At 30.4% G+C, this 64,062-nt stretch overlaps 7 protein-coding genes across 9 annotated transcripts; 3 read left to right on the top strand and 4 right to left on the bottom strand.

Moving 5' to 3' along the window:
• Nucleotides 1-26,304: 26,304 nt before the first annotated feature.
• On the bottom strand, nt 26,305-35,509 carry LOC119613684. 2 transcript variants are annotated; one of them, XM_037969709.1, is made up of 3 exons: nt 35,384-35,509; nt 27,181-28,008; nt 26,305-27,107 (listed from the first exon to the last, which is right to left on the bottom strand). In XM_037969709.1, the coding sequence occupies exons 2-3, from the start codon at nt 27,960-27,962 to the stop codon at nt 26,522-26,524; spliced, it is 1,368 nt and encodes a 455-aa protein (XP_037825637.1). In that variant the 5' UTR covers nt 27,963-28,008; nt 35,384-35,509; the 3' UTR covers nt 26,305-26,521. The 2 variants fall into 2 exon arrangements, with proteins under 2 accessions (XP_037825637.1, XP_037825636.1); XM_037969708.1 differs by lacking the exon at nt 35,384-35,509 and adding an exon at nt 30,667-30,823.
• On the bottom strand, nt 35,231-37,536 carry LOC119613681 (endoplasmic reticulum membrane-associated RNA degradation protein-like). Its single transcript, XM_037969705.1, has 4 exons — nt 37,293-37,536; nt 36,884-37,227; nt 35,653-36,815; nt 35,231-35,551 (listed from the first exon to the last, which is right to left on the bottom strand). The coding sequence occupies exons 1-4, from the start codon at nt 37,468-37,470 to the stop codon at nt 35,413-35,415; spliced, it is 1,824 nt and encodes a 607-aa protein (XP_037825633.1). The 5' UTR covers nt 37,471-37,536; the 3' UTR covers nt 35,231-35,412.
• Nucleotides 35,964-44,521, top strand: LOC119613683 (myrosinase 1-like). Of its 2 annotated transcripts, none has more exons than XM_037969707.1 (7): nt 35,964-35,989; nt 42,556-42,862; nt 42,922-43,449; nt 43,507-43,841; nt 43,891-43,993; nt 44,063-44,166; nt 44,296-44,521. In XM_037969707.1, the coding sequence occupies exons 2-7, from the start codon at nt 42,776-42,778 to the stop codon at nt 44,423-44,425; spliced, it is 1,287 nt and encodes a 428-aa protein (XP_037825635.1). In that variant the 5' UTR covers nt 35,964-35,989; nt 42,556-42,775; the 3' UTR covers nt 44,426-44,521. The 2 variants fall into 2 exon arrangements, with proteins under 2 accessions (XP_037825635.1, XP_037825634.1); XM_037969706.1 differs by lacking the exon at nt 35,964-35,989 and adding an exon at nt 42,335-42,492.
• Nucleotides 44,522-46,855: 2,334 nt separating this feature from the next.
• On the top strand, nt 46,856-54,125 carry LOC119613678. The gene is made up of 8 exons (XM_037969702.1): nt 46,856-46,920; nt 46,981-47,132; nt 47,194-47,282; nt 47,491-48,797; nt 49,312-49,538; nt 53,055-53,260; nt 53,328-53,499; nt 53,582-54,125. The coding sequence occupies exons 1-8, from the start codon at nt 46,856-46,858 to the stop codon at nt 53,929-53,931; spliced, it is 2,568 nt and encodes an 855-aa protein (XP_037825630.1). The 3' UTR covers nt 53,932-54,125.
• Nucleotides 54,126-56,654: 2,529 nt separating this feature from the next.
• On the top strand, nt 56,655-57,460 carry LOC119613680 (ferritin-2 heavy chain). Its single transcript, XM_037969704.1, has 3 exons — nt 56,655-56,828; nt 56,906-57,127; nt 57,191-57,460. Exons 1-3 carry the CDS (start codon nt 56,691-56,693, stop codon nt 57,398-57,400), a joined length of 570 nt encoding a protein of 189 aa, XP_037825632.1. The 5' UTR covers nt 56,655-56,690; the 3' UTR covers nt 57,401-57,460.
• Nucleotides 57,461-57,465: 5 nt separating this feature from the next.
• LOC119613679 (probable alpha-aspartyl dipeptidase) lies at nt 57,466-58,538 on the bottom strand. Its single transcript, XM_037969703.1, has 3 exons — nt 58,405-58,538; nt 57,787-58,347; nt 57,466-57,561 (listed from the first exon to the last, which is right to left on the bottom strand). Exons 1-3 carry the CDS (start codon nt 58,521-58,523, stop codon nt 57,498-57,500), a joined length of 744 nt encoding a protein of 247 aa, XP_037825631.1. The 5' UTR covers nt 58,524-58,538; the 3' UTR covers nt 57,466-57,497.
• A 4,307-nt stretch (nt 58,539-62,845) lies between these two features.
• LOC119613677 (probable alpha-aspartyl dipeptidase) lies at nt 62,846-64,021 on the bottom strand. The gene is made up of 2 exons (XM_037969701.1): nt 63,414-64,021; nt 62,846-63,102 (listed from the first exon to the last, which is right to left on the bottom strand). Exons 1-2 carry the CDS (start codon nt 64,019-64,021, stop codon nt 63,039-63,041), a joined length of 672 nt encoding a protein of 223 aa, XP_037825629.1. The 3' UTR covers nt 62,846-63,038.
• Nucleotides 64,022-64,062: the final 41 nt, after the last annotated feature.

The raw sequence follows: 64,062 nt of genomic DNA, 5'->3' as shown, positions 1-64,062 counted from the left end.
TCACAGATTTCGTTGTTTTTGCTGTATCTCTTATAGTTTTCGAGGAAAAACGGACTTTGTGTTTTTCTTTCAAAAATCGATTTTCAGTGGGAAATAAAAGTGATCACAGATTTCGTTTGTTTTTTGCTGTATCTCTTATAGTTTTCGAGGAAAAACGGACTTTATGTTGTGATATCACAGATTTCGTTTGTTTTTGCTGTTCTCTTATAGTTTTCGAGAAAAAACGGACTTTTTGTGTTTTCACTCAAAAAATCATTTTCAGTGGGATATAAAAGTGATACACAGATTCGTTTGTTTTTTGCTGTATCTCTTATAGTTTTCGAGAAAAACGGACTTTTATGTTTTCACTAAAAGTCCATTTTATTGGGAAATAAAAGTGATCACAGATTTCGTTTGTTTTTGCTGTATCTCTATAGTTTCGAGAAAAACGGACTTTTATGTTTTCACCTAAAAAGTCCATTTTATTGGGAAATAAAAGTGATCACAGATTTCGTTTGTTTTTGCTGTATCTCTTATAGTTTTCGAGAAAAACGGACTTTTGTGTTTTCACTCAAAAAGTCCATTTTTATTGGGAAATAAAAGTGATCACAGATTTCGTTTGTTTTTGCTGTATCTCTTATAGTTTTCGAGAAAAACGGACTTTTGTGTTTTCACCTAAAAAGTCCATTTTTATTGGGAAATAAAAGTGATCACAAATTTCGTTTGTTTTTGCTGTATCTCTTATAGTTTTCGAGAAAACGGACTTTTGTGTTTTCACTCAAAAAATCGATTTTCAGTGGGAAATAAAAGTGATCACAGATTTCGTTTGTTTTTGCTGTATCTCTTATAGTTTTCGAGAAAAACGGACTTTTGTGTTTTCACCTAAAAAGTACATTTTTATTGGGAAATAAAAGTGATCACAAGATTTCGTTTGTTTTTGCTGTATCTCTTATAGTTTTCGAGAAAAACGGACTTTTGTGTTTTCACTCAAAAATCGATTTTCAGTGGGAAATAAAAGTGATCACAGATTTCGTTTGTTTTTGCTGTATCTCTTATAGTTTTCGAGAAAAACGGACTTTTGTGTTTTCACCTAAAAAGTCCATTTTTATTGGGAAATAAAAGTGATCACAGATTTCGTTTGTTTTTGCTGTATCTCTTATAGTTTTCGAGAAAAACGGACTTTTGTGTTTTCAGTCAAAAAGTCCATTTTTATTGGGAAATAAAAGTGATCACAGATTTCGTTTGTTTTTGCTGTATCTCTTATAGTTTTCGAGAAAAACGGACTTTTGTGTTTTCACCTAAAAAGTACATTTTTATTGGGAAATAAAAGTGATCACAAATTTCGTTTGTTTTTGCTGTATCTCTTATAGTTTTCGAGAAAAACGGACTTTTGTGTTTTCACTCAAAAAATCGATTTTCAGTGGGAAATAAAAGTGATCACAGATTTCGTTTGTTTTTGCTGTATCTCTTATAGCTTTCGAGAAAAACGGACTTTTGTGTTTTCACTCAAAAAATCGATTTTTAGTGGGAAATAAAAATGATCACAGATTTCGTTTGTTTTTGCTGTATTTCTTATAGTTTTCGAGAAAAACGGACTTTTGAGTTTTCACCTAAAAAGTCCATTTTTATTGGGAAATAAAAGTGATCACAGATTTCGTTTGTTTTTGCTGTATCTCTTATAGTTTTCGAGAAAAACGGACTTTTATGTTTTCACTTAAAAAGTCCATTTTTGTTGGGAAATAAAAGTGATCACAGATTTCGTTTGTTTTTGCTGTATCTCTTATAGTTTTCGAGAAAAACGGACTTTTGTGTAAAAGTGATCACAGATTTCGTTTGTTTTTGCTGTATCTCTTATAGTTTTCGAGAAAAACGGACTTTTATGTTTTCACTCAAAAAGTTCATTTTTATTGGGAAATGAAAGTGATCACAGATTTCGTTTGTTTTTGCTGTATCTCTTATAGTTTTCAAGAAAAACGGACTTTTGTGTTTTCACTCAAAAATCGATTTTCAGTGGGAAATAAAAGTGATCACAGATTTCGTTTGTTTTTGCTGTATCTCTTATAGATTTCGAGAAAAACGGACTTTTATGTTTTCACTAAAAAGGTCATTTTTATTGGGAAATAAAAGTGATCACAGATTTCGTTTGTTTTTGCTGTATCTCTTATAGTTTTCGAGAAAAACGGACTTTTATGTTTTCACTTAAAAAGTCCATTTTTGTTGGGAAATAAAAGTGATCACAGATTTCGTTTGTTTTTGCTGTATCTCTTATAGTTTTCGAGAAAAACGGACTTTTGTGTAAAAGTGATCACAGATTTCGTTTGTTTTTGCTGTATCTCTTATAGTTTTCGAGAAAAACGGACTTTTATGTTTTCACTCAAAAAGTTCATTTTTATTGGGAAATGAAAGTGATCACAGATTTCGTTTGTTTTTGCTGTATCTCTTATAGTTTACGAGAAAATCGGACTTTTGTGTTTTCACTCAAAAAATCGATTTTCAGTGGTAAATAAAAGTGATCACAGATTTCGTTTGTTTTTGCTGTATCTCTTATAGTTTTCGAGAAAAACGGACTTTTGTGTTTTCACCTAAAAAGTTCATTTTTATTGGGAAATAAAAGTGATCACAGATTTCGTTTGTTTTTGCTGTATCTCTTATAGTTTTCGAGAAAAATGGACTTTTGTGTTTTCACTCAAAACATCGATTTTCAGTGGGAAATAAAAGTGATCACAGATTTCGTTTGTTTTTGCTGTATCTCTTATAGTTTTCGATAAAAACGGACTTTTGTGTTTTCACTCAAAACATCGATTTTCAGTGGGAAATAAAAGTGATCACAGATTTCGTTTGTTTTTGCTGTATCTCTTATAGTTTTCGAGAAAAACGGACTTTTGTGTTTTCACTCAAAAAGTTAGTTTTCATTGGGAAATAAAAGTAATCACAGATTTCGTTTGTTTTTGCTGTATCTCTTATAGTTTACGAAAAAAACGGACTTTTGTGTTTTCACCTAAAAAGTCCATTTTTATTGGGAAATAAAAGTGATCACATATTTCGTTTGTTTTTGCTGTATCTCTTATAGTTTTCGAGAAAAACGGACTTTTGTGTTTTCACTCAAAAATTCCATTTTCAGTGGGAAATAAGAGTGATCACAGATTACGTTTGTTTTTGCTGTATCTCTTATAGTTTTCGAGAAAAACGGACTTTTGTGTTTTCATCTAAAAAGTCCATTTTTATTGGGAAATAAAAGTGATCACATATTTCGTTTGTTTTTGCTGTATCTCTTATAGTTTTCGAGAAAAACGGACTTTTCTGTTTTCACTCAAAAAATCGATTTTCAGTGGGAAATAAAAGTGATCACAGATTTCGTTTGTTTTTGCTGTATCTCTTATAGTTTTCGAGAAAAACGGACTTTTGTGTTTTCACTCAAAAAATCGATTTTCAGTGGGAAATAAAAGTGATAACAGATTTCGTTTGTTTTTGCTGTATCTCTTATAGTTTTCGAGAAAAACGGACTTTTGTGTTTTCACCTAAAAAGTCCATTTTTATTGGGAACTAAAAGAGATCACAGATTTCGTTTGTTTTTGCTGTATCTCTTATAGTTTTCGAGAAAAACGGACTTTTGTGTTTCCACTAAAATAATAGATTTTCAGTGGGAAATAAAAGTGATCGCAGATTTCGTTTGTTTTTGCTGTATGTCTTATAGTTTTCGTGAAAAACGGACTTTTGTGTTTTCACCTAAAAAGTCCATTTTTATTGGGAAATAAAAGTGATCACAGATTTCGTTTGTTTTTGCTGTATCTCTTTTAGTTTTCGAGAAAAACGGACTTTTGTGTTTTCACTCAAAAAATCGATTTTCAGTGGGAAATAAAAGAGATCACAGATTTAGTTTGTTTTTGCTGTATCTCTTATAGTTTTCGAGAAAAACGGATTTTTATGTTTTCACTTAATAGTTTTCGAGAAAAACGGACTTTTGTGTTTTCACTCAAAAAATCGATTTTCAGTGGGAAATAAAAGTGATCACAGATTTCGTTTGTTTTTGCTGTATCTCTTATAGTTTTCGAGAAAAACGGACTTTTGTGTTTTCACCTAAAAAGTCCATTTTTATTGGGAAATAAAAGTGATCACATATTTCGTTTGTTTTTGCTGTATCTCTTATAGTTTTCGAGAAAAACGGACTTTTGTGTTTTCACTCAAAAAGTTAGTTTTCCTTGGGAAATAAAAGTTATCACAAATTTCGTTTGTTTTTGCTGTATCTCTTATAGTTTTCGAGAAAAAAGGACTTTTGTGTTTCGAGTACAGTTACATACCGGCAACTATTTTCCTATATTTCTATTCAAAACTTTTTATAAATTCTACCCTTATTGTCCTTGTCTTGCTGGATTTTAAAAACTCCTGGTTTCCTTTAAACCCGTATATCTGAGAAAAGGATAATTGTATAGTATGAATGTGTGTTAAATAGTTTGTTGTACATCTAACTATAAATAACCTCAAGCATATTATTGTTGTTAAAAACTAATGAGATTTCATACATATTTTATTCAGTATTTAATTTTTCCTGTTTACTTTTCTACATAAAGAGCTATTACGTAAATAAAAGTATGTATATTATTTACCTTTTTAAAGTTTATTAGAGAGATAGAGCGAAAAATTTTAAAGATGTAGTAATGACTAGAATAAATCCCGAAATTTAAATCAACAAGTAAGAATTTATAGTCGGTTATCACCGCCCATAGGATACCCTCTACCCGTTATGAGTATAAAATGTGATTTTTTTTTAAATAATAAAGTATTTATGTTGAACTTTACATTGATTCCTATATAGTTATAAGCAATTTATTGATGAAAAACTAATTTTCTGAAAGAGGCTTTATATGGGGGCTATCATCAAATAGGGACCGATCCTAATTGTGGATATTCAAGTAATTTTATAAGGGGGGCCTCTAATATTCAACAGGATTATCAAGGTTTATATAAAACTTAATTGTGCTGATTTTTGTCGAGATACTATTATATTTCACATAATTATGATCTCAAAAGCAATAGGTAATGAAGTCGAAGTGCTTTACGTGAGTAACTGGCGTGGAGCCCTATCTCACGGTGGTACTTTTTCGACCAACCACACTACAATGGCTCTGTTGATTCGGCAACAGCACCCTGGGGGACGTAATTGGTAGTCCGAAACACAGATCATATTAATTGACAAGACTTTATTTCAGTGGCCACTGTGATAAGTTAAGCATGCTCTCAACCATGTCGGAAAATCGATTATAAATTAATGAAAGGGCAGTGACGACCTTGCACCATATACTCCTCCCCACTTTTCTCTGCTAGACCGTAGTCTAACACATCGTTCATCGTTGCACCATCACACACATCTGTCAAATCCATCAATCACTCCATTCTCTCTATAGAATCAAAGTAGACATCAGAAACATCGTTCATTTTCGTTTACCCAATCTTTGCATTATCAACTCAATTCCAACATTTTATTAATCCACAGACATGCTCTGTAATTTGTACCGCTCCTTGCATCTAGGAACGATAACAGAAATGTATCTTGAAAATTTATATTTCACCTTGTATCAGTCTTTTAACCAAGCACCCCCTTCCTGCAATTTAGGTTTCAACCACAGCCACTACGTGGATACCGAAGGTAGCTAGGTAATATAATCTGAATTTAACCATTTTCAATAAACTTCGTTTTTGGGTGTATATGACAAATTTCATCAAATTATATTGAAATTCGCGACCGCTACCTGTCCCACAAGCCCCAGAGAACAAATTTGTATACTTTAAGGTTGATGGAAAATATATATAATATAGCATATACATATTTCCTTCCAAGGTTATACCCATTGATCCGCCAATTTCATGACTGAAACAGATGATTAACACAATTAAATTATTTCTCCCACAAAAGCAATATTAAATTCCCACAAATCAATATTAAATAGTTAAATTTCCATAAATTACAAAAACCCATCAACACCTTTAAGAGATATAGTATATAAGCAAGTACATGTAAGGAAAAAATCAATAATTTCACTGAATACCAACATAATAAAAGAACCTCAAATCATCTTTTTCCTTTAGGACACTGAATACAAAACTTTATAGGCAAAAAAAAAAAAAAAAAAAAAACGCCATTTTGTTTAAAGTCAATATACAAAGTACATGTACACATACATACATATGTATGTATTTAACAAAATGTATATAAAACCATTGCTATTTACTTAACATTACATAAAAACCCAAAATACTCGTAAAAGAAAAACCATAAAAACCTTAATAAAAAGGACACCTTAAAAAAAATATCACACAAACAAACAAATATCCTGTTTGTATATGTAATACACACATATAGGAGAAACAAAATTGCTCCCAAAAAAGTTGAATAAAAAAAAAAACAAATATTAGATTTCTTCAATTTTTATTGGCTAAAGCTTAAAAGTTGCACGACAATGACCCAACTTAGATGCTTGACTAAAAAAGGACACAATTGGTTTGTGTCACACACAGTCTCACGTACTCAGTACTCACAGTTCGAATGTATTGTGTCCCTAGTAAAAATATCCTCAAACAGAAGCAACAAAATAAAACTAAAAAAAAACAACAAAAAATAGAAAGTGTCCTTGTTTTCATACAGTTATTACTGCTGCGCACACGAAATGTAGGAGTGTCACCGAACCAGTTCCTTTTTTTCTTTATTTTCTTGTACACATTTTGAATTTTTTTATTTTCCTGCACTGCCTCCACCTCTAACACTCCATCCAGGAACCAACTGTAAGAGACACACTAGACTGTTTATTTTCGTAATACTAAAGTAGCATTAGGTATTTTGTTGTTGTTGTTGTTATTGCTTTTTGTCTAAGAGCACCCTCATATCCATGGGGACATTTGGGTTTTGTTTTGCAACAAACCCACCTACAGTTTTTCAATAGAGTTTCTTTTTTTATTTAGGATTTATAAAAATTCTTATACATTCTGCTTTATTCCCTTGGGATTATTTTTACCATATTACTCTCCTCTTACTTTAAAAGAGCTACATTTGTACTCTTAGTCCTGGTATTCAAGTTCTCTTATTTTATTGTATATTCTTTTATAATTTTTGGGGCATGTGCAGTTCTAGTATATAGTGTAGGAGGTAGGAGTTGAAGGTTTTATATGGTTATGGGTTTATGTACTTATTTTGGTAGACAAATTTAGAAATTAAATTCTTTAAGAATTTTATTTGTTTATTTAAATTTAGGGAATTGTAAGTTTGTTTAAGATTAAGTTTAGGTTTGAACTTTAAACTATAGATAAATGTTAAGAGTGTTAATTTATAGGCACTGATTTATTATTTTTAAAGAACTCTGAATAATTTCTAATGTGTTAGTAATGAGAAATTTGTTCGGCTTCTACAGTTTTAAATAATAGGCATTTTCATGTTAGTTATATTAGAGGAGCACTAGGGACAATTTTGTTCTTTACTACAGCTATTATACAGAAAATAATCGAAATTTCATGTACAAAATGTTTCGTATATATGACTGGCTGACTGTCCATGTAAACCTTATGTACAGGTCTCAATCTTCAAGATAATTGGATGAAATTTGGGACATACATATTTACCTAGCTCCCGTATATCAAAATCCCCAGAAAAGGACTTTTGAGCTCAAAGTTATGTTTAATATACTTGTATGTCTATAAAATGCGGCATAACTAATTTTTATAGTAGCCTTGGAGACTTTGCAACATTTCGTAAAGATCGGGCCACATTTTACCCTAGGTTCCATACTAAGGGGACCTTCTGAAAATGGCTTAATTGTCCAAAAGTCACTTATAAACACAAATATATGAATTCAGCACAAACATTTATTTTAAAAATATAAATCACCAAATACAAATTCACAAAATTTTATCGGGATCGGTCCATACATGCTCCTAGCCCCCAAGATAATATTCAACATAAATGCTTTATTATAAAAAACTAGCTATACCCTGTGTGCTTTGCTACCCAAAAATCAATATAAATTAAAAAGAGCCTACGATTTTTGAAGATTCTAGCTATAAAGGTTTCCCACATATACGAATTTTTGTGTGGGAGCCCCTTATTGAAAGTCCACCAATTTAATATTCAAATATTTACATAGGTGACAGAGTTCTTCGTGCAAAATTTGATTATTCTAGCTTTAACATTTTCCCAGATATACGAATTTTTGTACTTAATTCATATGTTTGGTGCCAATCCTCCCATTTCTCAAGTTCCAATAGTTTCCTAGAAAAACGAATATTTGTATTTAATTCATATGGGAGGTATCCGTCCCTAAAATCAAGTCCGCTAATTTATCACACAAATGTTGACATGGATGTCAAAGTTATTCGTGCAAAATTTTAGAATTTTGGCTCTAATAGTTTCTGATATAAACGAATTTTTGTATTTAATTCATATGGGAGGTGCCAAGCCCCCCTTGTAAAAGTCCGCCCATTTCACACCCAAATATTCACATGTATGTTAAAAGTCATCGTGCAAAATTTTAAGATTCTAACTCCAATAGTTTCCCAGATAAACTAATTTTCGTATGTAATTCCTATGGGAGGTGCCACGCCCCCTATTGCTAGTCCGCCAAATTTTTGTCCTAAATATTCATGTCGATACTGAAGTGGCTCCGAAAAAATTGAGTACTCCAGTTGTTATACTTTTTCAGATATACTGATTTAAAATTTGTTTAAATTTTAAATAGGTACGCCCACTGTACCTAGGCTGCCCATTTTGCAAACATACATACAAATCATACAAAATTTGGGGACTCTAGCTGTTGTAGTTCTGAGATATGCGACTTAATAGTTATTATGTCTGTGGGCGTGGCACCTTGCTTACATGAATTTCCAAAACAAAAGATAGCCTATAGTTCCATCCAGACATACCGGAAGACACTGTGAAAATTTCAAGAAAATCAGTTCAGCCGTTTAGCCGTCTATAAAATCCAAACAAACATACATACAAACACACATTCATTTTTATATATATACATAGATAAATCACATATTATATTATTAACTGGGGTAGGGTATCATATGGTCGGCAACGCCCGACTATACTTTCTTACTTGTTTCATTTATGCTCTAAAAATAATTCGTGAATTTAATTATACTTTTTCTCAAATTATGATGAGTTTTTTTCTTAATTTTATAAAATTTTTTTAGTTTTATTTAACTATAATGTATTTAATATTATTAAGTTTAATTTCGCTTGGATTTACAAAAAAATGTTAAAATTAGAAAAAGCTTTGATTAAATAATATTTCGTGTTATACACGAAATTTTCTTAAATATTACGAAAAAAGTAGTTACGAAATTTTTTTCGTAAAGTTAAGTCAACAGTAACCCATTTCTCAGCATACAAAAGTTATCGCCTTTATAAAGATATAAGAACTTCTGTATTGGTAAGTAAGATCTGATTTAACTCCCATTTGGAGCACAAATTCAGATTAAAACTAGGAATCATAATTTTCTTAGCTTATCAATAAAAAAATTGCCAAACACCTCTAAAATCTTAAGATACGGGTAAAACGGGTTTTTCGTACCTTTGAGCACTTACAAGTCAGTAATTTAGTTGAATCTCAACCGATTTTAAGTTTCTCAACGGATTTAGAAAGCAGTTGAGGCCTTTTTTATGACATATGTATATGATGTTTAGATAACCTGCAGAATGTGCATTTCATCGGCAAACATATTATTGATTTTAGTTTAGCATCGTTTTCAAAATTTGAAGATGTTTTTACAAAGTATTTTATATAGGAACCGTACTATTTATTAATTCATTAGAAAACTATGTCTGTTCAGACGTAAGTTTTCTTTTTAAAATCCATTAGCAATTAACGACGTTATTGATATTTTTCTTAATACATAATAATAGGCTTAAGTATGGGCCGATCCTCATAAAATTTGGTGAAACGATTAACGTTTATACTATGGGGGCTAGGGTCAGATAAGTCCGTATTATTTAAAGAATTAGCAGTATCACTAAGGATTATAGCAAATTCATTTATACCGATTTTTTTATTTATCGGACCTTATTTGACCCTACTCGGACAGGGCAAATAGTATGTGCCAAACTTCATCTAATTATTTTTAAAATTGCGATATACAGCTTACCTGGACTTACAGATGGACGGGCGAACATTGTTTAATCGACTCAGCAAGGATTCTGAGCTGCCAAGTTTCGCCCTTTTAAATTATATACATATAAACGAATTTATATGCATCACATTTATTACTTTATTAAAACATAAAAATTTATTTTTTTGTATTAACTTAAATATTTTAATGAACATTAAAAACACATACAATATTATTACTTTAAGCAATTTGTTTGTTGTCTCGTTCACTTCTTGTTTCCCCTATATACATATATTTATGTTAAAGACAATGTATAAAGATGGATGCATAAATTCCACCATAATGTGTCGGAAGTATCATGACAAAATATTTATTTTTTGCTTCCTTGTCGCTTTATAAATACACATGTAAAAAAAATTCAAAGTTTCGTATGTGTGTGTGTAGTTGTAAAGCATGTTTGCTTTTTTTTGACGTCTTTGATAATATAACATTTATCATAAGCCTTAATAATCCTTGGCAGACGTAACATTCATAAATTTCCTTTTGCTATTTTTGGTATCAGTATAAAGATGTCTGTGTATTTTCTTCTGCTCAATTTATAAATATCCTACGTTGTAGTCCTTTGGGGGTGGGGGTGTTTTCCGTTTCCGTTTAAGAATTATTAAGACACCAGTTTTGATGACAACATGAAAGATGTTGTTACCAACACATACTACATATATTGCTTCCTATAAGGACTAAAGAAGCTATATAAAATAATTTGTTTACACACAAACACGTTTTTTTTTTCAACTGACACAGTATGTGTCATAAAATATGTGTGCCTTAGTTTGAGGATTCCAAGTATGTGTCATGAGGAAATAAAAAGATGGAATAAATATTATTTTGTTTTTTTTCATGATACTACCAGCCAATATGGCATTTCACACATAATTTGTGGGTTAATAAATTTTTTAAACTGTGAAGATAGTCAGTCCTAAGCACAACGGGAGTTTATTACTTTTCCTTTGTTACTTTTGTATTGTGGGTTTTATTTGGTAACAAATAGGTCTTAATAGCTATTTTAAATTATGCTAAGTTACTGAAAAATTAAATTTATTTGCATATCTTATTATTGACATCTCATTTGCTCTCCTTATGTATATTACAAAATGATTTCGGACTAGTTTATTGATTAGTCTATATTAGTCAATAGATTAGTCTACACAGAGGGAAAAGCTAATATACACGCCTGGTACCAAATTGACACCAAAGAGTTTATAATTGTTCAATAACATCCGTTGTCAAAGTATATACATACGTACGACAACATTATGTAATGTTGACAACGAAACCTTGTCAACATTGCAACAATTCGTTATCGAAATCTAAATTTTATACACATCCGTTGTCTAAATGTTAACAAACGTGGTAAGCTCACTATTGCCCACGGATTGTTTGCCGATAGTGAGCTTACCACGTTTGTTAACATTTAGACAAAGGATGTGTATAAAATTTAGATTTTGACATCGAATTGTTGCAATGTTGTCAACATTACATTGTGTTGTCGTACACATGTACATATATACTTTGACAACGGGTGGTATTGAACAATTTTTAACACTTTGGTGTCAATTTGGTACCAGGCGTGTGTATTTATTTTTCCCTCTGTGCATGGACTATGAACTAATCTACTAACGAATTTATGGACTAATCTATTGAGTCTATTGATTAATGTATGGAACATTATGTGGACTAATCTATTGATTGTCTAAACAAGGTCTACGGACTGGTCTATCGACTAATCTATTGACTTGTCTATTAATTCTGCTAATTACTAGTCTGTTGACTATATAGTATATTAACTTTGCTAAATACTAGTCTATGTAATAGACTGCTAACTATTCCGTGGACTAATCTATTGAGTACTCCGTGCACTAGTCTATTGGCTAGTCTTTGGACTAGCCTGTTGTCTACTCTATGGACTAATCAGTTGTCTACTCTAGGGACTAGTCAATTGACTAATCTATGGACGAATTTATTATTGATTACACTGAAAATAATCCATGTTTAACTTTACGAAAGAAATTAGTTTCGTAACTACTTTGTTTCGTAATAATTACGACAATTTCGTACATAACACGAAATATTATTTAATAACAACCTTTTCTAATTGTATACATAGGTATGTATATGCAAACTTAATTATAACACTTTTATTAACAAACAATAGCATCCATTTTAATGCAAATACTTTATAACTTAATTAAGTCATTCAATACCCTATACCGTTTAAAATATACTACAATCGATAATTATTTTGCGACAATAATTTTGTTTGTAAATATCAGTCTTTAGCTTTACTCTAAGTATCAGTCTAAATTATTTTTACTATACAACACTATATAGTAAATATCGGTCATAAGACAAATTTTGCTTTAATAGACCAGGCGCCGAATTACCGCATATGTAATCGACTAAAATTTATCGTGATGTTCCTATTTTAAATGAAATCGATTACATTTTAGCTTAGTTCCGATATCGTAAATAAAGTAAATTTACTCATACAAATGAAAATAATTATTAAAGTTTTTAATATGCATATAGTAACTTATAAATATTAACATATTCATATGTTTAATCTTAAACAAACAACAGCAGCAGGTGGTTGGTTGAATGGTTAAAATTATGGCTGATTGAAAGTTGATTTTACAATCGAAATTTTACACTGAATACAATTCTCTTATTAAATATTTATAAGTTGTAGAAAAAAATTACCAACAGTAAATAATCAAGAACGTATCAAAGGTGAAAAAGAGATTTTCAAAAGGCCTTTGTCAGATCTTACAACGTTGGCAGAATGTTCAGAAAATGTCTAACAGTCGTGTGAAATAACAATTTTTGTTTTGCATAGTTTTCAGAAAAAGCATTTCTGACAATGTTGCAAGACAAAAATTATAACCTGACTTTTTTCTGCCAACAAGATCTAACAACCGCGTATATATAGCTTTATACAAATATTGGTACTTCTAAAGAATAATTGCAAGAATAACGGAAAATAGCCAATAACTGAAAAAAGTTTTAAACAACTTTTCATTAGTGCCAAATATATTTAGCTTAGATTTATTACTTATATAATTACGTCATTGAAACTATTACCACCGAGTGGACCGAAAGTAGGAAATGGTCATTCGGAAAAATTGTTTAGACTACACAGAGGGAAAAAGAATTATACACGCCTGGTACCAAATTGACACCAAACTGTTTATAATTTTTCAATACCATCCGTTGTCAAAGTATATACATACGTACGACAGCACTATGTAATGTTGACAACATTGCAAGAAATCGTTGTCGAAATCTAAATTTTATACACATCCGTTGACTAAATGCTAACAAACGCGGTAAGCTCACTATTGACAAACAATCCGTTGCCTATAGTGAGCTTATCACGTTTTTTAACATTTAGACAATGGATGTGTATAAAATTTAGATTTCGACAACAAATTATTGCAATGTTGACAACAACGTTGCGTTGTCAACATTACATAGTGTTGTCGTACGTATGTATATTCTTTGGCAACGAATGTTATTGAAAAATTATAAGCGTTTTGGTGTCAATTTGGTACCAGGAGTGTATATTTCTTTTTCCCTCTGTGTACTTATACCCTTTATCAGGTCTATGGGGACCATCAAATTAAAAGCCATCACTTGAATCTACTTGTATTATTTCAATATGTGCATTTGATTAAAAAACACATACATTCATACATACTCATACAATTATTTAAATAACAAAACAAATACTCTGGCACATTTATAAATATAAGTATGGCTTTTATCCGTTCTACCAAAATGAATGCATACTTCGCTTTATTAAGCCATCAATGACTTCTTTCCATGTTTTCTTATATTTGTGGTAGAACCACAACAAGTTTAAATATTTCTAATTAAACATAAATATTTATAAAAGATTTTTGAAAATATTTTGAAAAATTTTATCGGTACTTTATATAATTTTTATAAATTTGCAGCCACCCTAATATTAGTACTTCTATAATACTTATAGCTGTTGCATATGATATGCGACATTCATTCGTTTAATTTGCAATTGAATTTGAACGGAAATAAATGCGTTTTAAATGGCTTTATGTGGCATTTGTTTGTTGAACATTTTTCATGTAAACGGAAATTCATTTATATCATCTGCAATTCTGCTAGTGAGAATAATTAATAATTTAAACATTTTAGAGGTGTGTATGTGCGCTATGAGTGTGATAATTATATTAATAATTTAATTTTTCTGGGGCGATTTTGGGGGTTTTAGCAAAAGGAACAAAAAAGCTTAAATAAATATGTAGTGTATTTACTGATCTATTGATTAGTGTGAGAACTATTCTAGGGACTAGGCTACTGACTATTACATGGATTAGTCTATAGCGTAGTCCGTTAACAAAGTTATAGATTAGTCTATTGAGAAATACACGGATTAGTCTACTGACTAGTATATGAAGTAATCTTTGGATTGGTCTATATATTAGTCTAAAAACCTAGTCTATTGACTAATTTACTGATTAGTCTATGGAAAAGTCTATTGACTATTCTATGGATAAGTTTATTGGCTAGTCTATGGTCAAGTTTATGGACTAGTCTATGAAGTATTCTATAGACCAGTCTATCGAATAGTCTATGGTGTAATTTATAGATAGTTTATTGACTAATCCACTTATTAGTATACTGACTATGCCATGGATTAATCTATGGATAAGTATATTGACTAGTCTTTGGACTAGGCTATAGACTATGGACTGAACTAAAGACTACTCCACTGACTTGTCTAATCTATTGTCCATTCAATTGAAGTCTATGGAATGGTTTGTCTAATATATGTATGTTTTTTGATTATGGACTAGACTATGGATTAGTCTACTGACTTTTATATTGACTATTCTATGGACTTGTCTACGAATAGTATATGGGGTTTTTATAGATTTGTCTATTAACTAGTCTATGGACTAGTTTATTCGCTAGTTCATAGACTAGTCTATTGAGTAGTCTATGCCAAGTCTACAGACTAGTCTTTTGACAAGTGTATCGACTTGTTTATTGAATAGTGTATGATCTATTGACTAGTGTACGCACGAGTCCGTTTTCTAGTCTATGGACTAGTTTGCTGATTTTTGAATGGACTTTTCTATTGAATAGTCCATATACTTTTCTGTCGACTAGCCTATTGACAAGTCTATGCACTAGTCTGTGAACTATTCAAAATCATAAAATTTAAAATATCTCTCTACTTCTTCCCTCTATGAAAAATGTCCTAAAATAAATATTGAGTTTATTTGTTTTCCCCTAAAAAAAAGTAACACCAAGATTAATGAGTAAATTTAATGATCCCAGTCATTAGTTTAATGCGAAATTAAAGACAAAACTCTTTAGACCTGATGATGTTGGTGATGATACTTTTACATACGACTCTTCTATACATGATGATGGGAACCTGTAAACGGACATCAGATGGACACATAATTAAAAGAGGACATTTGTATTAAACATTTATGCAGCCCCCATACAAAATTGAAAACAAAAGGGATAATGAGAGGACTGTTTAACATACATTATTGCAGGATACATGTGTTCAGTATGTTTTTTTTCTGTTATTTGTGATATTAAAGCGTAAAAAGAATAATTAACAACTCTAAAAACAAATTGTCCAACAGGAGAAAAAAACGAACGCCCAAAACAAAGGACAATTGCAATTTGACACGCAAAAAAACCATGAAAAACAAACATTGAAATGGACACAGGACATATAGGAGAACGAATACCAGAGAAAAGAAAAATTAACACAAATGTGTTAAAATGAAAATTGAAAATTGATTGAGTTGGTGGTTTTCAACTGGACACAAGATAAATGTCAAACTAAAGTAAAGAGAAAAGAGGGTGGTCGAAAAATATTGCCCACAAGGCTATGACCCTGTAATATATTGTTTCAATTAATCATTGAATTTTAAAAGGATAACATATGGTCTAAATAAAGAAAGTTTATGGAAATTGTATTTTTGCTTTAAAAAATAATTTAAATTTAAGACACTTTACCTTTAGTGTTTCTAAACTTTAATAAAACCTTTAATTTCCCGAAAACTATAATTTTTAATTACACATACAAATCTCCCCTTTTGCACATTTTAATATTACATAAATTTAATAACTTGTTGCTCTGTTCTGTTGTTTTTTCATAAGTTAATATTTGAATTTTAATCAAAAACTTTTACTGTCTTGAGCAACAATAACTCTTATACATACAAAGGTTTATGCAATGTCTTCTTTTTAAACACAATTACAAAATTTCTTCATGGTTCTATGATTTAAACAACAAAAACGTTAGAAATTCTGCAGCAACAAGAAAAACTCCCTTTTCTTTTTAAATAACTGTTGAAAATGTTCTTCTTTACCGCACTCTCCATGCCACTGCCACCCCTTACCTTTTGCTTGATAATTCCTTTAAACGGTATTTATTATGCAAAATATAATTTTCTTTGTTCTTTTGCTTATTTTCTTAATACAAGATATTCAATTCATTCATATTTTTCTTTGACAATTATATGTACAGGGAAACGGAAACAGTGAGAGAGAGATAGAGGCAATGCCTGCATATTTCTACATCAAGGACACCTTTTATTGTGTTTAACAATTGTATGTTTATGGCATTTAATGTTTGAGTACAAACATACATTTACAGTTATCCTTCAAATAAAATGAGTTTGTTTTATTTGTACTTTGCATATTTACTTTGGTAATTCTCTAGGGGTTAATTTAATACTCGCGAATTTACATTTATTTGTCTCGATTTTCAACTCCTGCTGTCTGTATGTTTGTAGATAGAGTGTTGAGTGTTATTTTTTTTATTATTAATATTGTTTTATTTAAATTATGAATTTTTTATAAAAAGATTTAAGAATTGTTGTTTTGTTATGTTAGTTATTGCTGAAGAAACAGAAACGAAAATTGTCTAAGATATTAAATATCACTACAGTCAACTTAAGATTTTTGAATCATCTCTGCAGATGTTTGTGTTAAAATTTAAAAATAAAATAAAAAACATCCAGTTGAGATTAACCGATTATAGACTAGACAGGACTTTAGGCAAGACTATAGTCAGGGCTATAGAAAAAAATATAGTCAGGACTATAGAGAAGAGCATATATTTTCAGGACTATAGACTAAACTAGTTACAGTCAGAACCACAGACAAGACTATAGACAAGACTATAGATATGACTATAGACAAGACTAGTTAGGACTACAGACAAGACTATAGTCAGGACTATAGACAAGACAATAGTCAGGACTATAGACAAGACTATAGTCAGGACTATAGACAAGACTATAGTCAGGACTATAGACAAGACTATAGTCAGGACTATAGACAAGACTATTGTCAGGACTATAGACAAGACTATAGTCAGGTCTATAGACAAGACTATAGTCAGGACTTTAGACAAGACTATAGTCAGGACTTTAGACAAGACTATAGTCAGGACTATAGACAAGACTATAGTCAGGACTATAGACAAGACTATAGTCAGGACTATAGACAAGACTATAGTGAGGACTATAGTCAGGTCTATAGACAAGACTATAGTCAGGACTTTAGACAAGACTATAGTCAGGACTTTAGACAAGACTATAGTCAGGACTATAGACAAGACTATAGTCAGGACTATAGACAAGACTATAGTCAGGACTATAGACAAGACTATAGTGAGGACTATAGACAAGACTATAGTCAGCACTATATAGACAAGACTATAGTTAGGACTACAGGCAAGATTATGGTCAAAACTACAGACAAGACTATAGTCAGGACTATAGACAAGACTATAGTCAGCACTATATAGACGAGACTATAGTGAGGACTATAGACAAGACTATAGTCAGCACTATATAGACGAGACTATAGTGAGGACTATAGACAAGACTATAGTCAGCACTATATAGACAAGACTATAGTTAGGACTACAGGCAAGACTATGGTCAGAACTACAGACATGGCTATAGTCAGGACTATAGACAAGACTTTAGACAAGACTATAGTCAGGACTATAGACAAGACTATAGTCAGGACTATAGACAAGACTATAGTCAGGACTATAGACAAGACTACAGTCAGGACTATAGACAGGATTATAGTCAGGACTATAGACAAAACTATAGTCAGGATTATAGACAAGACTAGAGTCAGGACTATAGATAAGACTATAGTCAGGATTATAGATAAGACTATAGTCAGGACTATAGACAAGACTATAGTCAGGACTATAGACAAGACTATAATCAGGCATATAGACTAGACTACGGTCAGGACTCTAGAGGAAAATTTCACAATACCACCGAAATAAGGAAGGGAAAATTTTATAGATCAAAAATGGTTCCGAAGTAACCTAGGCAGATTTCACAAGACCATTGAAATAAGGAAGGGATAGTTTTATAGGACAAAAATGGTTTCGAAGTAACTAACAGTAAATTTTCGGGTAAATACCATTTCAAACTCAGTTCACAATAGAACGCCTCCAAGATCTTCGTATTGTTGTACATTTGAAGTTTAAAATGTAAAATCTTTAAAATATCTTACAATTTTCATAAATATTAGATTCTTTACCTATTTCTTTGATTTCCCCCTTTTTAACGACTTAAACATCTTCTGATTTCGTTATTTAATAACCAACTGTATTTAGTTTCTCATACTTTTTAATCATTCTCGGAAAAGAAAAACTAAAAGATTAACAAATTTTAAACAATACAAAGTGAAACAAGTAAAAAAAAAAAGTATTTTTAAAACAAAAACATTTTGGACAAATTAACAAAGTTCTGAATAAAACTTTGTATACTCCTGCTTGTTATTATTATTTTTGCTACAATAACAACTAAAAGGAAAAATAATTTCTTAAACAACATCTTGGACAGTTTACTTTTTTATATAAAGAACGTGATAAAGAAATTAGAGAATAAAGACGAGATGAGCCAAACAGGAAGGAAATGGTAATATTTGAAAAAAGTAAAGCAGGAGTTTGTTTGAAACGCATGCAATTTTAATTGTAAATTTAATTAAGAATTCCAAAAATTCCTTTGATGCCAACATGTAGTTGTTGTTATTACTCCTACTCCTTATTGTGGTTGTTGTAAATTAAACAAATGTTGACTGGTTGTTGTTTTTCGGTTTATGTAAAATACTATGTAGTTTTTTTTTGTGGGTGACGATGAAATCTAAAATCAAGCTTCCTTCTTTCCACTTATTTTTAAACTACCATCCTTTTCTCTGTTTTAAGGAAAGTATTGGGGTTTTGGAATTGGTGAAAATGATTTTACTTAAACCAATTTTTTGCTGCTGACAAAATAAATATAACATTTATTTTGTTTCATTTCCAAACCATGACTTTTTCGAAAAAAATAACATTGTGTTAAATTTAATTTTAAAATGATTTCTTTTTTGTTTGTTTTGTTAAGGCCATTGGCAACATTTGTTTTAATTTTGTTTTTTCGAATTTCTATTCTTGTTACTTATTTGATTTTGTTTAAATACATAGAACATATTTAAATTCAAGCAATATTTGATAGTGTAAATATGTATAGCAATTCTACTGTTGTACAATGATGATTATATGGTTAGCAGTTTTTGAGAAATATATAGTCAAGACTTTAGAAAATTCTATAGCCAGAAAAGCATTATTGGATATAGTAAAGTCTAAAGTCAAGACTATAGTCAGTCTATCTAGAGTCCGGACTATAATAGTCTTTTCTATAGTTCTTACTTTATAGATAAGAATATAGTCAGAACTATAGACAAGAATAAAGTCAGGATTATAGGCAAGACAGGACTATAGACAAGACTATAGTCAGGACTATTGACAAGACTATAGTCAGGACTATAGACAAGACTATAAGCAGGACTATAGACAAGACTTAAGTCAGGACTATAGACAAGACTATAATCAGAATATAGACAAGACTATAGTCAGGACTATTGTCAGGACTATAAATAAGACTATAGTCAGGACTATAGACAAGACTATAAGCAGGACTATAGACAAGACTTAAGTCAGGACTATAGACAAGACTATAGTCAGAATATAGACAAGACTATAGTCAGGACTATTGTCAGGACTATAAATAAGACTATAGTCAGGACTATAGACAAGACTATAATCAGGACTATAGACAAGATTATAATCATGACTAGCCAGGACTATAGAAAAGACTATAATCGGGGCTATAGACAAAATAATAGTCAGGACTATAGACAAGAATATAGTCAGAATTATAGACAATACTATAGTCAGAAATATAGGCAAGATTATAGTCAGGACTATAGCCAAAACTATAGTAACAAGACTGAAGTCAGGACTATAGAAAAGACTATAGTCAGGACTATAGACAAGACTATAGTCAGGACCATAGACAAGACAATAGTCAGGACTACAGACAATACTATAGTCAGGACTATAGACAAGACTATAGTCTGGAGTATAGACAATACTATAGTCAGGACTATAGACAATACTATAGTCAGGACTATAGTCAGGACTATAGACAAGACTATTGTCAGTACTATAGACAAGACTATAGTCAGGACTATAGACAAGACTATAGTCAGGACTATAGACAAGACTATAGTCAGGACCATATACAAGACTATAGTCAGGACTATAGACAAGACTATAGTAAGGACTATAGACAAGACTATAGTCAGGACTATAGACAAGACTATAGTCAGGACTATAGACAAGACTATAGTCAGGACTATAGACAAGACTATAGTCTCGACTATAGAAAAGACTATAGTCAGGACTATAGACAAAACTATAGTCAGGACTATAGACAAGACTATAGTCAGGACTATAGACAATACTATAGTCAGGACTATAGACAAGACTATAGTCTCGACTATAGAAAAGACTATAGTCAGGACTATAGACAAGACTATAGTCAGGACTATAGACAAGACTATAGTCAGGACTATAGACAAGACTATAGTCAGGACTATAGACAAGACTATAGTCAGGACTATAGACAAGACTAAAGTCAGGACTATAGACAAGACTATAGTCAGGACTATAGACAAGACTATAGTCAGGACTATAGACAAGACTATAGTCAGGACTATAGACAAGACTATAGTCAGGACTATAGACAAGACTATAGTCAGGACTATAGACAAGACTATAGTCTCGACTATAGAAAAGACTATAGTCAGGACTATAGACAATACTATAGTCAGGACTATAGACAATACTATAGTCAGGACTATAGACAAGACTATAGTCAGGACTATAGACAAGATTGTAGTCATGATTATAGGCAGGACTATAGACAATACTATAGTCGGGGCTATAGACAAAAATATAGTCAGAGTTATAGACAAGACTATAGTCAGGAATATAGGCAAGATTATAGTCAGGACTATAGCCAAAACTATAGTGAGGGCTGTAGTCAGGAATATAGACAAGACTATAATCATGACTTATAGATGACTATTGTCTGCACTATAAAGAAGACTGTAGTCAAGACTATATTTTGTATTGAACTAATGCAAGAACTAATTTACATTTCAATACCAAATATCACCTGCTACTTTTTTACCCTAAACTCTTTGCAAATCAAAAATTTCATTTACAGCTCTATACATACAGCCATAGTCGTATCTATTTACACACACTGAAAATTTAAGTATTCTTCGAAATAAAACAACATTTTGGTACTTTAAAGATACATTTGAAGAAAAAAATGTTCATTACTACAATCCTTAAAGGGTGTAGATCACGTTCGTTAAAAAATATTACGAAGAAAGGTCCTAGTTATTGCTAAAATTCGCAAAAGTAGACCTAACCTTCAGTTTTCAAAAATATTTACACAAATTTATTCTTTTTCAAAAGTATTTACACATTCCTTAAAAGCGACTAAAACCTCTATAGTCTTGGAAAAAACGTCATGGTTTTTGCTAGTCAGTTTTTGTTATTAGTTAAATTCAAATGTTCTTAAAAAAAGTCTATAAAAAGCATTCAAAATGGTGAAAATAAGGGAAATTCCCCTCGAGATGCGAACTGAAATTGTAACCAAATTTAGAATGGGTGTATCGGCGTTGGAATTAGAAAAAGAGTATGGAATATGTCGGAAAACAGTATATAATTTAGTAAAAAAGAAAAATACATACGGAAGTCTTCAAAATATAAGTAGAAGTGGTCGAAAAATGAGAACAAACAAAGAGGAAGATTGTTCAATTGTGAAAGTATTCGCTGAAAATCCAGATGCAAGTCCAATTAAAGTTGCTGAGGAGTCAGAAAACATTATTGGAAAACATATAAGTGACAGTACAATACGAAGAAGATTAAAGAATTATGATATAAGGACTTATGTTGTCCGAAAAATAATAGATATATCTCCCAAAAACAAAATAAAACGTCTAGAGTTTGCTAAGGAGTATATCCATAAGCCAAAGGAGTTTTGGCAAAATGTATTATGGACAGACGAATCTTCTTTCCAATTTGAAGGTTCATTTGGAAGAACATATATGCATCTTTTAAAGGGATCAAGGCAAAAAGCATTGCAACCTTTTAATAGATTTGGTGGTGGCTCGGTAATGTTTTGGGGATGTGTCTCTTATAATGGATATGGGGATCTAATACCAATTAAAGAGACACTAAACCAATCGGGATACCTGGATATATTAAATGACCATGTGTTTCCATCCGCACGAAGACTGTTTGCTAGTGAAAATTGGATTCTTCAGCATGATAATGCTCCATGCCACAAAGCATGGTTACCAACTACCTTTTTAAATAGGGTTGGACAAGATGTTCTTCCGTGGCCACCACAGAGTCCTGACCTAAATATAATTGAGAATGTCTGGGCAGCCATAAAAAGGAGGAGAACATTGAAAAATGGCCGTAAACGAGAGGAAACAATTGAAGAAGTGAAATGTATATGGAATAGCCTGGAAATTGACTTTGTGCGAAAATTAGTTGATTCAATTCCAGATAGACTACAAGCTGTTATAGACGCGGATGGAAATTTATCTGGTTATTAAAAAAAAACGTTACTTTTTTGTTGTTTTATCTTATTTTTAATGATGTGTAAATAATTTTGAAAGGAAATAAATATGAGTAAATAATTTTGAAAACTAATGGTATGAACTTCTTTTTCGATTTGAACCACTAATTGGTAGATTTATTTATAAAATTTCTTAGCTATCATTATCTATAAAGTCTATGGATTGTGATAGAAATCTTTTTTTTTCCAATTTTATTTACAAGGCCGCAAAATTTTGATTTTATCCTAGCTTACTTAATTTTTTAGTGTGTGTAAATATATACGACTATGGCTGTATTAAACGTACATTTTAATGAATTTAAAATTAACAACACCAACAGTTTGGCACAAGCAAACAAACATAAAAAATTCTTTGAAAATTGGTTTGTAATATTCAGATATTGTTATGCTTTTTTTTGACATATCACCAAAGGAAAGTCCATACAACAAAAACAGCAAAAATAAACAAATTTAAACAATAAAAGCAACAGTAACATTCGGCGGCGTCACATGACCATTATACAACAATAAAAAAACATTTTTGAAAAACGAATGCACAAAGAGAAAGTTGTGTTACATACAAAATGGACTACAGTTTGGGGAGCAGAATGGTATTGGGATCTACATGTATAGTAGTTGTGTTTTTGACCTCGTCATCATCATTTTATTAACGCAAGATTAAGCATATATCCGTTATGTAGAACGGAAGTGACGCTGCATCATATTTTCAATTCATTTAATACCAGTGCCCTTACACACATACACACTTTTGCAACAGAAACAAAAAAATATGAGAATTGTTAATTTATGCCTAAAGGATAGGGATTTCATTTGATTTCTCCTGCTCCCCTTCCATAGAAAAAAATCCCCCTTCCTCCCAACAAATTATGTTTAATTTTCAATTTTTTACTGGTTTGGTTTGCTTTACCATTCAAATTGACCGGAATCATTTGCTGTTGTTGTTTACTCATATTAAATAATTTCTTGTTTCTTTTTTGGAATTTTTCCTTTCGTCCTTTACCAATTATGTTTGTATTTGTATTTATTTAAATTACCGTTATATGCGTTGAAGAGGAAATGATTTGCTTTTAATTTCATTTTTCTATGATGTTATGCTGGTGTCTGTGTGATCTTTATGTTATCCTAGGGAAAAGCAGGTCCTTTTGCTACTTGTTTATTTGTTTTATTTGGTTTTGATATCATGTCAAAGTGTGTCATCATAACATCCTGTTTACTGATTTTACTACTGTTTGACTGCTTGTACAGCCTCACAGGAACTTGCTAAATTTTTGATAATCTTTTGATTATTTAAGTGAAATTAATGAATGAATCGTCAAATGCTTATTTAAAGGCAGGATTTTTTCATTTAAATAATATTTTCTACCTAAAAAGGGTTGCGGTTTGTAAGATATTATTTTTATATTAATAAATTAACTTTGGATACATTTTTTCCAATGACCTGTTTACATATTAAAATTTCAAAAGAAAGCTTTGTCGTAGACAAAATAACATATTCTTATTAATTTTATTTGTGGTTAAGCCCTAAGTTTTGTTAAAATTTTAATAAGTTAACATACATATCGTCACCTGAAATGCAAACGGGCCTAACTAACCAAAAATTCAAAATCGATTTTATTGGTGATTCTAATGTATTGCATTAAAACAAAAGCCCACACCAAAAATTGGACTCCTCCGACCATAATTATCGATCTTATTGACAGAAAACGAAAGGCCTTATCTACAAAAACATTTAAATATTAAAGGTAAAAAGTCCAATTTATCCATTTTTTTATACGCCATTGTCAACTATCATAAGAAATGAGAGGTTTCACTATTAAACAATTTGTTTATTTACTGCAAATAAATCGCGTTGATAGAAACAAACTTTTCAATTTAAATAGTTTTTTGCTTCTCCTGTAAAATTTTAAAAATGTTAGATAGGGCCGTTTGCGTTTTAGGTGACGATATATAGCTTTTGTCTACGGAAAACATTTGTGGAAAAGTTCACTAGCCTACATCCTCTCGTTTTAACCTTATTGTACCTTCATAAGACTAACTGACCCAATCGTCTAATAATTGTATGAGAATGAGATTTTCGGAAATGGACCTTGTGTGGGAGCTATGACCAATCCGAATGATTTGTATATATAAAACACATTCCCGATACGGTTACTAGTTAATAAATTATGTGCCGAAAAAAAATTAGCCGAATAATTTGTCGATGGAGAAAATGTGTTCGTTTCATTGATTTTCGGAAGTGGACCTTATTTGAGAACTAGTTTTTAACACGATTTCTATTGATGTTAGATTAATATGTGCAAAACTTTGTGGTCATACCGACATTCCAGAAGATGTTATTGACAATTAATGTATTTTTCGGGAATGTGTACATTACAATATGAAATTTTGAATCGATTATAATAACTCTCAATAGAGTTAATACCTTAATGAAAAAGATCTGTGATTAAAATTGTTGACTAATCTAGACAAAAGTGAGATATAAACGTAATATTTCCATTGGCTGGTTCGGGAATTTTGCTTATATCTAATTATTTATGAATCGATTTTGCTGGTTTTAAAGAGTGATATTTTCGAAAGCATGTCTAATAGAATTCTTGAGGATTTGGATCCCGTCTTAGGCTTTCAGGATATTGACTCCGCTAGACAAACGAAATGGTTAGTACCATGAAGGTGAATATTATAATTAATACTTAATTACTGAATATTATAATTAATACTTATAATCAGTTTAGGACCCTTTATTGAATCGGTCCAATATTTATGCAACTACATTCAATTCGAATAATAAAAACCATTAACAAAAGAAGTGGTCCAACCTTGGAACCTTTTGCTCAATATTTCAGGAACCTTCGCCGATATTAAGTCTAGTCAACATATTTCTTACTTCATAATAAATGACATCGGTTGACTTATAATTCTGGAATTGAATTTTTAACCTTTAATAATTTCCACATCCTTGGGTATTTTCAATTCAATTGAGGTTAAACAGTCTAATCCCACTATTTCAACTAAAGACATTGATGTTTGTCATCTTAATTCAATAATATTGAATTGGAGTCTAAAATTGAAGAATCGTATGACATAATACCAATTCAAGATTTTTCATTTAAATTATTGAAAAACCCTCAACTTTAGTGTAAAATAAATAATAAATATTTGGGTTTTATTAAAAAAATCATACAAAATAATAAAGTAAACTAACTAAAAAAAACATTGGTAAATAATTTAATACTAATTTGAGTAAATAAGATTTGTTGTTTCTTGCTTTTTTTTTTGGTATAATAATTCATTAAAACTTAAACTAAGCTCCATCTTAAAATGTCTCTCATATCCCAACTAAGAACCCGACTCAACAATTATTATTGTCGGCCATTGTTGCTATTGACCTTAATGGGTTTCGGTGTAACACGATCCTTTTTATCTCGCTTCATATAATCATAAGGATCTGTATTAACATTCGGATTACTATTTAAAGTTGCCGGTGTTCCGGTCTTATCAATTTTATAAGTATTCGGTAAGGTTTTAGTAGGTGTTAACAGGCCATCATAACGTTGATCACGATTGTAGTTGTTGGCCGCATAATCGTAAGGCGTTCGTACTATTTCGGGTAAATGAGCATAATAAACAATACGTTTATTACTACGTGTATAATCTGTAGGATATTTAGAGGGTGCTGTATAATCGATGGGATATTTTGAAGATGCGGGATAAGGATCGGGGTAGTTAATGGGAGCATAAGCAGATTTTTCATAAATTTCATTATTGTATAAAGGTAAATATTCTCGAGGTTCGGGTATATCATAACGACGATCGGGATAGTTGTAATAGGGTTCTGGATATTGTGGCATACGTGGACTATAGCTATCGTAAGGATCGTAATGACGACGATAGAGGAAATGATCTTCATAATTGTAGGGATCATAACGGGAATATTGTTCATCAAATCTGAAAGAGTTAAGAATACAAATTTATAAAACATCACAAAAATCTAATATTTGTTCTAGTTTTTTTAACTTACCGATCATAACGCCTTAAGTAGGGATCATAAGAACGCGATGGGTACATTTCATAGTTATAGGAAGGGGCCGCTGCAGCGCCAAACTTTTGATCGTAATGGGGTTTAACTAAAGGTGGTGTAACTTTTGTTACTCTCGGCTCAGGTAACTCTTTAGGTGGTTCATTTTCCTTTCTAGGCTGCGTTATAAAATTAACTCTAGCTTGACGTGCTCTAGCCGCATAACCACTAGTGGCCTCGGCCACAGTATCATCATCGTTAACAGAGTGATCTACATTTACATGATCTTTCCAACTAGCAATATGACGTTGTGAATAGTAATCATAATCAGGATCCATGATTTGTTTTTCAGCTTTCGGCAATACTTCACCCAACTCGCCTTCTCTACCATTATCACCCTCCCTAGCCTCTGCTTTCAATTCCTCTTGATCTTGCTTATTTATGGCTGTTGATTGCTGTACATCAATACGATCACTTTCTACATTGTGTACGAGACTTTCTTGAAACTTTTTATTAAAACCCGTTTTACTTATTAAACCCTTAGCTTGATCATATTCCAAAGTTGATCTTTTATTACGTATGGCCTTATTGTGTCCCGTCATCATACTTCGTGCCTCGTAATAATTGGCATCGGTAGCATAATACTCAGGAGATTCATCGAATTCATAACCTTCAAGTATTTCCACATCTTTTGGTATTTGCAAGGCCAATACGGTTTGAATTAAACAGCATATCAGCACTATTACGGCTGAGTGCGTCGTTAAGCGTCTGTGGCAGCAAAACATTTTGCTGTCTGCCACTCTTGTGCGATCTTGTGTGATTAGGTTTGATCTGAAAATAATGTAGCGGAATAAATGGAATTATTGTTAATTTAGCTATTTGCAAAAGTTTAAAATACATAACAAATTTTTAAATAATTATAGAATTCAATGCTTTTGTAATACTAAATCATTTTGATCAGTGATCTGCAATTGATTGAGAATTTAGCTTTAAAATGCGCAGTTGGCAATGCTATGCCAGCAATGCTATCCTCTAGACTTTTATGGAAAAATTTAGGGCGATAAGTCCACATTAACTGTTGTAATCATGGCACTAAAAATTAAAACGATTTTTGCAAAAATTTTAATACTAAATTTATTTTTATCAAATTTTATCGAGTGATGATCGAAAATTCTCTAAGACCTTGATCAATTCAGTACAAGTGTTCCTTCTGATACGATAACCCGATTGATTTATTTTCTTTTAACTAAATGTTGCAACATCTGATTCGAAATCAGGCGTTAAAAAGACTTATATATTTAGGAAAGAATACTTATGGGTCTATAATCTGCTGGAAGTGTAGGTTGATTTTCTTTCCCACAAGAATAACATTAGCGATCTTCAAACAATTAGGAAAATTTGATGTTGCTATAATATGGTTAAATATGGATGAAAGAAGAATAAATTATTCCTCATACAAACAAAACTAAACTTTTCTCTGTGTGATTTACTGATCTATTGCTCACAAATGTAAATATTCTGAAACCCTGCAAAATCTTAGACTACTCCGAACACGCGTTCAAAGAGTACTCTGAAAAGTAGTAGGACTGGTCCAAAGCTAATCCAAATACATATGTATATGAAAAAATATCCCCCATTAAACTTTGCGGTATTCACGTAATCCACACATGCATTACATCAGACTAATCCCATGATCTAAATGGATCATGTTGGCTGGTTAACGTGGTAGTTCACTGCGCGCGAATAGTCAAGTAGAGTTGAAGAGACTCCGTTTTGACCAGACCACTGGACTCGTCAGATGTAGTATTTTATAGTTTTAGATCCAGCCTATAACAGTGAGAAATCTCAGGATATCATAACGCCTCACCAAGGTTAGATATGCAGTAACTGCCAAGAAAACGGTTTCGAGCAGGGCATTCGCAGAGAAGATGGAAGACCGTTTCTTCCTTTTCCCTGTCATTGCAACTGCGACAGTGTTCATTGAAGGGTAGCCCAGGCCTACTTGCATGTCTCTCCGTCTACTTCGGTTTATAAAGTGTCTTGTGCGTTTCTCATTAAAGGAGGGCCACAATATCTTGGCCCCTGTACATGTGTCTAGGTTATTCCACCTATTTTCAGCCTTTTGAAGATAGAATCTGAGGATACTACTCTTGATAAAACCTAATGGAGTTGCTACGGGAATGGCGTTTGAGATATCAAGAGCAGATCCCGTTCTGGCAAACTCATCTGCTTGTTCATTTCCATAATAGTCCCTATACGCAGGGACCCAAACAAAAGTAATGTCAGACTGACGACCCTGCCTTGACAGATCTTTCTTGCATTGTTTAACTAATGGGGAAATGGTAGTATAAGAATTTAGTGAGAGAAGTGCTGCTTGACTGTCGACAAAAATTCCTATGTTCGCGGCAACATTGAAATCGTGTAGTACCCTACAGGTTGAGATTATAGCGAATATTTCAGCTTGAAAGACACTACAGTTGTTGGGAGTTAAGCCTCGCTGCGCTGCAAGCAGATATGGAAGATCTATAGGATGTGGAAATGGATCATGTACCCTAATAATAAAATATACTAATTAAGATTTTGAATATATAGGGAAGAAAAGAATAGTTCAAAATTAATACCAAGATTTCTCGAGAACCTATGGTCAGATTGGGATATAGCGCAATTCAAACTTTAAAAAAAGTATACTCTGCTCTCAGGTCTAATCGTTTTTGGATATTAACACCCACACATTTCATTCACTGTCATTCGGAGATTCCAATAAAAGAAAGAATTATTTCAAAACTAACCGTATTGAGGGAGTAACTGATTATTTTCAAAATTGCCCAAGTGAAACCTGTGAGAATCTAGACTTGAAATAATGATATTTAATTCCATAAAAGGCGTTAGTTTTTCCCTCTGCCGTTCCGTTAGGCAATTGTCCGTTTCTACCAATACACAATCATTACGTTTTCACAACATTGATGGTGGGGAAGCTAGTTCCTATGCTTATTTCGCCGGTTGCTTAAGTCAGCTCATCAGGAAACCTTTCCCAATTATTTTTTTTTTTTTTTTTAACACACTAAGGTGAAGGTTAAAGTTCGACACAGCCGAATATAGAACTCGTTCAGTTACTTATTTTGTTTATTCCTATACAAAAAAGTATTCCTGGGAAAAATTTTCCGTTTTTTGAAGACAATTTTGACAAGTTCCGAAAATTGTTTGTGTTTTATAAAAGTTTGGCATTTACTTAATATTATTTTTTTATATTTCCAAAAGGACAATAATTTCCTTTAAATATTTAACTTTAAAACCAACAGCAATTTTTAAATGATCACAATTTAACATGTTTTTTTAGGAAAAAATAAAAAAGAGTTTAATTGCACTTAAATTTTTAGTTTATTTAAAAATATATTATTGTGATAACAATTGTAGTAACTGATGCACAAAACGCATTAAAACATTACAATGTTGTTAATATCCTTTTTTAATCCTTTACGCACAACTCACCAAAAACACTAGTTATTATTATTTTTCATTCAAAATTTATTTTCGCGCTTTCACAACCGCTACAATCAAATGTTGAAACTCAACTGAAATTAAATGAAAATTTGTGATTGAAACCTAAACTGGGAATCAATGTTTTACTATTGTTATTATGATGAGATCAGAACAATGAATAGAAAAAAAAAAAAAAAACAAAATAAAAATTAAAAATTTGTGTCGTTATAAATAATCAGTAACGATCTAGCTAAAAACACAAAATAGCAGCAGCCAAACTCACGCAGCATAAAAAACCACCGCAAACTTATTAGATACACATGATCATAACAACACATTAACTGCCAAAACATAACAGTGGGGGTGAGGAGACTAAATACAATTTTGTAACGCCAAGAATTCTGGCTGTATATCGAGAGTGTGTCGTCTATGGGTAAAATGACAACGAACCCTAAACGGTGAATGGAAAATTCATATAAAAAAGCACTGCACCTTGTAGTTAGAGCATAAATTTGGAAAAAAAATGTTTAACAATAAAATATGTAATAGTTTGTTAATGATGTTGTAGCTTTTTTATAATTTTTTATTATTTTGGTAGAAAAATCACTGAAGCGCTAGATTAATAACATTTTTATCTCTCGTTCTCTCTTTCACTCTCTTTTTACAGATTGTCATTTTTTTAAAAATCTGCATATTGAACTAAAATTGTTGTATTTTTGCCATGACAAGTTACAATCAACTTGAATATATAATTAAATCTGTAATATATGTTTCTAAAGTGACTCTTTTTTTTTTTTGTTTTGTTAGTGTTTTTGGGGTGTAGACCGGCAGTTAGAATTTGTGCATGATCGGCCCTTTACTGTTGCGCTTTATGTTTTGTGTTCATGTTGTATTACCACTTGTATTTTTAGCCATTGGTCCAAGGTGGTGGGAAAAATACTGTCAATTTTGAAATTGGTTACAACTTATGCTTATTCAAACTATTAACCTGCTCTGAGTCTGAAAATAACCTCACCTTAATTTGTAATTGCTGTATGAAGTTTTGTTCTTTTAAAAAGCTTTTTTTTCTGCCCAAAATATGTGAGTTATGGCCAAGGGAAGTTATAATTTGGAATGAATAAAAACGTGTTATGGTCTATTGATTTGGTATCGAATATTTTTGTAATTTAATTAATTGGAAAAAGGAATTTTAAAACCTTTAAGCATAAAAACTTTAAGATTTTTATTGATTTTTTCAGAAAAAGTGATTTCTAGAAAAAATTTATTTTTCAGAGATGATTTTTTAGTAAAGGGTGATTTTATCCTAAAAAAATTGAGACTACTCAGTATAAAAAGTACTCCGCAAAGGATTAGGTCAAGACTTTTTCCTGACTGGTCCGTTGGTTGAGGTTCCTTCGGGATCCACGTAGTGGCTGGGGTTTTACCCAAATATGGGGGTATACCTATGTCATATATGTATGTCTGGATTCTCTATCCGGTGCTATTGCCATCTCAACATATGTCACTGGGTAATGTGACAAAGCAACTTACTGAGAATTTTTTATTCTTCGCGTAGTAGGGCGCTAGTATAGGTTGAGGAATTTTCAGGTTGACACTTGGTAGTTGCATGTCATTCTTTTGATCGTTCTTTATGGTCTGAGAATGGAACTGATGTAAGTTGGTGAACGATCGGAAATGACTCCTCTGCCCTACAGGAGACTAGTACTGATCTAGTAGACCTTTTACTTCAGGCAAGATCTCGGTGCTGTTCCCTTCTCAACAGAATGCATAATGTTTCATGCTATGCGACTGATGGTTAAGGTCCACCACTCAGCTTTTCGGAGCAATTATTGGACTTTGGAAATTCCTACATCCTTTTACTTCAGGCAAGATCTCGGTGCTGTTGCCATCTTAACAGAATGCATAATGTTTCATGCTATGCGACTGATGGTTAAGGCCCACCACTCAGCTTTTTTGGCCAATTATTGGACTTTGGAAATTCCTACATCCTTTGTCACATTATCACGACAAACAGGCCAGGATCCCGTTTATTGGCTGGGTATTTCGGGCTACGAAATTAGTCTCTAAGTGCAGTTGCCGAATCAACAGAGACATCTCAGTAGTGTGGTTACACGGGCTTTAATATGTTAAGGAATGCACTGGAATGGGTCATTAGTTGATGGGGATTGCATTTTAAATAATGCAATCTTTCTTGACATCTAAAGAGTGGTCACCTTCCGGTATACCGGAAGATTGAATTCACCTAATGTAGGAGCCGCCCCTTTTATTGACTTTAGACCAGCTTTTTCCTTGCCGGGGTATGTATTGGGATTGATCTCATGCTGCCTGTCATTCCGCAACGGGGCTGCTATGGCAATAGATTAGATAGCTCGAGTACTTCAGCAATGTGCTTGTACATGGACCGGCTTACTTCATAGAAGGATTCAGGGGCGCGTGGTAGACCGTTCACATCCCAGCTAATGAAAGAGGCCACCGTAAAATAAGGTCAACACGGCAGGTGTTCACTTAAAGCACTTCGACATTCATTGACCCTTTTATTGTAAAAGAGTCTTACTTGTATTGTAATAGAATATACTCTGGGCTCTATATAGAACAAAAGTCGGAGAATTCGATGCAAGATCAACTGCCATTAACAATCTGTTTGCTCTCTCACAGACTTTGCGACATTAAACGTAAAACATTGGGCATTCAGGGTTCAAGATAAACAGTAAAAGAAAAATCCTAGAGAAAAAATAATGTTTCTAAGTTCTGCTAACTGGATTGTGAGAATTTAAACATTCAAAATAGAAGTTTGTTCTTTGGATTTTTGTTCAAGGATTTTCAAATTTATCCCAAATCAACAATAATTATAAGAAAGCGAATTTGAATAGAGAATTATTATGAAACTTTAGAGAATTATGAGTTCTGAAGAATAGTCAAAAGAATTATGTGGATTAAAAGATTATATGGATTCGAATCTTAGTATGTTTGAAATACCAAAAATTATTGTTAAATTATGTTACCAACAATGATCTAACTAAATTGCTAATTTAATAAATTTGTCATGCACGCATTCATTCATGAAAAAATATACATTAAACTAATTTAAAAGTCTTTGCCCTCTTGATAGCTAACTAGGAACTACTAAAATAATAATACTAAAATAAGATTTTAATATACTACAACTAATTTCAATTGAATAACTATTTAACGAGTGCACTCATAGAAAATATATTTGTTTTAAAAATAATTTATTAACTTGATTATGTTTGTTAAATTGTTAAAACAATTTGCAGTTTAACAAAAAATATTTACAAATAAAAAAACTAATTGAAATTTTTTAAAAATCTTTTAAAGCGTTTAGATTAAAAGATTTAATTAACCTATTTAAATGTTTTATTAATAAGATTTTTAATCTAAAAGAAATATGCAATTTAAAATACTTGCTAAAATAATTAAACTACTTTTCTATGAGTTTTCGTTTTTCTACATTTTCTTTTAATTATTATTTGTATTTAAAAAAACATTTTATTTGCCTTTTCCATACCTACCACTAAAATGTATGTGTTATAAATTTAATTGAGATTTTAATATTCCATTTTTTATTTATTTTGTTTAGTTTTTTTTTTATAATTACAATACCGGATTTACGGCTCTTTGACCTCTTTTGCGGTTGTCAACCTAAGTGAAACATTTTGCTTGTATGTTTTTGCGCCTAAACTTTATGTGTTTTATTTTGAAATAGTAAAAACTTGTGCATTACAATAAAAATAACAAACTATTGTTTATAGGATTTTTTTCGCTTAAAATATTTATTTCAATTTTCATGCAAACTTAACAAAACAACATGTTATAAATTTTTAAGCGTATTTAAATTGTTTATAAAATATTTTGTAGCTACAAATACTAAGCTAAAATATAGATCAAGGTCTTAAACATAAATTGTAATTTCTTAGATGTTTTTCGTGCATCAGAGGTACCAGTTATTTGTAGGTACATATGTATGTATATCGTATATAATGCGATTTTTTCACTTCAAAACTATCCATAAGTGCAAGTTGGAGTACTTGCTAATAGTCAAATTTTAAAAAGTCTAAAACTTGAGTCAGGTTTCAACAGGGTTCTGCGCATTACTTGAGTAGAGATTGATTGTTAGCCAATTCGGATTTATCTATCTATATATCTATCTATCTATCTATCTATCTATCTATCTATCTATCTATCTATCTATCTATCTATCTATATATCTATCTATCTATCTATCTATCTATCTATCTATCTATCTATCTATCTATCTATCTATCTATCTATCTATCTATCTATCTATCTATCTATCTATCTATCTATCTATCTATCTATCTATCTATCTATCTATCCTATCTATCTATCTATCTATCTATCTATCTATCTATCTATCTATCTATCTATCTATCTATCTATCTATCTATCTATCTATCTATCTATCTATCTATCTATCTATCTATCTATCTATCTATCTATCTATCTATCTATCTATCTATCTATCTATCTATCTATCTATCTATCTATCTATCTATCTATCTATCTATCTATCTATCTATCTACCTATCTATCTATCTATTAACCCCCATACAACACCTCTTTTAGAAACAAATTGTTAAAAAATTTCTGAGTTAAGGTAAATATAACATTAAATGCTTTATTATTAAAAATTACCCAACATTTTTAAACTAACAATTAAAGGTAATAAAATCATACAAAGCTTTACCTCTTGTCCCCAATTTCAAATCGAATTTTTCACTCTTCATATAAAAATAATTTCTTATGAAAATCATCATATTTACGACATAATTCCAAAGATTTAATCCATTCATTACTTTCACAGTGAGAATATTTAACAAAATTTTCGCTTATGGTTAAACTATGTTTTAAAAATCTGAAAAAATTGTAAAATAATTAGTAGTAATGGAAGTACGATTCAAATTTTCAGGTTTTCAAAAAGCAAGTAGAGGAAATAGATGTTGAATATGTACTTACCTTAAAGTTTTATCCCATGTAAATTCCTCCTTTAAAATAACTGTAAAATTATTTTGTAATAAACAATAAATTTTACAAATAGAAGATAATATTAACATCAAAGTTTTAAATATATCGGGTAAAGCAGTTTGCAATTTTTCTAAAGTTTTACGTCTTTTAGAATGTAGTTCGTGCTGGGCCAATAGATTTCTTCTTACAGCTATAGATTCCTCATAATTTAATATAGTTTTAAAAATATTCTTCGCTATTTTGTTTACTAATAACACCAATTCATTTTCCTTTTTAGGTCTTTTAAATATCAAAACCTTGTGATATTCAGACGCCAGCGAAATTAAAGGTAAATCTTGAGTAAGCAAATGTTTTTCATAAAAAATGTGTATTTGTTTTATACAATTTGTTAATTTAACTTTAGTTAAACAATTTAAATGTAAATTACTTTCATAATTATCAAATAATCGATAATCCAGAGGAAATAATAATGAAATGAATATATAAAGTATTATTGAACATAATTCTGAATTATCTAAAGCCTCTAGAGAAACTTCACCATGGCTAACTTTGTCCCGTAAACGACAACCATTTGGTGAAATAAATATGTCAAATAACATATGAAAACAACCTTCAAACAAGGAGTTTTCAAAATCGAGTAATTTATTATCAGATATATTCTTTTCATCTGCATTTATTACTTGAGTTTCGAATATGGTATCCATAGTTATATAATATTCATCCAATTTAGCGCTTACATCGAAATTATTCACTTGGCCATAATGTAATCTCAAAAGTAATTCGATTTGTGGCAGTACAAGTATAATAAATTCCTTATATTTTTGTGATTTGTAGTGAGATATTAACTGCAACCAATATGGCTTAAAATCATTATTAAGTAGTTCAACTTGTTGCTGTAGGTTTTCAAGATTTAAAGGTTTGAGTTTATAGTTTTCTCTAATTATTTTGATGTGTTCATTAAATGTTGTAATTTGAAATCTTTCTTTAATTATCAAATTTTTAGCTTCTATTACGCAGCCCAACGAATGTATTAATATTAGCAGTACCTTAACATAGTAATTAGGAAGTTCTGTGGGTTTGGGAAATCCATGCCAAACAATATTACGCAGATTAATAGAATTTGGAGAACCCATTAGGATTTTTAAAATTAAAACCTGAAAATATTTATTAGAATAGAAATACTAATAAATATATTTTTTTAATTAAATCAATACCAACCTACCATTTCCAATCCAAAAATGTCTATAATTTCTTTCGAATTTATTAAATCTTTTAATAAATGCGGTGCATGTTTTCCTTGGGTTTGGGTTAAGTATACATTAGTTAAAGCATTTGCCAGTATTGAGGTTAAAATTAAAACATGTTCCATAGTTTCCGTAGTATTATTGTTATGATAGCTACTTCTTACATCCAAGTAATGATTCACATTTTTACCCATCCACCGAATTTTAAGAAAATTTTCAGAATATTCACCTAAATTGTTCAATATTTGTTTTGTGCATTGAAATATTGGTAACAGTTTATTGCATATTATTAAATAGTCTTCATATTGGTAAGTCTCCACAACTAAAGTAAAAGCAGAATTATTAAAGAAATTTTAAATTCCATTTTAATTATCAACAATTGCTTACCTTTAAAAATATCTTTAGGTTCCTGATTTGGCCACAAATATTCCACAAGTTTTTGCAAATTAATGGCACCATTATCATGGTAATAGACAGAAACATTATCTATATCCTCAGCAATATTACATTTATAAAATTGGGCAATTTTTGCATTAATTAAACTAAAATTTGGGAGAGAAAACATAATTTTTATCAAAATTATTTGCAAATTTCCAAACTCTGTGGAGATTGTTTGTTTATTTCAGCAGCTTCTATAACACCAGCTGTTGATTTGTTTACATTGGAATAAAAGAGAAATGAAACAAAACAAAAATGCCAGACTGTTGCTTTTACGTAAAGGTTGTTGAATTAGCTTGAGCGTTTTTCGATAAATATAAAACTATCGATAAATGTGAGTACTTGACGACTAATTTTTATTGAAGACACAAACCACATTGGTTCAGGCAAAGAGAAATCGTAAGCAGAGCATAGAATACAGATGTCTTTGAGTTTCCAGAATATCAAATCACATATGAAAAAAATTGACATTTATTGAAACCACATAGAATTATTTTTACAAAATGTCACTCGCTGTCACCTCATCATTCAAGTTGCTATGAGAGTTGCTGCGAATTAGCAGAACTGGCTGTGCACCTCACACAAACACGTGTATTTCTTATGGGAGCTAGGCTGCTGCGACTATAATTTGGCGCAGCACATATAAAAAAATGATATTGCTGTGCACATCAAGTTGATTTTGACCCCGATGTTTAGAGGATTAATGATTTTTCATTTCGGAAATTTGATCGCAAATTACTTGATCTAAATTAAGCAACAAAGTGTAACAATATAATTTTTACTTAATTATTGGCAAAACTTGCCTTTTCCCGAAATCCTTCAACTTCACATTGCAGGTACGGCAAAACTATAATAGGTATTGAGCTCATTCTTTTTGTGTTTAATTCTTAAATATATCCTTTTAATATCCAATATGGAAAACTTTAATTTTTAAAAATCCATTTAAGAATATTTTTCAAAGTTTGAAATACCTAGGTGTTTTGGAGATGCTGTTAAAATAATGGCCCTTTTTTGACCACAGACAAAGCGAGTAAGCGTTATCCAATTTGAACAAAAATTCATACTAGCAAATTTATGAATCTTATAAAGATAAACATAATATTTTTTTGTAAAATTTTTCAAAACTAAAAAAAATTCCTATATTTACTTTTATGAGTCTTCAGAATCACAAAATTCTCGGGGGAAATTTTAATAACTCAAAACTTTTTAAACAAATTTTGAGTTTTTCTATCATTTTGGAAAGTCAATTTTGTAGACATTACGATTTTGCTATAAAATGGTGCAATAATAAAAACTTAAAGCCTCATTGTCACCCATATAAAGTTTATATTATAAACGCATTTACAAACTTTGACGGCGATGCGCGGGCACTTACCCTCAAAATAATTGAATACTATTTAACAGTCTTCCATTTGACGTTAAAATACAACATAATTTCATTATTAGAAGTTGATCCGAGAGAAAAGTCTATTTTCGACCCACGCTAATGTATATGTTTGTATACCTGTGGCCCGCTGGGCAGTTCGACAAAGGAGTCAATGCATCCATTTACGTCTAACACCACCTGGTTGGTTCTATTTCGTCTTTCTTCACGGATATACTCTTTGTAAACGAGGGTGAAGACAATCGTCCTTTAGTGTCCCATGAGTGACGATTGACTTCCTCGTAGGACAACTCGGTGGCTAGAGGTAACCATAAATTGTAGATTAAATAGGTAGTTCGGGACTGTCCGACCGAATTGCAATTCGAATGCTGGTGTTTTCAATAAAATCGTCGTATCCCTATGGTTATACTGGTGTTCTCAATAAAGAACGTCCCTATTATGGGATACTATAGTTAAAATTTTAGCAATAATCATTATTTGCAATCCATTATAAAACCTGTTAGAAAAAACCCATGATTGTCTTAATAGCCCCAAATATTTGAAATTTGGCAGTATGTATCTTTGAAATGCATTCTTAACTATGGAAAAAAATAAGAATACAAATACATATGTATAGTACTTTGTGGATATTAGAACGTTTTAGGGTTGAAAATTGTACCTACAGTGAATCAATTAAGTAATTTGCCTATGTAAAATTTTATAAATTTTAAGAAAAAACTTTATCTGAACAATTACTTTTAGAAAAATAAAGCAATTTGTTTGTTGTACTTTTTAAAGAATATCTTATATTTTAATTTTCTACCATAAAAATTAAAATCGTGATATTAATTAACAAGATTTTTGATAAAATGTGAACGTATTGTTAATTTTTAAGGTCAATAAAGTATTTTGCTTTTTTATGTTTTTTGTTCATTTTTTAATGTTGCTGCATTATTTTATAAAATTTAATATTTTTATTACTCCTATGTATTAGAATAACATTTTTTAGATATTTTAGTAGTGGAACGACCAAGTTTGGACATTTCTTAACCGATTTATTATCCTATATACCTATAAGAATTTTTCAATATTTGACTTAACATGAAATCTATCGTTTCTTTGATTTAATTTCGAAAATAATAAGTAATTTTGAATTGGATACATGATATATTAGGAAATCAATGGATTTGGACCTTGAAAAAAATGTTAGTGGGGTATAAATCTATAGATTATAACAAAAATAATCTGGGTTTTTGGTCATTTTGTATTGATAAATAAAAACTACATTACGGAAACCCCATCTATTCTTAATTTGGGTTCTACCTGTATATAAGTGTATGTATTAGCTGAAAAATATTGATTTTATGGATCTTAGGTGATGAGAACCGCCTCTATTTGTAAATATCTAAATTAAGTATTTTTCCCGTACCACACGATAGTTCACTTTATAATGTTTCCAAGCAACCTAAGGTCTGTTTAGAGGTCTAAATTTAAACATAGTGTTCTTTTAAGTTCGTATATGGACTTTGGAGAAGAAAAATGAGGACTTCAATGGTTTTTGCTTTCGCTCTCCTTTGCAGTTAAAGATTTTGAAGGACAACTCAGTGCGTTTTATTTATAATTCTCTGTGTTATTTCATCAATTTCTATATTTTATATTTTTTAATGATTGATTAAACATCTCATAATTGAATTTCATTGATTTACACTTGTTCTAAAAATCTAAACTAATTTTTTATATTGGAATTGCCTCATTATTTCCCTTTAAACATTTTTGACGCAAATAACTACACAGTTTCACACAATGCGGATATGATTTTTGAAAATTACAATTGAAAAATACTTAACACGTGTCCTTTTAACAATAAAACAATAAATTCCAAAAAGCAATTAAAAAATAATTTGAAAAACCCAACGAAATTAACTGGAATTTTCAATATGCAAAATACTTTATTGACGTGCAAATTCTGATGAAAAATAATAAAATGCAAAAACAAATGCACCAAAATTTTTATTTTAATATTTTTTTCTTGGTTTTCCCATTCTGCATAATCTCTATTTTCAATTGGAAAACATAAATTTACTTTTTACCTGTTTTTTTGAATTTTATTTATGAACAAAAAACAAAATTCTCTTAAAAAAAGTTAGGCAAAAAACTTAGTTGATTCACTGTACATATTTAGGTACATTTTTCATAAAATATTGTTTCTTATTTATATGAATACTTTAATAACCGTTGGTGCTCCACTACGATATTGCTACATTTTTTTATAAAATTTGTATGACTTCAATAGGGATAAAAAAGTACATAAAGGAGGAAACTGATAAATTTGGTCATTGATCCAATTTTAATAAAATTAAAAAAAAAAATTAGTTGATTAAGTAACACTAAATATGACAATGGGGTGTTACTTGACACTCCGTTACAAAGTACAAATTTTTGGTACTTTTTCATTTTTTAGCTGGTACTTTATGAGATTTTTATAATACTGAACCTAGAAACATGAAATTTAGCCTTTTTTGGTACTTTTTTCACCTTTTGACTTTTTGAATTTTCTATAATATTAAACTTTGGAACATGAAATTATATAAAAGAGGGATTATGGTACTTTTTCGTACTTAAACTGGAATTTTTTAAGTTTTCTAAAATATTCAATATATAAACATAGAATTAAACACGATGAGTCCTGATTAAAAAAATTATGAAAAGAGACTTTCTGGTACTTTTTTGTTTTTTTACTAATACTTTTAGTATTTTCTATAATATTGAAACGTAGCGTCCTAATTATATAAAAATCAGAATGAGGAATTTATGGTTCTTCAATTGGTACCTAGAAACATTAAATTAAATATGGATCGTCTGGATTGAATTTATTAAGAGGAAAATTTCGAGCTGCTTTCTGTTATTGGACCTTTTTTTAATTTTGTGAAAGTGTAACAGCTGTTTCCATCTTATTTAGTTACATATTTTTTGTAAATTTTAAGTCAATTTTTGAACCACACGTTATAAAGAAAATTACATTGAAATCAGAACTAATAGGGTTAAAATTTCAAAATTAAGAAAATTTGTAGTTATTTAGTTTTTTGGACTGAAAGTGTCGGTCAAAACTGGACTTAAATTTAAAAAAATGGTAAAAACTGAAAATTCCACTCAATTCCTAATAACTCACTTACATACATATTCGTAAAGAACACAGAAGTTTGTACACCTTTTTAAAAGTAAAAAAAAAAAATAAGTCAAATTAAAATATTTGAGAATAAACAATTAAAAATCCGTTTTTGGGGGAAAATTATTTGCGATTTCTGTGACAAACATACAAAAAAGTTAAATAGTCAGAATAAAAATTTCAACACGTTTTTTAACAATCGTTAAAAATTTCCAAAAATAGTTTAAAATTTAATAAAAATCACAAAATTTAAAAAAAATCCCTATTTTTGAAAAATTACCAAATTTCTTATTAAACTGAGACTAATTAAGTGGTTCTATCAACTTAATAATATTATAATGTATAATATGTACATAATTTGTATCAAATTCCTTTTCATACTGCCTCTTTTACTTATACACTGCACATCTGTATTTCGGTCATTTAAATAAAACAAATAAATTTAATAAAATTATCAATAGAATAAATGATTGCAGATATTTCAGTTCAAGTAGTATTGGATTGTTGTTTACTCTCGCTAAATAGACATCAAATAAAAACAAATCAAAACAGTTCTATTTTACATTTTGAAAGTGGCATATGGAGAAAAATATGACGCGGAAAACAATAAAAACATTAAGGTTTTGTTCATGTTGAATTTATCAAAGTTGTAGGAAAATTTTTTAAATAAAATCTCTGTATAGTTTACTTTCAGTAAGTTTACTAGTAGTAACTGTTTCAGCATATAATGACAGTCAAAATGATCAAAAAATATGCGCCCTTCAACACAAATCGGGTAGTAAATATTTCCCCTCAGATTTTAAATTTGGTGTATCAACAGCAGCCTATCAAGTGGAGGGCGGTTGGAATGAAGATGGTCGTGGTCCATCAATATGGGATACATTTACACATCAACATCCAGAAATGATTGATGATCATTCAACGGGTGATGTAGGTCCAGATTCTTATCATAAATTTGACAAAGATTTAGAAGCTTTAAAGGAATTAAAGGTATACATTAATAAAAAAGTGATAAAATTTTGAAATTAAAATCTGAAATCTTTATAAAGGTAAATTTTTATCGCTTTTCGATATCCTGGTCTCGTATACTACCAAATGCTGATATATCTTCAAAAAATCAAAAAGGTATTGATTATTATAACATGGTGATTGATAAGCTTTTAGAAAATGGCATAGAACCTTTGGTTACTATGTTCCATTATGATTTACCCGAATCCCTCAATCTCTATGGCGGTTTTACCAATCTTGAACTTGTTAAATATTTTACTAATTACGCCAAACTATTGTTTGAAACCTATGGTGATCGTGTCAAGTTATGGATTACTTTTAATGAACCTTATGACTATTGTATACCCGGTTATGGTGATGGTAATTATCCACCCATGGGTCACGATCACGGTGTGGCAGATTATATTTGTATGGATACTACTCTTAAGGCACATGCTGAAGTTTATCGTTTATATAGGGAGGAATTTTTCGATAAACAAAAAGGCAAGATTGGCATGACTTTAAGTACTCGATTTTATTTTTCTAAAACTAATAATTCTTCGATAATTGATCGTGCTATGCAATATTCGGTAAGATATCTATAATTTTTATTCGTAAACAAATTAATTTTCAATTTTGTTAATAAGTTGGGCTGGTTGGCTTACCCTATGTTTGGTGATACCGGTAATTATCCACACATTATGTTGGACGATGTTGCGCGAAATAGTCAAAAAGAGGGTAGAGCATGGTCACGCCTAAGAAGTATAGCTGAAAAGGAGAGATCTCTTATCAAACATTCTGCAGACTTTCTGGGACTAAATTACTATTCATCACGTTATGTGGAGGAAGCTAATCCACCACAGGGTAAAAAACCGTCTGTACAATATGATTCGCGTTTGAAATATGAACTCGATGCAAAATGGAAGAGAGCAAAATCTTCATGGCTGTATTGCGTTCCCGAGGGTCTTGAGGGTTTATTAAAGTAAGTCTTTATGAAATGTATTCCTTATGCTAATATTTCTAAATTTTAGTTGGATTAAAAATAATTATAATAATGTAGAAGTTATTATAACTGAAAATGGCTGGTCCGACGAAGGCCAGTTGGATGATATAGATCGCATAGACTACCTCAAGGTATTTTATAGTAAAATTATGTTATAGTTCTATATTTAGATTTTCCTTTTAAATATAATGTGTCTGTAGGCTCATTTGCAGGCTGTTTTAAATGCCATTAATATGGGCTGTAATGTAACACGCTATACGCATTGGAGTTTAATCGATAATTTTGAATGGCAGCGGGGTTATACGTAAGTTGTTGTTCTTATTTATTGTTATTATTGTTAACTTCTTCACCCAAAAGTTGGCGTGTTTGTAAGTGTTGTTTTAACACATTTTAATTTGTTTGTTTTTTCTTTTTGTTTTGGTTTTATTTTTAGCGAAAAGTTTGGATTGTATTATGTGAATATGTCTAGTGATGGTAAAGAACGTATTGCAAAATATTCAGCACGTTATTATAAGAGTGTTATTGAAAGTAAAACAATACCGGGTTTCGTTGCGGGAAATTAAAATTAAGTTAATTAAAACGAAAAAAATAAGTTCAATGAAATGTGTTTATATGTGTGACTATTAAATAAATACAAAAAGTTTTATTTGTAATTTAAACTAAAGGTATTATTTGCTTTACAGTGTCTCACATAAGTATTCGAATTTGGTTGTACTTTTAAAAGAAACATAATTAAATAATATTTTTTGTTTGTGAAATGAATAATTAAATTTGTTATATTGTCTAGAGAGTCCTAAGGTATAATATCACACTCTTTAAAATTTGGAAGAATTACATTTACCTCAATTGATTTAACTTTTTTTAAAACAAGTCCATAAAATTGCCTCACAAAAGTATTCGAATTTTTCCTGTATTTCATATATGACCATATTATACGAAACACAAACATTATAATCGAGTGGTTTTTTGCTTAAAATTGTGTTAAGGGGTTACTATCGACCGAAATTATATATTTTTGGCCCATTTGTTCCACAATTTTGGAGTATTTGTAGCATCTTTTCATGTAATATCATTAAAATGGCGATATTTGCATTTTTTCCGTTTTTTTCAGAAATAAACCCAAACTTTAATATTGGGATTTAATAGACCCCTTGAGGTATCTAAAAATAATAATTTTTGTTATAAGGATCTGTACTTAAAAGTTCCAAGATGTATTTTTGGTATCGTTCTTCTGTTTCTAATTGAATTGTATGGATCTTAAGTCCCTTTTCTTACCACTAGGGTCGATATTTTCCGGCAAAGTTGGCTAGTATACATTCATGTACATATTAGCTCTAATATATTTTAAATTTTCAATACATTTTATCGGTATACAACTCCAAAACATGCCTTAACAAAACGTTATCCTATACAGTAGATTTGAGTTTTTACTATTCGTAACTTTCACACTTATGTTGCCCATTACAATAATAATGTAAGTCCAAAATTTTGGGTTTATTTTAATCATAGTAATCAATATTTAAACAGATATCGATATTTTTGAGTTAGACCATAATGATATAGTGGCATGTAGCCTGGAGGTCATTGGTATATAAAAATAATGATACTACCATTGAATGGTGTTTCTTCGAGGCATGTTTTGGAGTTGTACACTTCCACAATGCATTGAAAACTTAAAATATATAAAAGCTGATATCTAAAAGAATATATACAAGAAAACTTTCCCCGAAAATTTTTGACCCTAGTATTATGAAAATGGACTTAAGTTCCAATATATTGAATTAGCCACAGAATAATGATATCAATAATATATCTTGGATCGTTTAAATACAGATTCTTGTAACAAAAAATGCTATTTTTAGATACTGCAAGGGGTCTATTAAATCCCAATATCAAACTTTGGTCTTATCTCTGGAAAAAAAGAGAAAATACTACAAATATTGCTAAAAATCGCCATTATAATGGTATTACATAAAAAGAGGGTACAAATACCCAAAAATTGTGGACTAAATGGGCCAAAAATATATCATTTCGGTTGATAGTAACCCCTTTAAACAATTTAAAGCATAAAAACCAGTCGATTCTAAAATTTGTGTTTCGTATAATATGCTCAAATATGAACAACAGGAAAAATTCGTATACTTTTGTGAGGCAATTTTATGGACTTTTTTAAAAAAAGCTAATTTAATTTAAGTAAATCTAAATTTTTCAAGTTTTAAAAAGCGTGATATCAAACCTAAGGACTGTCTAGACAATATAACAAACTAATTTTTTTTTTGCACACAAAATATATTATTAAATTTGGTTTCTTTTCATAGTTTACCTAAATTCGAATACTTATGAGAGACACTGTATATAGACACTTTAATAAAGGTCGAAAGTCAAATTTATTTTGCATATTAGTATAACAACCGATGTGTTATCAGTTGATTTATAATATTGAAACATCCATTTACCTATACATCAACATCTAGAAATGATCATACAAATTTGACTTCAAATATACAATAATGTGGTTTTTAATATAATAATAACATATTTTTATTCGAATTGAAATTTTTATATTTCGTTTTACGATATTATCACGGTAAATACGATATACGTTTTCGAAAAAGTGACTTTTAATAAATCAAAAAAATGGAAAATCGACTTTTTGTAGATCGGTCGAAGATCGCTGCCAAAATGAATATTACATAGTGGCATCACTAATTCTACTGAAAGTTATATTGTAATCTGGCATCATTCTGCCTGCCACCTTTTATACTTACTATCATTAGCGCCCTCTTCTGTTAATAGTATTACTTTAAACAATGCAAACATTTTGAACATGCATTTATAAAAAAATATATTAAAAATAGCAAAAAGGACGCGCAAATAAAAAAACAATTAATAATATGGAATTAAAAGGGTTTATTACTTTTTAAATAAATAAGTGTAAAGTGTTTTTATTAATATTCCTTTAAAAGTATACCTATTCAAGTCTTCAATTAATCATGGATCAAAGAACTAATTATTTATCGTTGATCCTATTAGACGCCTTAGAGGATGAAAATGAAAGGTAGATAGATTTAAATATTTTAAATATATACCGTCTTAGTAACAAATATATTCTTTAAAGTGATATTAATTTCATATTGGAGCGCAATAGTAAAGCAATTGATCCTTCTTATGTTCCCCAAGACCGGGGCATAGCACCGCTGCACTATGTCTGCGGCATGCAGAATAAACAATTGGCTATAGATGTTACAAAACGTTTCCTAAGCATGGGAGGTAAGTGTTTTCCATATTAAGAAAGTCATTAGAAAGAGTAATAAACAATCAATGTTTTTAGTTGATCCAAATTGTCGTAGTGAAGATAATATGACTCCTTTGCATGTGGCTGCCATGTATGGAAGAGAGGAAATAGTACGTTTATTATTGGTAAGTTAATTGTTTTTCACGTCCAAACAAATTCTACTAAAAATATTGGAATTTTCCGAGAGATGCCAAAATAGATCAGTTGTTTCATTATGGAGATTTAATGATTTAGCTTTGGGTCAACTTTTATTAAAATATTAATATTTTTTAATAAACTTCCATTGAACTAGTTAGCTTTAAGAACAATTACTTTTTTTTTACCAATATTTAGGAACATGGTGCCGAATTGGAGGTATATGATAATGATCGTAAAACACCCGTTTTATATGCCATAGATGAGTGTAACTTTGAGGTGGTGCAAATAATGAAAGATCATATTTTTCTCAAAAAATACGAAAAGAAAAAGGCTAACAATACAACTATTCTCACAGAATCAAGATTTGAAAATTCTTTACATCAAAGAGCTTTAAATAATAAAGCAACATCATCTTCAACACCACAGCGCACACCAAATAAAAAGGATGAGCCAGCGATGGCAAAAAATAAAAATCTTTTAAAAGTTACAAGTTCTTTAGATGAATCTTTTGGTCAAGGCAGCGAAAACAATAAATATACACCAAATCGTATTAATTACAATTATGATGTAACCTCACCTTATTATATAAATATTACCCATAGAAGACACAAACCACAGCCAAAATTTCCAGATCTTCCGCCACAGGACACTGAAGAAACAGAGCTTAGGGAAGAAAGACATTCTATTGAGGATGTCTTATCGATATCAATGCAAAATGTTAATTTGTCTTCGCCAGAGCCTTCAGAACCTGTAAATATTTTCTCTTTAACACAAGAAAATCTAAAAGAACTTACCCAACGTACTGCCTCTTGTGAAAGATCACGTTTATCTTTAATTGAAACTTGGAGGGAGAAAGTGCAAAAATCTCGTGCCCGCCAATCTATACTCAAACAATTCGATGATATTGTAGAAATGATAGATCAAGTGGTCGAAAATGATCATTTAAATTTTACAAATACAGAATTAAAAGAAAAATCTCCCCTTAAAGACACTAAACAACTACCAGATATTGAGGTAGATAGTGGAGCTTGTGCTTCAACCTCATCTTCTCTAATAGATACAACTGAATATCATAATTTACCTACATATAATAAAAAACATGAAACTAACAAAGTGATGCCAGAAAGGAAAAGCCCAACAAAGCCTCAAATGAGTTTAAGTAAATTAATACAAACTGTAGCTGAAGCTAAAGAACAAGATTTCGAAGAAAATCATTTACAAATGCCGGACACACCTTCGCCTTCACAACAAAATGCCGATTTGGAAAGTAGTTATCAAACAGTACCAGAAATTGTGATTGCCTCTCCAGATGATAATCACCAGCAGGAGGCAAAAGAACATAATACCACCACAAACTTTATACGTTCACCCAAAAATAATGAGTATTATTTGCAAATGACAGAAGCTTATGTTCATACAGACGATGAAAATGGTTTGGTATTCTACGAAACAAAATTACTTAGTAATCTGGGCAATAAACAGGCACAACAGAGAAAACATTGGTAAGTTTTTAAACTCACAAACTGTATTTTAGATTTGTAAATTTCACAGTAATTCGTTTCATTATTCAAAAATTTTTATTTAAGTTGTTGGGTTTTTTTCATTTATTCTGATTAAGATTGTAAAAAAATCTTTAGTTTTTTAAAAAAACGTTCTTAACACAATACAATATAAGACTGATTATCCATTAAAAATTTTCCAATTTATTTTGTTACTGTTCTCAAGTAATCTTATTTCTTTTCTATTGTATATTGAACCAAAACATAAAATTCCAATAAATTCTATTTTATACAAATATTAGTGAAACATTAATTAAAGAAATGTTTAGTAGTAAAACTTCTTTAAATAAAAGCGCACGCTTTTTTTGTTTATAATTTTTGTTGAGTTTGTTACTACTTTTATTAATATGTACATTTGTAAAGTTTAAAATATTATGAATTTTTATGAAGCGGCTTACTGGTCTCTATTACCGCTTTCTCTATTAATAATATTACTATTATTAATCTTATTCTTTAGTACACCAAAGACTCCTGGTCGAGATTTGGATAGTACAATGACTAGTCAATCAACAAATTTAACTATACCTCTGGATTATGATACAGATGCCCTAAGAGCCGAACTAACAGCATTTGGTGAACCCCCGGGACCCATAACAAAAACTACCAAAAAATTATATATTAAAAAATTGATAAAATGTAAACGGCACACTACAAATATTCCGCATACCAAAGAAAATGAAATTAGTAAGTACTTTATATATATCTTTAATATATTAATATTTAATTTCTTTAAAAACTAATAATTTATTTAGTATGATTCATTCGTCGATCATATGTTATGGTTTGCTTTAGTTTATTGTTTTTTTTTTTTTTATCAAAGAATACATTTTTTTATTATGATAAAAAAGTGTTGTTAACACAGTCTTTTTTATTCGATTCTAAATATATTGAATTATTCTTCATTTTATTAACTCAACGACATTCTTTAAAATCTATAAGAATGTATTATCGATAACATAAAAAAAAACGTCTACTATTGGCAGCGAGTAAAATCAAAATCATATCCTAGTGCCTGTGAATATATCCAAAATATTTTTTAAAAATAATTCGCGGTATGACATTAACTAAAGAAGAAAATAACAAAATTTAAGCGTTTTTGAAAACTGTCCAAAATCACATAAATTTGGTGAAAAAAATTGGCCGATTTCAGACTGCTCTAAAAAGCGTTTAAGAGCCTTAAATATGCAGTAAAAACTAAAAATATGGTCTAAAAAAATGCTCTACAAATAAAAGTTTTAATTTATTGCAAAGTCCTACTGGAAACAGCTTTTTCAAATTTTCTTTCTTTCAACCGTTGCTGTGGATAATGTAGCAATTCATACCGCCAGGGCTGTAAAAGGATGGATTATAATACAAAACTATTTTTGAATGCCCTCTATTCTTCCCACCTATTTATTATTAAAAATGTTTCGAAAAATCTTTCTCATAAAGTGTACAACTCGGACAGACACAAAAAAATGCTTAAATTGAAGGAATTCAAAAAGCTTAAGCCGGAATTTCCTTTACATGAATTAAGAATCTTTATAACTCTTTATCACCTCGAATTTTCAAAGTTATTTCGAATAATGCCGGATATACTCATTACAAAATCTTTTCAAAGCCTAGAAAATTACATTTTGTTGTTGTTTTTGTCAATTACCCAGCAAAAAATAATTGATGTTGCTACCATTGAGTGTTAACGTTATTGCTTCTTTTTTTTCTTACGATTTCGTTTTTTTGTTGGAATACCTATTTCCGATCCTAGCGTAACTGAATGCAGAAACGTAATCGAAATGCACAATAGGGTTGAATATAAAAAGTGTCGACTTAACAACAAAATACTGGGTTCCATTGAAATTTACATAGTTTTAGTTATTTTTTTAAAACCTACACTCTTTGGTGGGAAGGGAATTAATCGTTTGTGCTGATGATTTTAACGTCCAAAAATGTTGGTACTATACCCAACCTTAAACTTTCGGCTCTGAGCATGTCCATATAAGCATTCTATTTAAATACGCTAATATTAAATATACTAGTAATTGGTGTAAGGTATCACATGGTCGCTATACCACCCGACTATACTTTCTCGTGTTAATAAGCGCATGTTCGTTGTTTGAACGAAGCTAGTAAGCTTTCCTACTTTCAGAAATAAAATATATACTATTTAAAGATGTTCCTTAGGCTTTTCGAGATCGTGTTTCCGTTAAATTGGTATTAGAGTACACAAAGTGGTAGCTCTGTCATCAAGAACATTTCGTCACCTAAAACGCAAACGACCCTATCTAACATTTTTAAAATTATACAGGAGAAGCAAAAACTATTAAAATCGAAAAGTTTGTTTATATCAACGCGATTTATTTGCAGTAAATAAACAAATTGTTTAATAGTAAAACCTATCATTTGTTATCATAGTTGACAGTGGCGTATATAAAAATGGATACATTTTTTTACCTTCAATATTCATATGTTTTAGTAGTTTTTGTCAATATAATCGATAATGTTGGTCGTAGGAGTCCAATTTTTGTTGTGGACATTTGTTTTGATGCAATACATACATTAGAATCAACAATAAAATCGATTTCGAATTTTTGTTTAGTTAGGGCGGTTTGCGTTTCAGGTGACGATATATATTTGTCGTTAAAAACTTAAGTTCTAAATATCTATAAATACATATGCACTTAAATACGATAAAGAAATATTAGTGATAACAACTTAAATTTTATTTAAATTTGACAAGGAAATATTTTTTGATGCATATTTTTCACATTTTAGTGCATATTTCCTCATTTTTAGTGCATATATAAGCGCATATTTTCCAGATGTAAAAGATATAAAAGCAATATCTGCATCTTATCATTTGGGAGAAAATTATCAAGGCGACCACAAGGGGCCAATTTAATGGACCCAAGTAAGCTGCTTTTCTAACAGCTGACCTTAATACCTAACCTACCTAACCTAAAATTTTTAAACTGACCGAGTTTAAATATAATTTAGAAGGCTGACTACAGTGGTGTTTTTAGTTTTAAATATTTATATTGATATTAAAGTTACTTGTCCAAAATGTGGTAATTTCCCAGATAAATCTAATTCTAAATCTAATTCATGTGGGATTTGCCACGCCCACTATATTTGTTACCTCCATGCTCTAAATATTATTATTCTTAAGATACGATGCCACGCCCACTATTGATAGTTCGCCAATTTTCCCCTAACTGTTCATATCAATGCCAGAATTTAAGTACTATAACTGTTATATATTCCCAAATTTTAATATTTGATTTATAAGAGTTATGTCACTCCCACTGATTTTCGACAGCCCATTTTTCCCATAAAAATTCATATTGATACTTACGTTATTAGTACAAAATTTGGTCACTCTTGCTTTTAAAGTTTCCCATATAAAAAATTTTAGTAATTGATTAATATGGGAGATGACACGCCAACTAATGCTAGTCTGCATATTTTTTTTTTTCAAATGTTTATACGTATGTGAAAATTTGAGAAATCTAGCTGTAATGGTTTCCTAGATATACAAAATTTAGTATTTTACTAATATGGTAGGTGCCACGCCCGCTAATTATAGTATGCCCATTTTTTTTCTTAAAATGTTTATATAAGAATCAAAGTCGTCAGTTCAAAATTTTAGGACTCTATTGAAGTTTTTCATATATACGAATTTTAATGCATATTTTGTATATGGGCGTGGCATTTCTGTGAATCATAAAATATTATTATATTATACGATGAATTGAATCTTTTTATTTAAGCAAAACTTCAAAATTGAATTTATTTTTATTTTTTAACTTTGAAGTGTGTTGGCGGAGTATTAAACTCATTAAATTTAAAATATTTTTATTTATAAAATATTTTAAATTGCTGTTTACATTAAAATTTTTTAAAGATGTTATTTCTAAATTTTCTTATTAAAATCACCCATCAAAATTCAAACTCACTGAGATGTTTTTCTAAGCTTCATAAGAAATCTTCTAAAAGTTGTGCTCTTAACATTGAAAGATAATAGTTTATAGTTTATAGTTATATTTATTGAGACTTTTTTGAAACCAATTTTATAAGAACAACATATATTAAAATAACTAATAGGAAATATTTAAGATCGTAAAAATACAGTACCAAACTTAACAATAATAGTTTAAATTGTAAATTGTAAATAGTAAATTGAAAGATAATACAAATATCTAATAAAAGAAATTAAATTTACAGAATTTTCAGTTGAACTGGAGAGAACACTAAAGTCTGAGGAGAATTTTCAACGTATAAAAGACTATATAAAATATGAAACACAGTCTATGGAATATTTTGAGGGTAATATAAATAAAAAACAAATGCGAGAGGGGCATTTAAAACAAAGTTTCATATACATGTTAATAGATCCACGTATATCGTGTAATTTGCCAGGAGAAAGTGTGGTATGTATGATTAGATTTGTCATCTTATACTTATGACTTACTTATATTTGAACTCTTATTCTTTTAGTTTTTAAATGAATTTGATGTTTGGCAAAGATTTTTAAAATCTATCTTCTATGTGGGCAAAGGTAAAACATCACGACCCTATTCCCATTTATATGATGCTATGAAGATACATTCTCGTTTACATAATAAGAATGCGCCAGTAGAAACTGATAAAAATGGAAAAAAGATATCAAGTAAGTCAACTAGATTTGTTATTATATTATTTTTTACGAAATTAAAAAACTATATATATTTCCTTAAATAATTCCTCATCAGTTAAAAAACAACCTTTAAATGTTGAAATATTTAAATCGCCACCCCAAAAGAAATTAGATAGTAAAAAAATTGATCGCATTTTAAATATTTGGGCAAATGGCAAAGGTGTTGTTTGCCTTAATGTTTTCCACAACATTTTGCCCGTAGATGCTTTTACTCGGGAAGCGGCTATTATAGATGCTTTAGGTATACAACATTTAACAAATTGTAAACGTGGCGATTACTATGGCCCCTCTAAGACTTGGACTATGAAAGAGAAAAAATATTTGGGTATAGCATTACTATTCAAAGCTATGCGCATGTATTTAGCTGAAGGTGAATCACAATTATCACCTAGTGATCTTATTTAACGTGACAGGTAGTATTCTTAAATTAAGTTAAAGTTTATTGTGATCTCAGTTTATTGAAGTTTAAAATTTTTTACCAACTATAAGTGCAAATTAGCAAGTGTAACGTGCTTTAATAATTTTTATATTGTGTCCTCATAGATACGTGTATAAATTTAGTGACAATTCAGTTATATTAAGAAAATTAAATTACAAGTTCAAAAATGTGTTTTGCTTTTAATTTAAGTAATTTATTTATGTTCTCAATAAAATATACATATTTTAATGTCTGACCGTAGATTCACCAAACCTATTAATAATATTGTCAAAATAGTTTTACATTCAGTTATTAGTTCTGTTTAAGCCAAGTTACTGTGCTTAAAAATATCCAAATTGCATTCACATAAATATGAAAGCAACCCATTTAAATCCAATGTTATGACATTTTACGTTAGTTTCGTAGTTCAAATTTGTATCAAATTGAAAAATTATTAAAACTAACTAACACTGAACAAGAACTGAACTAGAAGCAAACTAAAACAAACTGAACAAGAATTGAACTAGAAGCAAACTAAAACTGAATTAGAATTGAAATAGAACTGAACTAGAACTGAACTAGAAGTGAACTAGAACTGAACTAGAACTGAACTAGAACTGAACTAGAACTGAACTAGAACTAGAACTAAACTAGAACTGAACTAGAATTGAACTAGAACTGTACTAGAACTGAACTAGAACTGAACTAGAACTAAACTAGAACTGAACTAGAACTGAACTAGAACTGAACTAGAAGTGAACTAGAATTGAACTAGAACTGTACTAGAACTGAACTAGAATTGAACTAGAACTGAACTGGAACTGAACTAGAATTTACTAGAACTAAAACAGAACTGGAGCTGAACTAGAACTGAATTAGAACTGAACTAGAACTGAACTAGAACTGAACTAGAACTGAACTAGAACTGAACTAGAACTGAACTAGAACTGAACTAGAACTGAACTAGAACTGAACTAGAACTGAACTAGAACTGAACTAGAACTGAACTAGAACTGAACTAGAACTGAACTAGAACTGAACTAGAACTGAACTAGAACTGAACTAAAACTGAACTAGAACTGATCTAGAACTGAACTAGAATTGAACTAGAACTGAATTAAAACTGAATTAAAACCGAACTAGAACTGAACTAGATTGATCTAGAACTGAACTGGAACTGAACTAGAATTTACTAGAACTAAAACAGAACTGGAGCTGAACTAGAACTGAATTAGAACTGAACTAGAACTGAACTAGAACTGAACTAGAACTGAACTAGAACTGAACTAGAACTGAACTAGAACTGAACTAGAACTGTACTAGAACTGAACAAGAACTGAACTAGAACAGTACTAGAACTGAACTAGAACTGAATTAAAACTGAATTAAAACCGAACTAGAACTGAACTAGATTGATCTAGAACTGAACCAGAATTGAACTAAAACTAAACTGGAACTGAACTAGAATTGAACTAGAACTAAACTGGAACTGAACTAGAATTGAACTAGAACTGAACTAGAACTGTACTAGAACTGTACTAGAACTGAACTAGAACTGAACTAGAACTGTACTAGAACTGTACTAGAACTGAACTAGAACTGAACTAGAACTGAACTAGAACTGAATTAAAACTGAATTAAAACTGAACTAAAACTGAACTAGAACTGAATTAAAACTGAACTAGAACTGAACTAGAATTGAATTAGAACTGAACTAGAACTGAACTAGAACTGAACTGGAACTGAACTAGAACTGAATTTAAACTGAACTAAAACTGAATTAAACTGAACTAGAACTGAACTAGAATTGAACTAGAACTGATCTAGAACTGAACTGAAACTGAACTAAAATTTAACTAGACCTGAACTAGAACTGAACTGGAACAGAACTAGAACTCAACTAGAACTGAATTAAAACTGAACTAGAACTGAACTAAAACTGAACTAGAACTGATCTAGAACTGAACTAGAATTGAACTAGAACTGAACTGGAACTGAATTAGAACTAAACTAGAATTGAACTAGAACTAAACTAGAACTGAACTAGAATTGAATTAGATCTGAACTAGAACTGGATTTGATTTGTACTAGTACTGGACTAGAAACGGGTGATAAAATTAATCATAACTGGGTGAAAAATATTGTCAAAACTGATATCGTTTTCGAATTCGCTACCATAATTTAAAAGATAACGTATCCTTGACAATAGTAATACATATTTTTTATTAGACAAATTTAAAATAAACAAAATATTAAAAAAAATTTTACTATCTAATCATTTGCAGAAAAAAATAATAAATTGTCCCAGTGTTTAGTATATAAAATTTAAAAAAAAAAAAAAATTTCAAAATTTTATGATTTTGTGTAAATATTATTAATACATAATGATAAGATTTTGACAGCCGAGTTCTAATATGCGCAGAGAGTTTTAATTATGTGGGCATAATGTTGTAATCTTTGGTTTAATATTTTTGATGAAATATGATCGCCTTCACATATAGTAATACCGTTCTATGGTTTATAGGGAATATACAATATTTTCAAATAATGTAAGAAGCTCTTAAGTGAGCAAAATAATATGGAACTAAAGCATGTCAAAATTATTTCACCATGGTATTGTATAAAAAATGTGGAATTTTATAAATAATGAAAATATTTTATAAATAAATACAAAGCACCCTTTTTTCGATTTCAAATCGTTTCATTTCTTATAAACAATTTCAATAAATTATTATTTTTTTTAACTATGACTTCTTTAGCTCAACAAAATTTTAGACGATTATTGTGTCTGTTAGTTAGAGAAAATTTCTCAAAAGAATGTGAAAAAGCTATTAATAAACAAATTAATATGGAATTAAAAGCATGTCATCATTATTTGGCTATGGTGGGATCTATTTAATTTATTTTTATAAACAAAATATTACCACAACAATAAAACATACATACATATTTCTATATTAGGCCTTTCACTTCGATCGCAGCGAAGTGGCGGCACCAGGAGTTTTTAAATTTTTAAATGAAGCCAGTCATGAAGAGCGTAAACATGCAGAAATGTTCATGGAATATATGAATAAAAGGGGAGGCACTATTAAAGTTGAAGCATTAGAAGCTCCCAAAGCGAAAATTGAAACAGCCAAAGATGCCATGATGGAGGCCTTAAACATGGAAAAGGAGGTTAATGAGGTAAGACAAACTTTAAATTTAATAAAAGTGTCCAAAGTCTGGTTATTATAAATATTTCTGTAGGCTCTTTTAGAAGCCCATGCTATTGCATCTAAAAATAACGATCCTAATATGTGTGATTTTATTGAGGCAAATTTTCTTCAAGAACAAGTTGATGCCATCAAACAGTTGGCTGATTTTATACGACAAATTGAACGTTCCGAATGTGATTTGGGCAATTATCTTTTTGACAAATATTTAGCTGCCAATAGTGGCAATATGCATAAGAAATAAACTTTGGAAGTATTTTATTTGTCTTAAAAAATCATTCTTGTTTATTTGTTATATTTGGAAGACACATTTTGTTATACATATGTAGGTCTTTAAATATTTACAATTCATTTAATAAAAAGCTTAAGTCTGAGTTGGGTTCAAATTCGATTGGTTCCATGTCACTGTAAAGAAGAAGTAAAAGTCGTTATAATTTTTTTATATAATCTAAATGAAAAAAAGCAACTGATTTTAGTATCCCTCTTGAATGATAAATGGTACTCTTTCTAAATATAAAACAAAGAAAAAAACTATATTCTGAGGGGACAGTTGATCTAATGTACACAAGTATGTAGATTAGATTTGCAATTAAAAAAACTTTTGAACTAATGATTTTCATGTATACTCACGGTCTAAATAACTTTGCTTTTTTGTCACCAACCAAAGTAATTTTATCGCCTTCTACAAGAAGAGCAGTTCCCTCACGTAAAGCCAACACCAGCCTTTTATGAAAAATTAAAAACTCTTTCAAACGTTCATCTCTAGTCTCACCTCTATGTTTGCTATTTGGATCAGTTTCCTCATAATGGGGATTAATATTAAAAGGTACTAAATTCAAGGCCTCAAAAGAGGGAGGATAAGCCAAAGGCATATCGTTGATGGTATTTATAGTACGTGCAGCAATATTGGTGCCAGCACTACTGCCCATAAATGGAATGCCTTTTTTTAAAACTTGTTCTCTTATGGGCTCTACAAGATTCAAATCGTATAGAGTTTTTAATAGAACAAAAGTATTACCACCACCCACAAATATAGCTTGAGCTGATAAAATAGCTTCAATGGGATTGGGTTTGGTGTGAATACCCTCGAGTTGAAAACCCCAGGGTTCTAAGGCATTGCCAATCACTTTTGTGTAGGCGTCATGGTTGGGCATAGCATAAGGTATAAATAAAATTTTTGTAACATTTCTCCTGTAAAATATACATATTATTATATTTTAGTTATTGTATATTAACTATCAAACTTACTTGTTAAAAAAATTTAAAATTACTTCTTTTTCATGTTCGAAATAACCATAACCATAAACTCGCGATGAGGAAATTAATAGAACCGAACGTTCAGCAGTCATTTTTAAAAATACTTTCATTTAATACAACATAACTAATTTAAGATTACTGTTGTAAATTTATTAAACGAATTATCAGGTTTTAAATACCAATACACTAAAATATCTTTAATCAATCTGTTATTTTGTTCCTACTCTTGTAGATAAATATTAAAGAACAACCATAGCAACAACAGTTTTTATGTCCACATCGAAAAATAGGTCGTAGATCCACAAAAATATAAACAGTGTTGGAAAAAACAAGTAATAGTGCTAAATTCGGCAATGTCGAATATTTTATACTCTTCACCCTTGTATTTTTTTTAATTTTTGGAATTTGTTTTAATTTCAATTTGTTTTGTCTTCCGTTCGCTATAGTTTTTATACCCTACACCACTTTATTGGGGAGGGTATATTGGATTTGTGATGATGTTTTTAACATACAAAAATATTCGTCCTAGACCCACCTTAAAGTATACCAATCGGCTTAGAATCGTTTTCTGAGTCGATTAAGCTATGTCCGTCCGTCTGGCTGGCTGGCTGTCCATGTAAACCTTGTGCGCAAGGTACAGGTCGCAATTTTCAAGATAATTGGATGAAATTTGGCACGCACGTTTTATTTGACCCAAGGACGAAGCCTATTGAAAATGGTTAAAATCGGTCCATTATTTCACCTAGCCCCCATAGAACAGAACCCCCCGAAAAGGGCTTCTGAGCTCATAATTATGTTAAATATACAGATATATCGATAAAATACGGCACAACTAAGTTTTATAAAAGTCTTGATGACCCTGCCAAATTTCATAAAGATCGGGCCCCAATTGACCCTAGCTCCCATACAAAGTCCCCTTCAGAAAATTACTTGAATGTCCCAAATTAACTTATAATAACTTATAAACACAAATATCGCGATTAAATTCAGCACAATAAAATATTATGTAAATATAAATATATTCACAAAATGTTATCGGGCTTGGTCCATATTTGCCCCTAGCCCCCATATAAAGCCTCTTTCAGAAAATTAGTTTTTCATCCATAAATTGCTTAAATGCATCGGAACAAGGGAATATTGAAGATAAATGCTTTATTATGAAAAATAAATCACATTTAATATTCATAACTGGTGTAGGGTATCATATGGTCGGCCACGCCCGACTATACTTTCTTACTTGTTTATATTTTTTTTGTATTTTTTTAATTTTAATTTATTTTTAACTTATACCAAAAAATCGTTCTTCCCGATACCAAACTCAGTTGTACCAGAGAAACTCTTGTTTTCAGCGGAAATTTTTTCTCTATTTCTGCAATAGACGGTATAAGACCTCCAAGTAACATGAAACCGCAGATAAATGATGCCTTAACATTTAGAATAATAGACAAACATAAAACAAGATTTTTAATTCGATTTATTTAAATTTTAGTTATCAATTATAACTTATCATAAATTAAAAGTACACGAATTTTTTGAATATACATATTTATGATTGGAAGCAAATTAAATTTTTTACCGTAAAATACGCAAACACACCTATTATTTGTTTAACGCTTCTATCAGATTACTAAATTCTTATCAATTTAAAAAAAAGTTGTTTTTTATTAGTGAAAGGCAAAATAAAATCAGTTTTTAGGCACATTTTTCATTTGAAGTAAAAGATCGCCAGAATATTGTGTGCATTATTTTATTTTTTCAATTGATTTTAATCTATTTTTATGGTTTTGATTTTTTTTTTTGCAAAGAAATGTGATTTTTTTATAGAAATGTGTAAATACATTAGAAAATTACGATAATTTTAAAATTATTTCGCAGTGAGTGTTAATTAAATTACTTTTTATTATTAACAGAGTTTATAATGTCCTAGCAATGTCTGTCGGTTTGGTTTTTGAAACACAGTGCACGAACGGGCGAAGCTAGATAAAGTTTATTTAGCATTGGAAATGCGCAATTTTTTGTCCGAACAAGAGGAGATAAATGTCATAAATTTTCCACAAATATTCTTAAATGATGAGGTTTGTTTGGCATTTAAAATGGCTCCATTAAAAAGTTAATGTTAATAGTGAGGAAACTCGTCATATATACATCATATAAGAACCGTAGTATCATTCTTAAATTTCATGCGGATGTATCCATAATTGACACTTGAATTAATACAAGGCCCCTTCAGGTAGTTGATTTAATATTAGTAATTACAGAAAACATTAATGTAATTAATGATTAAACTCTCATAATGACGAATAAATCAATCCTACGGACAATATTCCAGAATTACTCATTTACTTTCAACATGGATGCATGTTGAACTAGAACTAGAACTGAACTAGAACTGAACTAGAACTGAACTAGAACTGAACTAGAACTGAACTAGAACTGAACTAGAACTGAACTAGAACTGAACTAGAACTGAACTAGAACTGAACTAGAACTGAACTAGAACTGAACTAGAACTGAACTAGAACTAGAACTGAACTAGAACTGAACTAGAACTGAACTAGAACTGAACTAGAACTGAACTAGAACTGAACTAGAACTGAACTAGAACTGAACTAGAACTGAATTAGAACTGAACTAGAACTGAACTAGAACTGAACTAGAACTGAACAAGAACTGAACTAGAACTGAACTAGAACTGAACTAGAACTGAACTAGAACTGAACTAGAACTGAACTAGAACTGAACTAGAACTGAACTAGAACTGAACTAGAACTGAACTAGAACTGAACTAGAACTGAACTAGAACTGAACTAGAACTGAACTAGAACTGAACTAGAACTGAACTAGAACTGAACTAGAACTGAACTAGAACTGAACTAGAACTGAACTAGAACTGAACTAGAACTGAACTAGAACTGAACTAGAACTGAACTAGAACTGAACTAGAACTGAACTAGAACTGAACTAGAACTGAACTAGAACTGAACTAGAACTGAACTGAACTAGAACTGAACTAGAACTGAACTAGAACTAGAACTGAACTAGAACTGAACTAGAACTGAACTAGAACTGAACTAGAACTGAACTAGAACTGAACTAGAACTGAACTAGAACTGAACTAGAACTGAACTAGAAACTAGAACTGAACTAGAACTGAACTAGAACTGAACTAGAACTAGAACTGAACTAGAACTGAACTAGAACTGAACTAGAACTGAACTAGAACTGAACTAGAAACTGAACTAGAACTGAACTAGAACTGAACTAGAACTGAACTAGAACTGAACTAGAACTGAACTAGAACTGAACTAGAACTGAACTAGAACTGAACTAGAACTGAACTAGAACTGAACTAGAACTGAACTAGAACTGAACTAGAACTGAACTAGAACTGAACTAGAACTGAACTAGAACTGAACTAGAACTGAACTAGAACTGAACTAGAACTGAACTAGAACTGAACTAGAACTGAACTAGAACTGAACTAGAACTGAACTAGAACTGAACTAGAACTGAACTAGAACTGAACTAGAACTGAACTAGAACTGAACTAGAACTGAACTAGAACTGAACTAGAACTGAACTAGAACTGAACTAGAACTGAACTAGAACTGAACTAGAACTGAACTAGAACTATGAACTAGAACTGAACTAGAACTGAACTAGAACTGAACTAGAACTGAACTAGAACTGAACTAGAACTGAACTAGAACTGAACTAGAACTGAACTAGAACTGAACTAGAACTGAACTAGAACTCAACTAGAACTGAACTAGAACTGAACTAGAACTGAACTAGAACTGAACTAGAACTGAACTAGAACTGAACTAGAACTGAACTAGAACTGAACTAGAAGTGAACTAGACCTGAACTAGAACTGAATTAGAATTGAACTAGAACTGATCTAGAACTGAACTAGAATAGAACTAATATTGAACTAGAGTCGATTATTATAAAAGATCAAAATGTCTATAATTTTTTTACGCACATATAAAACAAGTTTCAAGTGTTAACTAACATACTGTTAAACATTAAATGCTATATTTCACAGCATACTTTTAGGAATACTTAAAATTAAAATTTAATTAAATATTTAGGTGATGTTTTAGCAATTAAAAATTTATACAACCAACTCAAAAATATAATAAATACTAATATATTCTCCCATTTTAGACATTTCACATGGATCACATCGATTTACCGTCACGAATGACGTAAACATGCAGAATTTTTTAAGGAATATATGAATAAAAAGGGAGTCACAATTAATATTGCAGCAATTTTATCTCCCAAAGTCAAAATTGAACCAACCATAGATGATGGTGGTATTTAAATATGGATAAAGAAGTAAAAAGGTAAGAAAATGCTAAACTTTATAAAAAATCTAGGTATTCTAAATATTTCTTTAGGTATTTTTTCTAAAATAACGATTCTGATATGTTCTATTTTATTAATGTATATTTTGAGCCAAAGTATAACTTTTGAGCAGTTAAATTTTTGATAAATATTAAGCTGTCAATAGTAACAATATTAGGAGTTAATTAGGAAAATATGTTTCTTAAAAACTCTTTGTTGTTTATTTGTTATATGTATTTAGAAGATACTCTTTAATATTGGTGTTTAAACATTTATAAATCATTTAATAAAAAACTTAAATCTGAGTTGGGTTCAAATTCAATTGGTTCCAAATTACTGAAAAGAAAAAATGTAAATATTTATTAATATTCTATATAACCAAAATGAAACGAAAGCATTTGATTTTATTATCCCTCTCAAATTATATCTTCTTGTTTGTTTTTATTATTTGATTTTGATTAAAATATTAGTATATTTCCAGTATTAAAATGTACTTTTTTTTAAATATAAAACAAAGAACAAATTGAGGGGTTATTTGATCTCATGTACTTAAGTGTGTAGATTAGATTTGCATTTTAAAAATGCATTTATCTAAATTGATCATGTCATATAATTACCACTAATAATTTTCATGTACATATACTCACGGTCTAAACAACTTCGCTCTTCTGTCACCAATCAAAGTAGCTTTATCACCTTCTACAAGAACAGCAGTACCCTCACGTAAACCCAACACCGGCCTTTTATGAATAAGTAAAAATTCTTCCAAACGTTGATCCCTGGTCTCACCTTTATGTTCAGTATTTGGATCAGTTTCCAAATAATGGGGATTTATATTAAAAGGTACTAAATTTAAGGCCTCAAATGTGGGAGGATAAGCCATAGGCATATCGTTTGTGGTATTTATTGAACGTGTAGCAACGTTAGTGCCTGCACTACTCCCCATATATGGAGTGCCTTTATTTAATGTTTGTTCTTTTATAGCTTCTACAAGATTTAGATCGTATAAAGTTTTTAATAGAACAAATGAATTACCACCGCCCACAAATATAGCTTGAGCTGAGGCAATAGCTTCAACTGCATTGGGTTTGGTGTGGATACCTTCCACTTCATAACCCCAAGGTGATAAGGCATTTCTAACCACATCTGTGTAGGCATCATGGTCTGGCAAAGCATAAGGTACAAATAATATTTTTGTAACACTTTTTCTGAAAAATAAATTGTTTATTAAAACGAAATATCGAGATATGTACATAAGCTTAAACGTTTTTAAAGATCAGTTCAAAACAAGAAGAA

The sequence above is a fragment of the Lucilia sericata genome, unplaced genomic scaffold (assembly GCF_015586225.1).
Source record: "Lucilia sericata isolate MDLA Ls3-8-SP2 unplaced genomic scaffold, ASM1558622v1 Contig002242F_arrow, whole genome shotgun sequence".
NCBI classification, from domain to species: domain Eukaryota; kingdom Metazoa; phylum Arthropoda; class Insecta; order Diptera; family Calliphoridae; genus Lucilia; species Lucilia sericata.
This window is presented reverse-complemented; position numbering and strand designations above follow the sequence as displayed.

What these genes read in the sequence shown, in the direction of transcription:
- LOC119613684 (XM_037969709.1), bottom strand. Translation starts at nt 27,962, where the DNA reads ATGTTTTGCTGCCACAGACGCTTAACGACGCACTCAGCCGTAATAGTG. An exon ending in TACTTAAGGCGTTATGATCG is followed by an intron (nt 27,108 to 27,180) that starts GTAAGTTAAAAA and finishes TAACTCTTTCAG; the next exon opens with ATTTGATGAACAATATTCCC.
- LOC119613681 (XM_037969705.1), bottom strand. Translation starts at nt 37,470, where the DNA reads ATGTTTTCTCTCCCAAATTTTAGTTTAATTAATGCAAAAATTGCCCAA. An exon ending in ACCTAAAGATATTTTTAAAG is followed by an intron (nt 37,228 to 37,292) that starts GTAAGCAATTGT and finishes CTTTTACTTTAG; the next exon opens with TTGTGGAGACTTACCAATAT. An exon ending in ACATTTTTGGATTGGAAATG is followed by an intron (nt 36,816 to 36,883) that starts GTAGGTTGGTAT and finishes AAATATTTTCAG; the next exon opens with GTTTTAATTTTAAAAATCCT.
- LOC119613683 (XM_037969706.1), top strand. Translation starts at nt 42,452, where the DNA reads ATGGAGAAAAATATGACGCGGAAAACAATAAAAACATTAAG. An exon ending in ATCGTGCTATGCAATATTCG is followed by an intron (nt 43,450 to 43,506) that starts GTAAGATATCTA and finishes TTTGTTAATAAG; the next exon opens with TTGGGCTGGTTGGCTTACCC. An exon ending in GGTCTTGAGGGTTTATTAAA is followed by an intron (nt 43,842 to 43,890) that starts GTAAGTCTTTAT and finishes TCTAAATTTTAG; the next exon opens with TTGGATTAAAAATAATTATA.
- LOC119613678 (XM_037969702.1), top strand. Translation starts at nt 46,856, where the DNA reads ATGGATCAAAGAACTAATTATTTATCGTTGATCCTATTAGACGCCTTA. An exon ending in ACGTTTCCTAAGCATGGGAG is followed by an intron (nt 47,133 to 47,193) that starts GTAAGTGTTTTC and finishes CAATGTTTTTAG; the next exon opens with TTGATCCAAATTGTCGTAGT. An exon ending in TACCAAAGAAAATGAAATTA is followed by an intron (nt 49,539 to 53,054) that starts GTAAGTACTTTA and finishes TTAAATTTACAG; the next exon opens with AATTTTCAGTTGAACTGGAG.
- LOC119613680 (XM_037969704.1), top strand. Translation starts at nt 56,691, where the DNA reads ATGACTTCTTTAGCTCAACAAAATTTTAGACGATTATTGTGTCTGTTA. An exon ending in GTCATCATTATTTGGCTATG is followed by an intron (nt 56,829 to 56,905) that starts GTGGGATCTATT and finishes TTTCTATATTAG; the next exon opens with GCCTTTCACTTCGATCGCAG. An exon ending in TGGAAAAGGAGGTTAATGAG is followed by an intron (nt 57,128 to 57,190) that starts GTAAGACAAACT and finishes ATATTTCTGTAG; the next exon opens with GCTCTTTTAGAAGCCCATGC.
- LOC119613679 (XM_037969703.1), bottom strand. Translation starts at nt 58,523, where the DNA reads ATGAAAGTATTTTTAAAAATGACTGCTGAACGTTCGGTTCTATTAATT. An exon ending in ATTTTAAATTTTTTTAACAA is followed by an intron (nt 58,348 to 58,404) that starts GTAAGTTTGATA and finishes TATATTTTACAG; the next exon opens with GAGAAATGTTACAAAAATTT. An exon ending in AAAGCAAAGTTATTTAGACC is followed by an intron (nt 57,562 to 57,786) that starts GTGAGTATACAT and finishes TCTTCTTTACAG; the next exon opens with TGACATGGAACCAATCGAAT.
- LOC119613677 (XM_037969701.1), bottom strand. Translation starts at nt 64,021, where the DNA reads ATGTACATATCTCGATATTTCGTTTTAATAAACAATTTATTTTTCAGA. An exon ending in AGAGCGAAGTTGTTTAGACC is followed by an intron (nt 63,103 to 63,413) that starts GTGAGTATATGT and finishes TTTTCTTTTCAG; the next exon opens with TAATTTGGAACCAATTGAAT.